Source organism: Phaethon aethereus, assembly GCF_964289735.1.
Source record: "Phaethon aethereus genome assembly, chromosome: 8".
Taxonomy (NCBI): Eukaryota; Metazoa; Chordata; class Aves; order Phaethontiformes; family Phaethontidae; genus Phaethon; species Phaethon aethereus.
Window position 1 is genome coordinate 20,788,008 of NC_138584.1, and position 72,089 is coordinate 20,860,096.

Here is a 72,089-nt window from a genome sequence, read left to right on the forward strand (position 1 = left end):
TAAAAATCACTCCTTTTTAAGCCTCAGTGCAGATTGCACTGTTTGCACTTAAAGCTATAAACACAGACTGTGTTTTCCTGTTGCATCAACTAAATACTTAACTATGTTTGATCTTAATAAATGATAATTAAGCAATATACAGTAATTACCTTTTAGAAATCCCTATAGTGATTATTACCTCTGGAGTTGACTAGAGGAGGCTAAGAATGTGCAATAATTGATTTCTATGGATTATATGCATTCTACTTCCTATTTCTTAGAGAAGTAAAATATTTTAAATGGGTGAAACTTCTCCTTAGATAAGTAAGGTTCATCTGGCTTTAGGTAGACACTACAGCAATCAGGAACTTCTATCATTGCAGTGGAAGGACCACCCCTGAAAAAACTATAATATTTACATTAAAAGCTGTTTGCAAAGAGGTGCAATTTGTATATGGCTTTGTCCAATGTGTGTCTGCCTGCTTTGCGTGGTTGGATTCCAGTAGAATCACAGCCTGTGATTCTGAACGCTTCTTGATTGAACAGGAACCCACAGCTCCCAGCCTTAGAGTGCTCCCATAGCACTCTTGGTACCGTAACGTTGGAGAAGCAATTGTTTTATATTTTTTTACTTCATGTCCAACACCTGGAAAGCTTTTTTTCTTTTTAAACAGTTTTTGCAGTTTAGGTGACTTTCTTTTTCTTACAGTTAAAATAAATAGCAAGCTTCAGCACAGTGACTGCAAAGCAGTATATAGCTCCAAAGCACAGGTTCATCAACATACTTCTTGCATGACTACAGTGCCCATTCTTTTGGATTTCTGACTATAATACAAATAATAATGCAACTTAAACGACTGCACACATGGTAAATCAGGAGGGGAAGCAAGCTTGCACTTCAGAGATGCTCACTTTGTGATACAAGCCACTCTAGGCACATTAATTCAGAAGTACATTAATCCACAGTGCCACCTAGCCACCTGTGTATATTTAGTTTAAATGTGAAAAGCTTTCTAAACTGCAAAAAACTGTTAACCCTCTCCCCTTCCCCTCCCCTCCAGTTGCTGGATGTAGATGGAGTAGAATAATAATAAAAAAATAGCCTGATATGTTTATAGCAACTGTTACTGACCTAAAGGAAACCTGCAAATCTTTGCTACAGCTCTGTGTTACACTGTTAATACTCCAAACAACATAAACTGGGATATTAGCTGCACTGAATTAAAATGAAGCATCCTATAAACACCTGCTTTGTTGTACAAAACTTGTTTCCCTGAAACATGGAACCTCTTTCCCTCTCTTCTCCTCTTTTTCCTTCTGTTCAGCTCTTGCCTTAGAACTAAATTAGATTTTACATTATGTTTATGTTGCAAGAATGTTTTAAAGCTTCAGCAAGTATCTAATTTATTTTACATCTTTTTATTGTAAAAATAATAAAGTCAGGATAGCAGATATTAAAAGACATACTCAAAAATACATCTAAGACATTCTCTAACTGTAATGTTCCCACAGCAATTTTGAGGCATACCCTGCGTACACCAAACCTCTTTGACAGAATGCTCAAAGCACCATGTAGTTCCCAGCTCAAGCTGTGACATAAAGGAGTTGCTTTTAAAACTTCTTTCTCCTTTGACAGAAACTGCACGGTATTCTGACTACCTTCTACAATTTGCACAGGAAAGAAAAGGAAGTATGAGAATTGAAATGTCCCCAATAGCTATCCAAAGCAAAGCCTGAGCTTGGTGTCCGTCCCACCCAGCAAGAAGCAGAAAGCGCTGAACTTTTTCCTTCCTGGCATATTTGCGCCGCTTCCAGGCAGGACAGAGTTTTGTTGAACATTAACTTACATATCACAATCTAGTGTCCGACACAGTGGGTTGAGGGTACGCTTGGAAGCCCTCCCAACAACACAGGGCTTTGGCAGACGGGCATTCCCCTTTGCAGGCTGTGGGTGAGCTCCGTGGGGTTTGAGGGCTAAAGAAGGCAAGCTGACCCAAGAACTGAGAAAAGTGCCCCAAAAGCCTGGAAAGACCTTGCTGTCCCTTTTATGCAGCAGTCTACATCCAGCCTCTTTGTATGTTAGCACTGTTGAGATGTATGAACATGATTTCAGAGCAAAAGATTTATTTAAAAATTTGATTCCAGTTAACTGTTTCTTTAGAATCCTAACACCTAACATGTAACATTTGCAAAAAATGTGTACGTTCAAGGGTATCTTTAAGGAAGCTGAATAAGGGAAATCACTCAGGTCCTGATTCCTGTAAAATCTGCCATCAGCCTCTAACCAACGCAAAAACCCAAACGTGCTGTAGGCTTTTTGCCTGACCGGCTTCCCATGCCTTCTGATCCTGCTTGATGCCACGTTCCTACATGCCTCAGCTCTGCTGCCCTATTATCTTTACCCATAGATTTATCATTTCCCAGGTTTCTGCTATTGCTGTTGTCTGAGCATTACCATTTGAAGGAAATGCTACCTCTCTCTATACTCACCACCTACTTCTTGTCCTCCTCTTGCCTTAATTCTTTCCAACTCTCAGGCCTCCACATCTCAGGTCTCCCACACCCAAAACAACATTCAGACCTCTGGCTTGCCCCATAAAGCTAAAGGGCCAATAGGCCAGTCTACTCTAAAAATGCCTCAGAAGGCAATTCGAAACATTACCTTGTATGCATTTAGTTAGACCTCTGCACAAAGATGGTACAAAGAGAAAGCCTAAGGTGGTGGAAAAAAGAAAAAACAGAAAAGAAAACTTTAAGATATAAGTTTTCCCACTACTATACAGGGAAACCTTAATCCGTATTCAATTTCCTATGAGTGGAACCAGTGATCCTTCTTGCTTTCTGTCCCTTTTAAAGAAAACAGACTGATTTAAAAAAATTGGCACAAAAAGAGCACACTTAATATACCAAAAAAAAGAAAAAGTCCCAAAGAGCAAAAGACGAACAAAGAGATGGGTTGTTTCTGACACAGGATAAAATAAACAGTTCTTACTTTACAGTTTTCTTGTGAATAAAATGGCCAGTTTCCAGTCCTCTCCTTGATATCAGACCTAGGCTGGTGCCAGGGGACTGCAGACACTATTTCTTCTACGGTTTTTTTTTTTTTTTTTTTTATTCTCTTAATATCCCGTATTAAGGATTCTTTTTTTAACCTCTTCTTTTCTTAGCGCAAGGTACATATGCAAATACATGCTCCTGCTCCTCTCCTTCCTTACTTCCTGAACCCTCACTGGCATCTTTTCCCTGTTAAACACTTGATCCTGACAACAATATAATTCTGAACTAATAGGCCAAAATATACTGAATATATTGACAAGAAAGAAAAAAACAACCCAAACCTGGTAAAAATTAAAAGGACAAACCATAAGAGGACTTTAAAAAACAAAAATCATTATTTGAAAATTAAATTTTGGAGGCAGCCTTTCAGCCCTAGCAAATTCACAACAAATTCTGCTGTCTACCGCTGGCTTGATCAATATAGTGTATAGACTATTTTCAAAGAATTCTGCCTGGTTTTGGTGGAAGTAAAAAAGTTAAAATTCAGAGTTTCCTTTGGATCCTAGTCTCACCCTTCCCAGTGGAGTGCCTGTCCTTTCTACATAACTTCAATACTGATTATTTCATATCAAAGTAAATTGAGTGGGCAGAATGACGACTGACACCTGATCCAGAACAATGGGGTAAGGACCCAGTGCCTGGTAGCCTTGTGCTTTGACAGGCTTTTTCTTCTGGTGACTGTTAGCTGTTGTTTGATAACTACAGACTTCCCTTCCCACAGACCTTTCTGAACTCTGCTGTCTTTGAACAACACACAAAATGTGAAGGAAAGTATTTACCAGCCAGTAATTACAAGCCACCCCTCATGTAAAGGTAATGAGGAATGTGCAAAGAATAGCTAGCACTGTCAAAAGAAAAAAAAAATCCTGTAAAACGTAAAGCTATACAAAATGCCTTATAGACTTATCCTGCAGTAACTGTATCAATTAACCATGCTAAAAGCCCTAACTCAGATGGGCACTGCACACAGCATGTCTGCCAGTGTTTTATTATCAAGTCCATTATGATGAGTTCTTGTCCTAGACAAAAGGAGAACAGAAAAAGAATTCAGGCTGACAAATTAGACTTGAAATCAGTTTCATTTACATAACGACTGGAAGTTCATTAATAACAGAGTTTTAATTATTCATGCTCTTGTTTCACTAGATACAGCAGTTTTCCCCCTGCTGTGCTGGATGTCTGGATTAGCTAAAATGAACCATAGCAAACTGATAGACTGCCCAGATTTCTTAAGTTCTTTGCTGCTTTCAAACTACCAAGGAGAGTACTTGGGGGTGGAGGAGTAGGAGAGGGCAACGGGAAGGGAAGAAACCCTTTCCTTCAGCTAATGTTATAACATGCTAATGAAGGAGATATACGAATTCTGTTTTGGGTGTAAACTTCAATTTGATGAGAACTCTGCCTCAAAATCCAAGCCATAAGAAAAAGTTTGAGAACCAGATTCTAAATTTTGTATCAATTTTCCAACTTCTAGTTCGTTACTTAGATCACTTTAGATCAGTAACATCAATACTGGATATTTGTGTTGGGATACCTGGTGTGAGCAGAGAGCATTTTTAGAGAAAAAACAGATTTCAGCCTCTCACAAAGAGTTGTTTAGCATCTATGCTAAAATCATGGTGATTTCATAAATTCCATTTTCTCCCATTTCTTCTGTGAGCTGTTACTTTGTATAGGTTTTCTTAGGGGTTAGCTTTGGTTTTAATTATAAAGTAGAATAATGAAGGTCAGAAGCTAATACATTTTCTATAGAAAAAATGAGAGTACTAGGGTCTTTGTAAAAAATTCATCAAATACAACAATGAATGGACAACTTTATCTTATAAGGATAAGTTTTTCCCATCACAGCATCTAACAAGTAACTCCCATTGACTTCAACATACCCTGCAGTGAAAGAATAGGACCCGTGGATTTTACATGACTATTTGCTATTCAGTGAAACCTGGGGGCCCTACTCTCCCACTGCAGGATGCATGTAATACCCATTAAAATCAATGGGAATTACTCTTATGTCCTGCAGCACAACCAGGCCTCACAGCTACATGTCGTGAACCATGAACACTGTCAGGTGGACAAAGTGAGGGATATATTTGAAGAACGATGCTTACTAAAAGCTGCAAGTTATACTTTGAAATTCTTCCTTTTTCTCATAGCATGTAACTACAGCACGAGACCATGGGTGTTTTCTTCCAAAACCTGAAGTTTTCTGAAAACAAAAGAATGAATGGAATAAAAACATTTTGTGTAGAAATGAAAGCAAACAAGCGATCTCTTAAGCTTTTACTGTGCAGTGTTTGCTTTTTGCTGGAAACACCAGTAGCTTTTTTGCGCATTTTCTCTCCATCCTTGAAAAATTAATAATATAGCTAGAAAAAAAAAAATGATAAAAAAAGTCTTAAGATGACAGAAAGGTAGAGATTCAATAGACATCTGGATCATGTTTCCTGTGGTACTTTTTTAGAAGCTTTTTGTATTATGTTGCTGCAGGGTGCAAAGAGGAGAGGTTTCCCCTGTGTTTATATCCGAATTCAGGTACAAATATTCAGCAATCTAGTTTTTATCATTATGGTGCATCTTCCAGTTCTGTTTATTGGTAGATAGCATATGCATCTTGTATATCATATCCATAATAAATGTCACTGAATGCGCACTTTTTTTTCTTTAAATGGAAGCCAATTCTAAACTAAGAGAATGGAAGAATACAAGGCTGGAAGTCAGTAGATTTAGACTACATTCCAGCTGTATCACTGTCCCTCATCAAATAGACTACCTGTTAGCCCTGGGCCAAACCATAAATCCCTCAGCCATGATGATGGCTAAGGAATATATTAATATATAATTATTCGTAGGAATTTTTCTGCAGGGCTGGGCAAAATTTCTGGGAGTCACTGTTCACCACTGTGAATAAGCAGTGCATGGACCGACCTTGTATTTTCTGGCCCTCTCCCTGGAAATAAGGCAACAGCATTTCCCTGACTGATCAGTTCACTCATGAATACATTCCTCAGTCAGGTTATAGCAATGAACACAGTAAAAACCTGAAATGAAAAGAGCTGCTAGATTCCTGTTTGAGAAGATTTGGTTGATGTGGACAATTTCCTATCAGTCTGAGAGTGACAACAGAAACATAATAAAGGCATGAGGGGTGTATGGATGCATTAACCGTGTAACGCGTTTTCGATTGGACTTTGAGTTTCTTACAGCCAGCTCCAAATTTATGTTGTTCATAAAGAAACTAGTGCTAAGCTGACAGACTTGATACGGTCTAGTGCAAAAAGAGGCCTGCTTACCACAGAGGCTTTGTATGGACAGAGATCTCCCCAGAAATTTGTCAAAAAGTGACCAAGGTTATTCCAACCTAGTCTATGAATACATTTCATTCTTATTCTCACCAAGTTCCCAGACATATGACGTCTCTCACATTCCTATGGGAGATCCCATTTTTCTAACCGTTCTAATCTTTTAGGAAGCATACCAGGCAGTTCCCATTGCACAGATGGCATGCGCTGCCTGACTAACTAGCAGACTTGGTGCTGTCTCAATACATTTTACTGACAAGAACTGATTGAGTAGCCCTGATTGATACTCTTAGTACTAGCTGGACAATCTGCCTTGCTGTGTTTAATCCACAGACCATGTGGCTGCTGGGAGACACTTTTTTTAACAGCTTTTTAACAATTTACAAGGGCAGCTTTTTTGAGAAATTATCTTTCCTGGTTTTAACATGCTGCTGTCTCTAAACGTTCTTTGTCTATCACTGGATTTTCTAAAAAAAACCTTCCCTTGTATCTTGATGTGGTTTATTTTGAGTGGTTTTGAAGTTTTAGAATATAACTCAGCAGTACAAAATCCTGGAAAAATAGCTTAGTGAAAAAGCATCACAAATGCAGCTACGAAAAAATATGGACAAACATCACCTTGTCATTGACAGATCATGCTGCTGAAAAACCTAACGAGAGATAGAAGATTTAAACAACACATTAGAGTAAATTAAACAGACTGAAGGACTCCCGGAATGCTGTTCTGGCCCACATTTTCAAATATTCTAAATTCAAACCTAACCAAACTTGTCTGTCTGAGGTCTTAATCTTACAAATAGAGCCCTTAATTTTTACAAAAGAAATGAAAGATGAACATTACTTATCTTCAGTGACTTCTTTTTGAAAAGTGACCTACAGCAGACGTTTTTGAACTTGTCAGGCCTAACAGTTTTCTTTAAATCAAGTCAGAAACTCAATCCCATTTGGCCCACTGCACAGTATGTGATGCAGCGAACATGCATTTTCCACACAGCTAATAGGAGGATTATGTACTGCCTCTTCTTTAAGGTGGATGCTTAGGTGGAGGGGAAGAGACAAAAGAAAGTTGTTCAGATCTAATCTTTGTTATCTCCATTTCCACATTTACAGTCCTCATGGTTTTACCTGCTCTCACCAGATAATTTCCAGTTATTCACTAGTTTCCCTTTAGCCTCAATAAGGAGGTCTTCAAGTAAGGTTAGTGCAGAAGATTAAGACTGCATTAAGATTAAGTCTGAAATGTTCTGCTACCAATTAGCCCTCTAGTATTTCTGTAAGCCTTGAATTTTTGATGCGATCAATGACACCAAGTGGAGCCATCTTCTGTGGAGTGGTTATTAAAGATATAAAAATCAATACAAAGATGATACTTGGAAATCTATATCACAAGATAATGAATCATCATGAGAGCCAGCTAAGAAAGAACGTCAGCAAACCAAACAGAAGGTTTGTGCATAACAAATTATTTGATGCCAGTAGAGTTTAAGCTAAATTTTGCATGAGACAGAAGTCTTCAGGCAACACTTAGGATACAATTGCATGGCAAGGTTTTAATGAGATGAAGACACAAGACCAACCATGCACAGGGGTTTTTGCGCATTAAAGAGAAAGAAGGAGTGAGAGATGATTGAGACACATGGGATTAAGACAATAATGCTATAATTTGACTTTAATGACAAAACAGCATCAAAAACTTTCTCTGTCAGTAATCCTCATTCAATTTCTTTTAAATGAAATATTATTTGCCTGCACCTTATGTGCTGATTGTTATTGGAGTTGTGTATTGGAGCTTCACAGGATACTCCAAATTTAATTTGAACTAGGGATTGATTTACTTGGCTTCAAAGCCAGGTTTTCCTTTCCAAAATTGAACTAGTGCATGACTTTGCAAGTTCATTTGGGTTTACTGCTTGACACAATTGTATGAGACTTTACAGCATTTATGATACATTTTGCCCTGCTGATCTCTTGTTCAGTCACATGTACAGACACACATACAGACAGAACCATTAAAACAAACACTCTTGCTGTGCCCCCCCGCCCTTTTCCCTGAAGCTACTGATTCAAAAAACTCACACAATTCAAATCCATATTATATGAAAAACATCATCACTTTGAACTTCTAATATATCAATTAGAAGGCTCTTAGAACATTTTACTATCATTAGTTACGGTATAACTTTTCTGAAAGATGAGAACAGCACGTTCTCATTTTGCAGATCACTTTTACAGAGGGATGTAAAAAAACCAAACAAAGATTAAGATATGACAAGGTCATAGGCAATTTGAATTTTCTTCAGTTGTGGGACATTTACCTGGTAATTGCTTATCTTGTCTATTTAAACTGTGAGATCTTTGGGATGCAGCTAGATTACTATGATTAATCTCAACCAGGATCTCTGAACACTAATAGAATTAAAATGAATTATATTAATAAAAATCAGATAATAGCATCCAGTAGGAAGTCTAGAAAATCCAGAATGACAACAGATCCTATGATGCATTTTATTCTTCTATAACTACAAAGCTACTCTTACCCTGACATTCATATAACTTTACTCCAACTTTGGTTTTAATCTTTTTTTTTTTGTACAAATTAAATATATTCCTTTGTGGGCATGATATTCTCTTTCAAGGGCTATTTGCTCTTATTCAGTAGGATTAGGGCACTTTGAACACAACTATTGCGGTACAACAACAAATACTTCTGTTTCCACGTTTTTCCTAGGCACACATAGCTTTCACATTTGCAGATGGTAAGTAGCAACACTCACAGGTAATCATGCTCACAATCACAATTTATTTTGCTTTTAACAGGACACTAAATGCAAGCCCATTATTCTTTGTTAATCAGTAACTGTTGGTTGACAGACACTAGATTTTTTTTTTAAATTTTTTAATGTGCAATCTCTCACCTGTGCCAAACCCCCTCTCCAAATCGAGAGACTAAAAGGCAACAGCAGTTCATATCCTCAACATGGTACATGCATGCATGCATACATACAAAGGTTGCATCATTTGAGGATTGGCCCTTTGTCCTGTAAGCAAGAATAACACTGAAATATTACAGAAACTCTACTGCTATCTGCTAGAGGTTGGCGGGCAAGTTAGTGAATCAACCATCTAGTTGCATAACAAAGCTACTTCAAAACTAAATAGAGAAATAAAGAGCAGCCGTGACATACTTTGTGCAGTTTTCACCAGTCATTGCAGTTTTGACTTAATTTGTTTCCCTCCCTCTTTGCATCTTGAGTCTTTGAAGGCAAATGAACCATTCGGTGTCATAAAACAAGGAGAACTAGAACAGCCTTCAGTAAAAACAAACACTAACGGAAAAAGCAGATCTTTTGCAGGCAACATTTCACATGGCTCAAAACGTCTTTGCTGCAGTTTAAATTCTGCAGCCTTGCGATTGTTCTGACACCCCTTTATTGTTCTTTTTAAGTGCAAATGCCTAGGTAGCATCACTGTAAATGAAACAGTAGTGTTCACAGATTGCATTCAACGGCTGTTAGAGCTTCCTCGCATTCATCTGTACAATTTGCATCTATTATAGGCTTAGGAATATAGCTTTTGCCGCTTCTCAGTGGCCTCAGAAGGACACAAGATCTCCCTCTAAAAAACTGCAGTGAGGTTGATCTTTAAAGCCCTTCCCAGAGGCACCCTCGCTATGCTGCTTACTGAAGGATGGGAGGCGGGGAAGAAACTGGTACTGTGAACACTGTGAAGGCCACCATTATGATGTGCAATACAAGTTCTCTGAATGATCTCATATTGTGATATCCACCACAAAATTTAGGGTGTTTAATTTGAAATGTTAATAAAGATGCAGAGCCCTAGTCTGAGACTTCAGCGCAGGCATTCATGGCCTCCCTGAGCATGGCTCTGAGGGATTTTGCACAGTGATTTGTGCAGTACTCTGCCTCTGGGGTACAAGAAAGATGTGGGTGAATACATTTTGTACCTGTGAAATTCACGTTTCTTTCACAGCACCTCGGGGGAAAAAGTGTGTATGGAGAACAGACTGTACCATCTCTCTTAATTCCCTATTATCAGTTACGTGCTGAGACTATTTTAACAAGGGGTTTCTTCAAAAATTAACTGCTATGGCCTAAGCTAAACATGTATCTGGTAGCAGGGAAGTGCTTTCGTGCAGAGCAAGATAAGATGCAGGAGATGCTCTGTGTTTGCTTTCTGGTTGCTCAAACCAAGAGAGGAGACAACAGGTCTTAACAAATCAAGTATACAAAGTGCAGAAGCTGCCTATTACTTATTTCTGAGAAAATAATATTTTGATGATTTGACTGCTCTTGGATAGATAAAGAAAGTTTTGTAGATGGGATCCAGAATCCTTGTCCCTTTTGTGGAAATGTTTGCAATAATTGACAGGTATAGTCCAAAATGGCACATTGCAAGAACTAACTTATTAAAACCGTGAGTTGTTCAGGGAAGAAACTTATGGTATGTATGTTTAGTACTTAGAGTAGGCCTGATTTAGGTAGGGAGACCTTTAGGTAGGGTACTAATTATAACCAGGCTAGAGGTGATTGCGTATTAAGTTTGTTTTTATTATCCTGTACAATTATTATCACACAAGTACAACATTTTAATACAGTCACACTACATCACGTGATGCCATTGATGTTCAGATAGTACACACAATCATTGTCCTTTCTGTCATGAGACTCCACTATTGCAATAGTCACATAAGGTGAAAGCAAAAAGACTACTGCTATTATTATTTTACTTTGTTGTTTCTCTCAGGAATCAGAAGATAAGCCAAAGCCAGAAGACGGGAATTCATTGTACTAGGCTACCCTGCTGATCAACTAAAACAGTAAGCTTTATCTCCATGACAATGCAATGGAATTATATTATTTTTATCTTGTTTTACTAGCAAGGCATAATTGTATACAGCCTCTCCATGGAGTGCACAAAGTACTGAGACGGGGAATTTGAAAAAAGGAGCTAGGTGTATGGAAAGACTTTTTCTTCACTGTGATCAATAGAATGAAAATCTGAAGGCTCACTGACACAACATCTTTCATATTCTCAATTCTTTTTCTAAATAGAGAACATATTTCACTTACAGAATAGAACTATTATAAATGTAGTTGAAGCCTGCATTATCTGTCCCTTTGGATCCCAGTCATCTGCTTAAAATCTTTCTCTTTGTCATTCTTTTTTCTTTTAAAAGAAATGAATTAGGTAAAATCTCTTCAATGACCATAAGAACTTATAAGCAAATATTCCATTTGCATATCTAGCTTTCATGCAATACAAAGTAAACTTCTCTTTCAGCACATATTAGACACATTTTCCTAAAGACAGATACTTGTTTCAAATAATGTTTTGTTCCTTAGTTAAAAAAGATGAGATTTTGTCACATAACCTACAACAAAATCTTGGAAAGGACTAACCTCACTGATTACTTACCTTTCTATTTTAAAGTAATGCTTGTCTATTACTACCTTAAAAACCTTGCAGCGTGACTTCAAAGTCCCACTATAGATATGCCATTAAATGTGTTGCTATTTTTCTCCTATAAATTTGAACCAGAGACACAGAAATGCAAATCACAATGCCTCAACCTTCTAAACTAGGCAGCAGCTATAAAGAATATAGATTTTCAACCACTCTAAACATTCCAGACATTAATTTTCAGCTACACCATTAACCTACCTAGCACAAAATTAATTTATATAACATACTTTGATTCTCCAAATAAACTTATATAAAGACAGGTTTTTGTCTATTAAGAGAACACAAAAGTCTTTAAGATGAAGCTACAGCATGATGTTATTAGTATTCAAGGGAAGGCGAGTACTACTGTAGCTTACATGAAGCTATTAAACTTGAGAAAGTCTGCAATGCCTACACTTGCCACCAAACTCACTTGCTGCCCAGTTGTCCCTGCCCAATGACTTAGAGATTGTTCATTATTACTAGAAAAGAGAAGTTGGGTACAGATCTCACAGAAGATATAAAAACAAGCACAGTATATGTTTACATATGTGGATGAATTTTGTGTTCATACTCCTCTGCATTTCACACTAAAACTCTATTTGGAACAAGGTAATTAAATTAGACCAATTGCAGAACTCCAGGAGAGATTAGCTCAATCAGAAAAATCGCAATAGCTTCACTGATTCAATAGCTTCATTCCCAATTGCTTCAGTTGCACCCTCCCAGACAGAGGAGTGAATACAGAAAAAACAGATGCAAGCAGGAAGATAACCACATGGCAAAACCTGGACAGAAGAGCACTGTAGCCAGCTAAGTACAATCCTCCAAGTGGGAGGAGGAGCACAGAAAATGGTTCATTAGGAACCCCTGCAAGGCATTTCAGCCTCACATGGCACCTTTTTCAGCCCCTTGACACCAAATGCTAAATGCTACTGGCCTCTCTCTCAAAAGCAGCATTTTTTTTGTCACCGTGGCTGCACAAGTAATGGCAAGGTATCATCCCTCCTCACTTGTCTCATGCTTCCCACCACCTGGTGTTGGCAAAAATCCCTTTGGCTGGCAAGGCAGTGGTACTTTATTTATCTTTATAGCTCTTTTGTAAAGGGTACAATGTGGATCACTGTCTCCTTAGTTATAATTAAGTGCTTAAGTGGCAGCACATCATAATGCAATGTTGGGATCTGAGCCTGGGTCCTGAGCTAGCTTGCAGGCTCAGAGGGGTGACAGAGAGCATTGCATTGAGTAAGGGTGGTGAAAATTGCCAAAGATAGAGTTAATTCAGCTAGGGGATAAATGCACATGTGAAATGCAGAGGGGCCTACCTTCATCTCAACTTGATCAGAAATGCTTTAAGGAAAGGATAAAAAGAAATGGCGATAAAGAAACCAAATCAAGTCTGCCACATTAGGACGTCCAATTCCTCATGGGTCTCTTACCCAAGATTAGGTCTCATTGTGGCCAGCTTCAGATGAAGTGATGTCCATGTAGTGCTGTCACCTACAGGAAGCACAAAATGTTAGTGGATTTAAAGTACAAACATCACAAGCATTAAAAAAGCAAACTATGATAAATTCAATCACATCCCTGGCCAGAAATGAATCTATATTATCTAGCAAAAGGAAGGATGTGGGGCACTTTTCTTCCTTTGATTAGTGAACCTCAAGGAGTGCCAGAATGGTGTTACAGACAAGGGAGGGAGGGAGGAAAAAGTGGCTGAATGAATCCAGGAAATCAGTTTGGTGGCTGAGGGCAGGTGAAAAACTGCTGAATCTCAGGTAGCAGTGGAAGGGGGTTAATAAAAAAAAAACCAACAAACCCAAACCAGTCCATTCTTAATCTTCAACAATTATTTATTTGAAGAGAGCATCATTGCCATCTGCCTGTATTGATCATGAAAATTAAGGTCATTCAATGGCTGCCATCACCATTAAAGCAGAATTTCTTTCTTATCCAGAGGGAAGTAGTTGGCTTTGGAGACTCAATAAAGACAGGTCTGAATTTTTCCCCTACAGTCTATTCTTCCCCAAGTGTGGATCCAGTGAGAAAGACAAAGAGGTTATTTTGATTTGCACACCATTGCTTCCTTTCATGCTTTTTTTCTTGAAGCTCCATGTGCTTCTTTAAAAGGAGCAGGCTCTCAGCTTGCCAGTGGGAACCATTGTTTTCTATCTGTGGTTGAAATAAATCTCTTGAAATATGGTTTTTTTCTTTTAAATTTCAAAGTGGCGGCCAATAGTCATCTGCAAATGGGTTCAAAGTGATCTTAGCCAGTGAGATTTAAAAGTCCCTCATCACTTACTGTGAAACAAAACACAGTGAAACCGCTCTCATCATCATCTGTGAAATTCCGGTTTAAATTTAACTGAAATTTTTAGCTTTCCTCATTCAAGTCTGGAGAAGTTCTTTTGAAATCAAAACAGAGAACGTTAGATTCCCAGCTAATGCAAGCAAGGAAATTTCCACTGTATTCAGTGAAGTTACTTCAGGATTTGCCTTTGTGGCTGAGCTCATTGTTGCACAGGCTTAACTGAGAGCACAGTATCCCCATCCCTACATAATCTTCCCATCCACCTCCTTCTCTTACTTTCTCCTAGACTTGCTCCTGGTATTTGATAACAGCCCCAGACTTATTCTTTGCCAAATGAAGCAGACAAGTGTTTCACTACTAATTTTTAAAGGTTTTTTTTTTTAAACATGTTTATCTTATCTGTGGTTCTGTCTTGAATAGTAAGAATTAGTAAATAATAAAGTGATTTGCATGTGTCTGGAACAAAGAAATGTCTTCCATTCTTCCATACATTTCTGTTCTGATCAAAAATATTTCATTAGAAGAAATGATTACGTAAGGGTTATGAGAGACAGGAGCATGAAACTGGAGGTATTAGTAACTGAGTACTCAAGGAATTCTCCATCCTGAATTGGCTACAAGAATTTGATTCTAAGCAGACAGATGATCTTTAATATTATCAAAGGAGAAAAAAAAAAGAGAACAACAGCTTTGCAGCAGAAACGAAACATATGAATAAAAGCTTTTTTTAGAATTGATATCCAGTAGTAAATGAGAAACTAAATCAAGCTCACAGCTAAGACACAGGAGCTCTATTCTTGTATCAGTTTTGATCACTATGCAGCCTCAAGTAAGAAACATATTTAATATCTGTATCTAATGGATCAAATTGAGATATTGATACTATTTTCTTTAAAGAGCTTTGACATCCTTGATGTTAAGTATTATTATGGCATGCCTAGGTCTATGGCATGGTTTTTGAAAGCAAAAGCTGCTAGTTTCAAGCAGAGAAGTAGCATATGTTCAGTTTAAAATTCAAATGTGTTTATAACTGAACGCTAATGGCAATGTCATTTATTCCCTTAACAATTCTGCAACAGGCCGCATGAGACAATCTATTTTTTAATACATTTATTGGTATTGCACAGAGAAAGAGGAGTTAAAAAGTAACTGAGATTCATCAGGAGTTACAGTGTACCATAAGGTGGTGAATGCTGCCCTCTGTCTCAGGTTGGCAATGGTCACTTATTTAGAAATGGTCTATTTTCAAAGTGTGGGTGAGAAAGGAAAAGTTGGGGTTCAGTAGCTTTCCTTAATACTTTGGTCTGTAATAGTTTAATTAAAAGTCTAAATGCTTAAAACAATATAATGTTAGGAAGAAATTCCCTAAAGGATTAAAGATTGCAGTTATTTTAAAAGTATGTTTTTCAAATATCTGCAAGACAGAAGAGCTATTTTCTTTTATGTATCTTTATCTTGAATGGGCCGTATAAAAGAGTCATGTCAGCATTAAACTTACAGGCCCATAGAGGACAGTTGCTTCTATACAGATTTTTTTTTTTAGTGGTTCAAGAATATATATAACTTATTTCAATGTTTTATTTTACAGTTTTAGGCAAGATTTAATAACAAAGAAAAGGCATAGTAGTCTTATTCATACAGTTAAGGAAAGCTTAATCCATTTCACTGAAAGATAGTGTGATTGAGATGTATATGTCTGCAGCTTAAACGTTAACAGCTTTAGAATTTGGTAAAGATTATGCTTACATTATTCTGCTGTAGATGCACCATTGCTTTTTCAAAAACCATGTGTGAACAGCCCTTTAAGAACTAGAACACAACGAATTTATTGTGCTCATTCTCCTAGAAACTGGGGACCAGCTTTCCCCTTAAAAGCTGCACCTTCACTTGTGCTGCCTGCACCCTTTGCATTAGTTGGAAATGAGGGGAACTAATTCAAATTAGTTTGAACAGTGAGGGAGAAACAATTTCTAATACAGAAGGTAAATGTTAGGCACTGCTCCACTGCTACCCTCCCTATACCGAGTCTGCCCCACAGGAAGCCCAGAGCCTACCTGCCTTGCTGATCGCTTGCCTGGCATGTCGATCCCCAGTAAAGAAGCATTAGACTTGATGTCCCTTCTGAGTGCAAGACGCAGTTTTATTTTCCTGCCTCCACCCCACCTAAAATTCAGTGCTGCTGGGGGGGTGCTGGAGGAAGTGCAGCGCAGAAGAGGTGGTTACAGGCCACATGTTCAATCCACATATATAGCAAGTAGGATTTCCACCCCCACTCCCCCACCCCCCCAGTCTTTTATAACCTCACCTTATATTCAGACCAATACGGTACAACCGTTCTGATGTGGTAGCATTTTATACCCGTCTTGCACTCATGTGAAGGACTATGTAGGCTTTAGGACAATAGGAAATCCAGCCCCGTGACTAAGTCGTAAAGCTCATCTTTTTAGAATAGAAGCTGGAAGAGAGACTGGATGCCTGTCTCTCAAGATGATAAAATGCAGTGTTCTGAACACAAGGTAGTATTTCTTCTGGGATTGTTTCATTTTGGGTAAGACAGCAGTACTCTTTCATAGCTGAAGAGAAAATTTTGTCTTAAGTTCAGAGCAGCTTTGGAAACAACCATCTCAGAGTCAAATTGCAATTAGAAAGAAGAAATTGATAGGGCTTTTTGTTCACTGATTTTACACACTGACATAACAGTAATTAAAAAAACCAACTTTAGTATATTAAAAAAGGGAAACCCAAAGCATACGTTCAAAGTAAGAATTATTAGAAACTATGAATGCAATATATGGATTCAAAGGACCCAGTGGAATCAGGTAAGGAGAGCAAAATACCCTGGGAAAGCTCATAAAGTGCTCTCAGCTGCACTTAATGAAATTTAGACTCACAGAATGAGTCCTGATAATTCTTTCCTATAAAAATGAGAAAAATCAAGGCAAATGCAAATCTTCTAGCTTAAGTTTTTATTTCTGAGAAAGGTAAATGTTACACTAATTCCATATCCCTCTAAATAAGGAGATATAGAAAAGCTTTTAGCATGCAAGATACCTCCTTTCCTTATTTATTCAGCAGGGGATATTTAGAATCAAGTGGAAATTACTGCAAGTGAATCTGAGTTTTTCAGCAATAGAAGTGGCTGTTTGGGAAACTTATTTTCCATGTCTTTAGCCACTAACACGGCTTCTGTGAGAAGGAAAGCACCTGTTTTGAGAGAAGCCACGTAATTGAACTGATGGAAAGATAGAAAAACCTTTCTGCAGCAGCCCTGTGATTTTGAAACTTCTTGTCGCCCTGCTTTAAGCTCATAAAAAGCCTTTCAAAGATTTGCAAAACCAAAATAGTATTAAAGTGGTTGTTTTGAGACTCAGTATAGTCTGCTGGTTATGCTCTATTCTGACCAGAGTTTTCACACTGAATTTGGCAGAACGTAAATCTGAACCTGGGTCATAAATTTCGAAGGCCAGGGCCATAGCGCACAGAACATAGAAGTCTCTACAGTTTGATAAAAGTGTTTTGGATTTTATGAGATGGCATGTTTTGGCCTACTTTCCATGTGACAGAGAAGTCTCCAGTTTAAGTTTGTCCTCAGTGATGTAGCCAAAAATTCAACTGGGTGGTGTTGGCATGGCAGGATCACTGGTATTTTTGAGGTGCTGTGATCTTGGAAAGATCACTACGTGCACATGGAGTGACTGGGCCAAACTGGTTAAAGGTGTCCTAGGGAAATGCAATGGGCTTTGGGGGCTATATATGGAGAGGTCTCTCCTCTGTCATCTTCATCTGACTGGTAGATGTCTACCTCAAACCCCTCAATACATGCAGTTCTTTCCTCCACTTCTTTCCCCTTCATAGATGTTTTCCTACTGAAAAGCACATGCTTTTTCCCCTCCCCTGCCCCACCTTCTTGTTTCTCCTCTGCAACAGCATCTATTCATTTATTTACATCCCCCCAGTTTCTGCGAAAAGACATCAACAGGAAAGAGGGGAGAGAAAAAGGCTAGGGACTTGATAGTTTGAGGCAGCACAAGGTCAACAGACTTAAAGGTCCTAATCCCAATCTGGAGCTAAATGGCGGAAGTGCTGCTGGGCCTATTGTGCTTACATCAGAAGCCACCCCAACAGAGTTTTCTTCTCTGACAATACAGGCAAAATGCAGTCTTTGAAGGACTTTCAATTCTCTATAAAGACAACCCTGTACTTCCTCCTGTAAGGACAGAGTTGATGAGCATGACAATGGAAGACAGAGAAGATAGAGAAGACCGTCTGCAAACCATGTGTTTCTCATCCTGTCCCTTCCAGCCTTGGTGTTTTCCTGGACTTTTTTCTTTGTGTAGGTCCCAGCTGGAGGAGTAAGCAATGTGATTGTTGAATTATATTAATACAGCAATTTCCAGAAGCAGAAATATAAAGACAATGAAGGAAATACTTTTACATTTCCTCCACCTTTATATTCCAGCTAAAGATTCTCTGATCTAAGTCCCCTAATATGATTTTTAAATGGTATATTGCTAGTAAATCCTTATTTGCTGTAGATTTACTTCATAAACTAAGACAAAGGAATAACTAACTCTAGTGGAAGAGTGATGGAAAGTCCTGTTGTCATGAGAGTTGGTACCTTTTCTCACTCTTTCTGTTACATATTTCACTGCCAACTTGACAATTTCAGAGCCACAAGGGCACAAAAATCATGTAGCTGCAATTTTTCCAAAGGATCTGAGTGGCAAGGACCTCAGCTTCTTCCAACCAATTAATCAGAAAACATTCCAATATATTTTTCCATTTACTTGAATAAGAACCTATGTTGCGCAGCATACAATCTAAGCCTCTAGCTTCCCTGAAGAAAGTGGGAGGACTTCTGCTGGTCACAGCTGACACAGAAGGTATGAAGTGAAAAAGATATGCTAAATAAAAAACCTGTTTGGTTCTTGGTGATTTTGGAAACTGCAGTTATCTCGCATCACCTGTGAATCTTTTCATGAAGGCACTAGCATCTCCTTTACTCAGAGTGACAATACCTACACAACTTAGCTTACAACATCTCACATTTAATTTACATCAGAGCTGAACAAGCAACTGCTAGAAAACTATCTAGCAAATGTAAGACATTTCATTGAGAGAAAGCAGCACTTCAAATATATTTCAGTAAGGATGCTTACGAGCTGTATAGGGATAATTGTTTCACTTCCAACCTTAAAAATTAACTGTTCTTCTATTTGTTCTGTTCTAAGTAACCTATTTTTCTGAGTGATTTTGAAATAAGAATTTGAACACATTCCCAAATTAAAAAAATTGAAATAATAAATCAGACTGAAATATAAAGAATAATACCTCTGCTAATAAGTACCAGTAAAAGGTACAATTACTATGGATTTTCATATGCAAGTCTGCTCCCAGCCTCATGAAATCCAAAAACCTGACACAAAAGCAGAGCTCTGAAACAGTTGGGTAGCTTGCATCTGATATGAACTTTATCTTTCAGAAAGATATGCTGCACGCCTTATAGCGAAAGACAGAGCTTTAATTTTCAAACCATGGAGAAGAGAGGACACATAGGGAGAATTCCTCATTACTGTGTCACGGGAAACTGAAAACATTTGCTTAGACTCCCAATAGGGGTAGGAAGACATGTTGAAAGTACTGAAAGTTGGAAGTTAATAATAGACATTGTAGTCCTTTTATGAGTTTTTATTTTCAAAACTTGCATACTTAAAGTGAAAGAGTTCAAGCCTTTAAGTGATGTTCAAGGGTATACTTTGAAATGGGAATAATATGTGAGTAGATGACATTTACACCACCTAAATTAGAAGAAAGAAATTAAAATGAGTTTATATCTAAAGTAAAGAAAAAACTTAAGCCAATCATGCAAATCTAAAGTTATTTACACATCAATGTCCGGGCAAAAGAATGCAGTAACAGACAGCTTGCTAACAAAGACTGAACAACTGGGCTTGAAAGGAAATGCCGAGGTCTGTAGGAGAAAGAGGAAAGAACGGAGAGACATTCCCTCGTTTGCTGCGACATCGTATCTGCAGTGGCCCAGGAACACTGGCTGAGAATCAAGAACAAGCTCCTTTCAACAAGATGCTAAAGGTTGACTGTCAGCTAACTGGGTTGAGAAAAAAAAAAAAGGATGAGAATCATAATAATCAAGTATAGTTTTCACACTTGTAATATCCATCTTAACCATTACCTTTGGATCAGTATCTAATTAATACTTCTGGACCAGGCCTTGTATGCTGGTAATAATACTTTTCATATCATTTTCATTTGAATTCTTCTTAATGTTTTCTTTGTCTGGGTTCTCTGCCTTAATCCAAATTATCTTTGCTTTTACGTAATGCCCCTGGCAGAGTTTTTGAGACTCATAGCACAGGCTCGCATTACACTAATCCATGGCAAATGTGGAAAACTGCTGAAAGGACAGTAAGGACAGTAGCTCTTTTTTTTTTTGGGGGGGGGGGGGGAGGTGGGGAGCGGAGTGGTGAGGGCACATGTTGGATTGGGTTAATTTTCTGTCAAGTCATCCTGCCAGGGTCATATGATCTCCAAACCTGACATCAGGAAAACAGGGATGGGACTTTTGGTGTTGTCAAGCAGTTACACTGAATTAAGTATAATGTGAAACTGCACCGTGAGAAGGTAAAAGTCACTTCCGGGCATCTTAGAGCACCATGGAATGCCCTCCCAGCTTAAGAGAGGAATGAGGCTACAGGCCTGTCAGAAGAAAAGAATTTAAAGTGAGGTTGTGTCTGAGGGGAGGGCAAACTCAGTCAGTGTAGACACAGAGTTTGATCCACAGCCCTCTGAAGTCAAATGTTTTAGTTTACGTCAATGATTAGGCCCAGAGAGAGCTGTAAGATCCAAGGGCTGCCAGGCTTGGTTACAGTCATCAATAGTATAAATCCCTGAGAGAGTTTCCTTACTAAACTCTAGGCCTTTTTGCTGCAGGATGCTAACTAAGGGCATGATCCTAAGCAAACTTAGTCCCATCGGCTCCAAAGGCCGTAAATTCTTTTGGCCATCTTGCAGCACACCCTCAGATCCTCTGGTTTGCTGTAGCTGCTTAATACGAGCGCTAGAAAGGGCAAGGGAGTAAGAGACAGTTCCTGGAAAATGAAGCTCTTCCCATAGCCAGAACTGGGGCTTCCTCAGAGCGGGGAGCGTCAGGAAGGCCCCAGCCTGCTGTACGCTGGTCCCAGAGGCTCACCCACAGGCACAGCCAGGGGCAGCAGGGGCTTTTGGGCAGGCTCCTCTCCCCGGGCAAAGGGGAAGCTGGACCCCGAGGCCGCCCGAGGGAAGGCCTTCAGGCAGTCAGATGAGTCATTTTGCACCACGGAGCCCAGCAAGCGGCCCACAAACCTTAAAGTCTAAACCAGTTTGTTTCATTTTGTAACATCTTCTGAGAAAGCATCTTTAGTTACTAGGCCTTTCTGAATACAGACACACTAGATGGAAATCCGTTCTCTTAGAAAACAGAAGTTATAACCCTCCCTGCTGTAAGGACTGATCATAATGTTGCTGTATATTTGGGAAATCCTTAACTGCAGATTAACCTCAAAGCTCCTCCTCTTCCTCCCTCAAAGTCCAACTTATATTACTTAGCTGTTTGTTTGCGCTTTTTTTAGTTTGTTTTTTTTTTTAATAAATTTAATAAAAAAAACATTTGTGGGATGAACAGAAAATAAATCAACACTACCAGAAAACCAGCAACTTGATTGTTTCTCCCTGCTTCTGCAAAAAACCCATAAAAGCTCAATTGTCCTCTCAGGACTCCTTGGAAGTCTTAACAAAAGTCTCTAAAAAGAAACTAAATGAAAGACCAGGGAGTTAGCAGCAGGGCAGATCTATCATAGACAAATCAGACAAAACCCTCTTTCCTTCTGACCGTATCTGGGCTTAATTCTGATCTCCTTACTCATGCTGAGTAATAATTCACACCATAACTAGCCCCACTAGAGTTGCTAAAATCACTCGGTGTAAGCCATAAGCCTGTTTGACAAATATCAGCCTGATGCACTAAGGCTAAAAATCCTAAGAGCTACTTCAAATATTATTTTTGTAATTATGTGGCCTCAAAAAAGGGTTCTGTTCTTTGTTGTTGTTGAGGCAGTTTGTTATCTTCCAAACAAAGACAGGAAGTTTGTGATTTTCTTATTTTTGTTTGTTTTGTTTTTCATCTTAGTATAGAATCCAGCTAGAAAATGAATGTTTTGTCTACCTTAGAAAATGCAATGAATATACAAAGATATATGAACTGGTACCTTTTTGACAGAGGTATTAAAACAGTAAAACCTGAGGCCAAGTCTACAGCACAAACTTCTGTTTGAAAAGTACATTAGTCAGCAACGTAATAGACACGATCTCAGCCATTAATCCAGGCTGAGCACCTTATTTGGCCTACCCCGTGATTAGCCTGACGCAAAGCCCTCACTTATTTACTGCATCTTCGTGTTGCTTCATTCACCCTTATGTACGTGACAGTAACACTTAAGAGGGAGACTGCCGCAGAAGTCTATAGATTTTTTTGTACCTTTGTAAGATGATCTCTTCTATGTGTCTTTCTCAGTGAGTCGTAGGGGGGTTTATCCATGGTGCTAATCACATGAAAGGGAGCCACTGGAAAGTATCAAAAGACTATCAACAATCAAGCAAATTTTCCTGTATTTCAGTCTAGCAAGGCTGGACACCAGCACAAGTGGAAGCACTCCAAGAGCTAATCGGGATCCTTAGGAAAACTATTCTGCTCTTGCTTAAAATACCGAAGTCCTGTAAGTGAGTTCAGCATGGAGACATGCAGCCTGAGGAAGTCCCCGAGGTGCCAGCAGTGAAGCTGTTCAAGGAATGTCATTGCACAACACGCCCCTGTGGTCCTGCCAAACTCCTCCTCCAGCACGAAGCCTGGCAACAAGGCACTCAACCAGTTAAACAAAAACTACAAGCTTTGCACCATGCAAGCGATTTGCCAACAGCCAGTAGCCTGCAGGCTGGATACTGTTACCTAGTTATTAATGAATGGTGCTGATTAACCTTTTGAAAGTACTTTGTCCACCACACCTACTGGTGGGAACCTGCAGAAGTAATGCTCAGGAGAGGTTGCTGACATAGGAGTGACATTGGGGATAGTGAATATGCACCCTAAGAAGTGACAATGATTTTAAGAGTTGGATACAAACCAGGATAGTTCTTCCAGAGACCTTTGGGAAGGGGGGGAGGGGGAGGAGGGGGAGTTTTTTTAAGCTTTTAAAAAGTTATTAGCATACAGACTTCACTATAACCTACACTATATGTCAGGCTGCTGTGCTTGATTGAAAACAAATTAGAATTTTGTTCAGAAGGCTACCTATTGTGCCCCTGCAGTAAATTTGGCAGAGACTGTGACAGCCCCTCCCAACTATTCTTATCCGTGTTTGAAGCCCAAAACTCCTCAAAGTAACGCAATGCTGAAACCTAGAAGATGGCATCTAAAGCACTCAAAAATGATGTGCCAGGATCCTAAGAATCATGAAATAATTTTAAACTCTGGCAGAAAAACCTTTTGTATTTATATTTCTTTTAATTTTTTGTCTTTCTTGGTCATACATCCTAAGCGTTTTGAGTTTACTTTCCTTTAGAAAATATCAAATAAACAAGAAGTCAAGACTCAGTGAAAGTGTCATGAAATAACATGAGTCTAGGGGCAAGTACATAAAGAAATAGAAAATTCTGAAATACTACAAAGATTGCACTAAGATATTCAGAGTTAATGACTACAGCTGAAGTGCAGAGAATAAGCAGAGAATAAGCAAAACAAAAGGAACTGCCTGAATCTTAATCATGGCTAAAAATGAAAGAAGAAAAACAAACAAAATCAAAAGAAGAGTACAGAAAGGACAAATATGTAAGAGAAAACAATTGTATGAAAAGCACATTATAAAGAGGGGGAAAAAATGTTTTAAAAAGCCTCACTTTATCTATTACTACAAAAAGACTTCTTATGCATACCTTTACTGGCAGATCTGCAAAACACTATTTTAAAAATTGTTCTGTTTTCTCAATTTAACCAAACTGCTACTTTTTAAGCTAAAAGCACAGTTAAAATAAAAAAAAGAAAAGAAATTTCTTGCCTAAATCCTCCTTTAGGTTGATATTTCACACAACAGTTGAGCCAGTTTGACAGCTTGCCACTGTTGATTGGGGAAGCAGCCTCACTCCCCTGCTTTGTTCCCAGCCATGTGGTCTTACTTCTTCCCTTGTGCTGAAACTGGCACTTGTCTGACACCCGAGTAAAAAATATTCCACTCTCTAAATTAAAGATTTTTTTTTATTCTGCAGATATTTTTATTTGTTTTTAAGAAACATTGAGGAGAAGTAGGTGAGTGCTTAATAGTGTTACGAAACCTCACCGTTAAAACATTCCTGGAACTATGGAAAAGAAAGACATTTGTGTTTTGTGCCTGTTCTGCTCATTCTACTATTACCCATTTCATTTCATTAAATGCAAATATTAAATGCAGTACCATTCTCCTAAAAAATTAATACAAATGATGCAAAGGATTAGGTTACAGCCCCCTATGCAAACTGCTAACAACAGCAGGGTATAGAGAACTAAAGCTGAGTTTGCCTCTGACTTCCACGCTGCATACTGACACTGTATTGAGGATGGATCAAGGCAGGCTGTCAGGAATCAGCTAGACTGAAGATCAAGAACAGAAAAAATTACAAATAATTTGCCATATTCTGCCTTCATTTACACTTTTGCAACCTGGTTGACATTCACTGATTCAGCTCCCCCTCACAGTAGAATTTGGGTTTGTGTATACAGATTACTTAGATTTTCCTTGTTTTAGTGATGTTACTACCATTATTTAAATGAAGGGTACGGGTTTGTTCTCTTCTGTTTCTGGGACAGATTTCTTTTTGAAAGTTCTTATAACAGGATGGAAAAAATTTGTGCTTGTGCTACAATCCACAGGCCACAAAACCATGTCCATTACTTTGCACTAGCCCAAGATTTTTCTTTGGGCAATATTACTGCCAGACACACAAACAAAAGCTTAGTTTCCAATATTCAACCCTGATTCTTACTCATAAGAGTAGTCTCATTGCTATCTGTGGTACAGACAGGACATGGCAGGATTCAGGCTATTAAAACCAGAGATTATTCAAAAGTTAGCATATGTTTTTTATTTACAGAAACAGAACAAAAGGGCTTCTAATTGAAACAGATTATTTAAATAAAAACAGCATACTATTTATGCAGATATATACTTATGCAGATACACACGTGGACACACATGCACACCCAGCCAGAGCTTCCAGTGTTTTCTGGCTCCTGGTATTACACGTAGGAACCCAGCAGTCCCAAAAAGCCTGGCGCACATGCCAGGATTTTCTGGGTATCCAGGCTCCCCAGTACAAATCTGGGCATCACCAGGTACAAGAGGAGCCTCTGCTAAAATGGAGCAAGATCCTCAGCTGCCTCTCAGGGATTTTTTTTCTGTGTTTCATCAAATTCAGCATATTCCTGAAAAATATCTGAGGATATTTGATGAAGTGATATTTTCTTGATCATTTCCCTTATTGTTCCTTTCTAAGAGACAGCTAAAATTATTTAGATTACTTGTTAAAAGAAACAAACACAGGAAATGAAACCACGTGAAAATAATTTCTTAATTTTGAGGGTGCACTAAGGTGGAGCAACCCTTACCAAAGATAAATGAAAATGTAAACATACTGATTTCAATCAAGAGCACTTTTCATAAGAATATTTCACTCACTAGTTGCTGCTGATGGCTCCCTGTTCCTTTCAGAGGTGTTACCCATTCTGGAATATACAAAAGAGTTCAAGTGTTGCATAATTACACAAAACAGGGCCTATACAAGAATATCCTGTTTTGCTTCCTGTACACTCACTAGGGTGGCTCAGCTGAATACTTGACAACATCTAGCTCCATGAAGAAAACATCAGGACTCCTTGCTGATAGCAGTATTTTTACCTAGAGCTTCTCAGCAGTTGGGCTGTTTAGCCCCAAAGTGTAAGCAGACAATCACCCTATTGTTTACTTTCCAGTCAGAAGGAGCATTACTGCTTTTCTTCACTGTCCATGGCCTCTGTAATCCTAGCGGTCATGTTCACTCAGCAGTAAGTCTAAATATGTTTCCCAAAGGAGTTTCAAATCCATGACATAGATTAGCATCACTGTGGTTTGACGCTCTCTCTGACAGATTCCACAGTAATTAATGTTTTAAACCATGGTCAATACTGAAATTATTGCATGAGGACTCACTCTATCCCCCAAATCGTGAGAAATTAACAAATTTAAGGGGTATTATTATCATAAAGTGAATAGGCTGTGGAGGACAATGTATCTTTCAAAAACCCTGTCAGCACTGCTTCATCTCATTACATATCACTATATCTTAAAAATGGAGCGATTCAATTGTGTGATGGTGAATCACGAAACTTCACAAACATTCAGGGAACACACATGCCACTACCAATTAACCATTAGCACTGCATGGTATTCATCCTTTCTGTCACACACTGTGGGAAGCACGCCTTATTAGCATGGAGGCACGGAGCAATAGTATCTCAGTGTACTTAACATTCGCTTACCTTGGAAAAAAGAGCACACAATTGCATTCTTAAACAAAAACCCAATCCTCCAAATGCTGCAGCTCTATTCCTTCCCACATTTAATCCTAGGATTTAAAAATTACAAAATTGAATCCTAAAGCCTTTTCTTTCCCTTTTTCCCCGTGCACTGTTTCTTACAATGAAATGTAGTTTTTGCGTTTTTAATCAGCCTTAATCATAAACAAGGCAGGTGTCACAATTGCAGCTATTTCAGGGTTCCCCCTCACACACTTCTTTTTTGGTTTTGAATTTCAATAGTGCCCTCGACTGGGGGTCTTCCTGGATCCCAGATGTTGAATTACACGGTCTGTCCTATTCTTCTTATAGGGGCAATCCAGTTCCCTGTTAAGTTTCACAGGAACCTGAATAGCTCTTCTGAAATCACCCATTTCTTCCTGAATTATGTTACAACTGAATATCTCGATTATTAAGAAGTAGTTCTCCTTGACTTAACAGTTTCTTAGAAATATCTGCTCTCTTTCTTTCTCTTTTATCTCTTAGTAATTTGAAGCACCCTGCGCAAATCCTTAAAAAAAATATAAAATCTACATTTAGCATCAGTGTTCCTGTTTGAGGTCCTGTGCGGTCTATAAAACCTCGAGAAAGGGGCCCACTTCCCATACCTATCCTACTTACATGCTGTTTTATTTAAGAACCAAGAGTACATTTTACAACCACTTTGCCATGTTAAAAAAGGAGAAACATAAAATTGACTTTCAGGGGGAGGGTAGACTTATGTTTTGTTTCACTAGTTTCTTTCAGAGTAAACTTGTAAAATAAAAATATACAAATGCCAAACAATTTTGTAAAAGCTAGTGTAGCAGTAAACCAGAACCTCCCACTGACCTAGAAGCAGAACTGGCATTTTAAACCTATATTGCTTTAACATACATTTTATACGTATGCGTATTTGAAATTTCATTTTTTCCTAAGTGTAATCCAACACTATGGAATCACACACATCTCAGAAATTACTCCTGCCCACTCTTAGTTCAAATAGTAACAGAGGCTTGCTGGCAGATAAGGTTAACATTGTGTAAGATATTTGAACTAGCAGAGCAGTTCAGATATGTAACACAATGCATCATGAAGGCAAGTTATGGCCTTTGGCACCCCGGCTCATACTATTATTAATTATGCATTTCCTCATCTTATTAGTGTTTGAATGGATGTAAAAAACAAACAATGCTGCCCTAAAGGATATTATAGCCATACTACAGCTTGACAACTTTCTGGGATTAATAACATAGGACAGGTTCCTCTAAGTGACCTTTGGCTTGTACGTCCTCAAGACAATTTTGGTTTTGGATAGGTTACATGGACAACTGTTATCTGGCTTTGGAAGGGATAATTTCTTCAGAGATACTGAGGACCCTGTTGAGTTACGTGGCAGCAGTCATAACCTCCCTTGATCTTACCAAAAAAAAAAATACCTGTTGAGACTCAACCATATGAGCAAACCATTGAGTTATTAAATAATCTCAGACTACCTGCAGACTCAGGCATATCTCTGCGTTCATTACCCTATGATTGTAATTTCATAATTTGCTTTTAAATCATAAAGATTTAAAAAGCTCTAAACTTATAATAGCTGAATTACTGTCATCTTAAGTAAGCTGAAGTTTAAAGTTACGTACATTTTCCTGTAGGGTCATAAACTTGTAAAGTTATCTGAACTTGTGCAAAAGTCTCAGCTCCTAAGTTTAGATACAGTCATAAGTGACTTATAGAATTAAGCAATTCTATTTCCCAAGCAGTATGCTTTATTAGCATTATCAAAAGGATGAACTAAACTCCCATTGTTCATGCTGTACCAGTTTGCAGCAACATCTGCTGGATAACCTAGAGCTGTAATAACAGAGACCCTGACATACTGAAGTGATAGAATAATATGAGACATGGCTATGGAGAGGCAAGGGTTAGATAAGAGGATAAGAGAAGCCTTTCACATCAAAGACTTGGCTTCACAATGACACCTACCCTTCGCTACTGCCTGTGCCATTGATTTCATGACTTGTCCAGGTTCCCAGTTCATCTAGAAGGCCCTCCAGCTTATGAGAAGTTGTATCAGAAATAATAAAGTCAGGTGGCAGTTTTGTATGCCTTGGGGGAGAAAGTAGATCCATATGCTAGGGAAAATGATAGAAAAACTAGAATGATTTTACTTTCTTCCACAGTCATTTAATGTTTTAGATGGCATTAAGTTTATGTGCACCTTACAGTGTTAGTACTTCAATTCTGATGGCCAAAAGTTCCCCCCTCTTTAAGAGAAAGAGCATTTAAAACCCCCACATTCACATTAGTAAGTCAATAACAAGAATATTCGCTTTGATAGTCTTGTTGACACACAATAGTTGAGGCAGTTTTATTATTTTTTTTATTATGGCAGGAGTATCTTTAGGGCAAAGTCTCTGGGAGAAACACTATTAAATACTTAGCCTGGACAAAACCTTCTTGCAGAGGAATTTTCAATTGCTTTTCAGCTGCACTGGTTTATTGTTTGCTTTAAATCAGGCCAGAGTATAAGCTACTACCATGGTGTCTGTTAAAAAAAACATTATAGTGCAATTAAAAACAATGTTAAAGGTGGAATTCCCCCCTCCCCTCTCTCTGTATAACTGTTGTACGCTTCCTCTGTGCCTTTCATGATTATCTGCACCAGCTCTGGTCAGGAGATACAGCTGTCATGAAACACTCAACAGATGGCAGTGGCTGGGTGATGCTTCATCCATTTTTGGATGCTCTACTGACATTTGAGCTCATGCCTTCTATAAATGCTGTCATGCCCCTGACTCCTTTTAGCCAACACAAACCTACAACGTGCAGTGACAATATTCATCTTTCCAAAGGAATAGAGATAAATTGAACTGCCCTTACGAAAAGCAATATAAAATACTTAAATTTAGTGTCCTTTAAAACTTTTAACCATTATAGATAGATATGGCTAGAAAATAGATAGACTGATAAATTGGTAGATGGATCTCCTTTCTTACTGCTGTTTCATCCTTAAGCTATTTTATTCTTATAAGGCTCTTCAGAGATTGATTTAGCTTACAAAGAACAGCAATTTCTCTCCAGTTTTAGGAAACTGCTAGGAACTACAGTGCTTTGAAAAGAAATTGATTAGCACAACTTCTTTAAAAAGAAAGGAAAACAGCTAAAAGATACACAGTATCTTTGAGCTTTCCAGGTAGTACAGGCTGCTTAGCATTTTACCTTAAATTAAGTTTTTAAAGCTTACTCCTATTGTATTTTTCATATAGTTAGAGTCAAATTGGAAGCAGAAGCAGCTTGTGGAATAGAAGACATAAGACTGCCTTTGTGTTTGTTTGGGTTTTTGTTTGTTTTAAAACAGCTTTATAACAGTATCACCTAACATAACTTTGGTATGGAGAGGCTTTGACAATCCCCATGAGTGTCCCACGTAGGGCACTACAGTTTGTGCTTCCCAAGGCTCAATCTCAGTCACTGTGGTTCCTGATATAAAAGCGAATGAGAGATAAGAGGTGGAGAGAGAGAAGTGGTGGACTTAATCATAGGGATTAAGAATGACTTCTTGGGAATGGCAGGTACTGGTATTTTGTCCTGACCTTAGGAGTGGTGGCTACATTTTTCTCATACTGTTTCCAGCACAACTCATTCTAAATACAGGATGTTCAGAGACTACCACTGCAAACATAGCTGATGTGTTTAATTGCAGAAGCACTTGATGATGCCTTTCACTATGAGGCCTATTTTTCTAATGTTGTTAAAAATAAGGTGATTTACAAGTTAATTTATACCCTAGTAGCGATGAAATATGAGGGCTACATTGCTTTGTCAACAGTCCCTGCCGAACAGCCAGGAGATATTTAACCAAGTACTTATGTAAGCGAGACACACCTTCTAGTGTGATGAAAAGGAAACCAAAGTTAGGCATTCAAGCCTAAACCTAGATTTAGCAGAATGATGCCATGACAGTGTGAGGGTACAGTCAGAAATGGAACTTTTTACAACTCAGAAGAAGATTATGTCCTGTATGAAGTTACGGAAGTTGAGATCTTTTAAGTAGTCTTAACAGAAACTAACTTCCACAAACATAACTTATTATATCCTAACACTAGCCATGTTTGGCTGCTACAGAATACAGCTGACAGATGTAACTGCTTACAGATTTCAAATTAGTCAAAGGACCTCCAGATCATTGCGTTTTCACTCTGTCAGGTTTAAGGGCAATGACTGGAGATAGGCCAATTTCAATCACTCTTCATACTCTATTCCTTTCTGTTATCCTTCAACTCTTAACATGGTAAGGGAAAGGAGCACTCAGTCTATACCTGAGCCTATAATTAATCAATAGGATCAACAGGGTCACAGCCACTTATTTTCAACATTAAAAACCTAGTTTGCCTGCACAAAAGCTTCATTTATTGAGCATTTCATTCCTAAATCACACCTCTAGAGACAACAGGCCACCAAGAGAATCTAATGCCAACATCTTAACTTAGCAGTGCCTGTTCATTTATTCTCAGGCTGCACAATCAGACAACATCCTTGCTAGATCAGGACAGTCAGATGTGGCCCACTAATCTGCACTAATCAGTTAATAAGTTTTTGGACCTCAAGAGAGCAACAGGAACATACATGGTTCAGGCTGGGCACAATCCCATATATAACTGTATGTCTGAGCATGAGAAATGAAAGATATGCTAATGCTGTATACCAGAGGGTTAATCTTCTTTCTCTCTGCTTAGAAGTCCTCTGGATCCTATTTTCACTATGTACCCATGCCAAGAGTGCAGACAGCGATTCCCATGAATTTCTGCCTTTAAGACAGCACTCTTCTCTGATGCCTCAGCAGGTATAAAAAAATATGTAATGTATGCATTTATCATATGTCCACATCCCCTTAAATAGTCTCACTTATTTAAACAGTATTTACCTCATTTACCTCCAGAAAAGAATATTCTCTAGCCATAGCCATATAATTTGTTATTTTTCCTGTTCTGTGCCATTGCATTCATTATCTAATGTATGAAGGGAGTGACGTAAAAAAAGTATAGATCGTTGCAGCACTGGCTTTTGCATTTAGAGGCTCTTTTGTACTAATGCAGAATCCTGTATCTTACATCAAGAAAGAGGAGAACGATATGGAAGAAACTATAAAATGATTTTGAACTCCTCTTCTGTAACTTGTAAACTTAAGCTATGGAGAAGCCTGCAGTGTGTCTGTGTATCTGTAAGTCTGGATAGCATTAATGTTTCATGCAGCTTTTCCCCATCTCTTATGTTTATCCCACACAGTTCCATGGAGCTGTTATTAGTGCAACATTACATTAGTGGTTATAGTTGCATTCTGAGTTAAAAACCCAAGAACCACCTGGTATGCACTTCATACAAGTAACATCGTAACATTGGAAGTTTTCATACAAATTCTAGATACCTCACCTCATAAGACAATAAATTTCCTTGTAAAAAAGGGGTAAGAGTAATCCCTTTTTTCATATGTACATAACTTTGCCTTATTTCAGCACCATTAACTTAGGGAGTGAGCATTTCATGTTTTTCTTGGCTTTTGGTATAGATGAGGTTATAAAAGTTTGAGCTGAGAGCTGTAATGGCTACTTCTTTTGTTGTATCATTCTTGAGCATATGACAATGCAAAAGATAAAGGACTGACAGCATAAACACTGGAAAAAGCAGTAACAAATACCCTGCAAATACACAAAACAGCAAAGCTGAGCAAAAAATTAATGCCACAAAGATTCACAAGCCACAGCTGATCTGTTTCAGCACTGTGAGACTACACACAATAGGGAGCTTTCCAGTACTAATCTGTTCTGACATTTTATAGAAACTAATTCTTGCACACAAATAAAGGTCTAGTTTGGAACAATTTTATTCAGGCCATCAGCATTCTTCCTGATTTGATCTGATTTTCAAATAACATATGTTTTTCTGTTTGTCGTCTTCACATCCTGCATACAAGCAAGATAAAAGTAGCAAATGCAGCATTCACAAGAAAGCCAAGATATCAGGCAGATACAATTTCAACAGATTTTAAGGCAAGACAATCACATAACAGGGAGAAAGTTGAACAAGAGCAGAATAACCAATTTTTATATATTTGAAATACACATATGTCTATTCACACATATGCACACACACTGGGAATGTTAACAAAACATTGTTTTATCAGTTCTTCAGTTGGGTATATGCTGATCTTCAGTCACTGGCTGACACCTTAAAAAAATGCTATTTGAGTTTTATTTGGTATGGCTTGAGTAGAAGTCCTTCCGTGAGTGTTTCATTGCATTATTTTAAAAAGCAACTCTTTGCATGTTAGGAGACAGATGCTGGTGATTTAGGCAGGCCAACACACCACAGTACTTTTACTCAGCTGATATTTAATGATTTACTATTTAATGATTTACTATTTAATGCCGTTCATCTTTCATAACCCCAGGTTCAAACAGAAGCAGCTGCTATTAGGGATGCAATGGTATTGAACTCCCAACCAAAAGCATAGGAGAGCTTTTATAGCTCTAGCTACTGGACCCATCTGGCTCTTCACTTAAGTACTGCAAATGAAGGAGAAAAACACTTTGCTTCCCATCAGTGAGGTCCTGAGCAGAATGCATAATTATTCAGAATAAAGGCTTTCCAGTCAAAACTAGCTGCATTAACAACACATTCCCAAACTTTCGTGGATGGAAACAATTTAATCCATTTTATTATCTAAAGAACACTCTGATAAAATCAGAAGCATATAAAAGGAGGAATCATACTTACTTGAAATATTTTTTAATACCAACATGACAAAGTCTGATCATGAGGAAACTGGGTCAGTATTTCTGAAACAGTTTCTTCTGGAAATGAAAGATGAATTTTTTATTTACCTCCATTTTGAAACAAGAAGAGGGAAAGAGGAAAGTGAGAGTTTGTAGGATGCGGCAGAAGCTGAAGTATGGTCTCTTTCTAGTAGGAGACTTGCATTATTGAGGCAGGAGGCTTGCTGTTCCCCAATACCCCTGCTCCGAGTGCTTTAACTAAGGTGGTATTCCCCTCCTCCAGCAACTTAAAGGAAATGCAAACCTTTAGAGGTGCTTTCAATTTTTCTTTCCATCACTTTGAAGTAGAAAGCCTGCGAGTGCTAGAAATGTTATCAAACAAGTTGCTTTAAAAAGACCTTTTAAATAAAAAAAATCCTTTCCTAATGCAATAATCTTCTATTTTCATTTTTGTTCTTGTGGAGATCTGATAAAGTAGATTATGACAGAACTACATTTACCTCCAATTCCTACAAATTCTACATCTGTAAATTAGGATTTGCAAGAAAAGAAGCGGATTATGAACTTTCATTACAATTACAGGGCTATAAAACAACAACTTGTTGCCTAGTTATGATTATAGCTAATCCTTTTGATGCCCGGAGTGGACCAATGAAATTTTCATATTTTAACTGTAGAAGTAGGTGTCTTTGGTTATTGGTATCTTTTAAAGCAGAGGTATTCAAGCACAATGCAATTTAAACAAAACACGAATCTATGTCAGGACTTACATACAACATAATTTATTTTTGGTTTCTCTCTACAGCTAAGAATATGAACTCACTTTATAAATATTACAGGATTCAGTCTCAATATGGACTATAATTTTGGTGATATTATTTTTACTACTGCAAGCTCTTCAGAGCATATGACAGCAAACATTCCTAGAATTTATGTATAAATGCCAAAATCAGTTTTGTATGGGTTCTCCATCGCTTGTTCTACCTGATATTATTATTGTTCTAGCATTGGGAGAAGTGGAGCCAATTCACTTCCCTTTTTCCATTATTTGTCAGTTTTCAGTCCTTCCTTTCCCCCCAAGAACACTAAATCTAAATTGCAGCATTTGACTCAAAGATATAAAAATTTATAAGAGACTTGGAAAGATTTTGGCTCTATCTACATTTTATGCTGAATTAGCAGCATATCGTTTTGTAGTCTAGAGATTCTCAAAGCACTGCTTTACTTCCAAGTGTTGATTTCCTTTAAAACCTAAACAGGATAACCACATACAACTCCTTGCCAAGTTTCATAAATTTTGTATTTCCATAATCAGGTTGTGTTAAACTTGGCCACTTCTCTTGTATTTTGTAAGCCTCCCCCTAGCTTGTTTTTCCTTTAAACTTCATCCTTCAAACACACATACAAATAAACATTGGGGCCCAAAAGTTTATGCAATGTTTGCATGAATCCCTAGGATGCTTGCCTGATTGTTTTCTTTCAAAGAGATAATACCTAATAAATATTCCACTTGATGCCACTTAGGAAGTGACATTAAGCAGGAAAAGTCCTGGAACTAGGTTTATAAGGAGGTTTTATCCAGCATCCTCCATGTTTTTTCCTCTGGTAGCTTCCAAAACTCAGTACTCTCAGAAATGATGCTGCTTTGAATGCTTTTTTTTGGTGTGAATAACAGCTTCAACTGGATAGTTGTGGCACAAGAGGCACTTATACTTTCCAGTGTTTGTAAACAAAGACTGCAAGAAGAAAGCAGACCCTCTTCTTCCTGCTGTTCCTCAGCATCCTAAGGGTCTTAGCCAATTCTTCCATGCAAGATGGACTAAAGAACAGTTTAAGTTCTGTTTTAGTTATCCTTGCCCAAAACTACATCTTTCAAAACCTGCTCAGGTGATACCTAGCTCTTGGAGCACCCCAAGTGTGGAGGCATTTTCAGGTAAGGCAGAAGTCCACAGATACCAGAAGTTTTCCTTTTTCTTACACATTGCATTCAGTGCTGAGAGTCTGCACAGGAAACTGGGATCTTTCAGATTTCTAGCTGAGGCAATCCATGAAGGTCCTTCCAAAGGAACTGAAACCTTCCTAAGGATTTCTAAATTCGCCTTATGGAGAAGAACTCCAACTTCTGAAATCCCCAAATCCTTCTGATGCAATAAAACTCCTTCTCAGTATGCACCCAACACTTTTGTCCAGGGTTCTGTGGACTTTGGTTGGTTTGTTGGCTGCTTATCTTACAGGAATTTTGGTATCTTCCAGGTTTTGCTAGCCATGATTAAGTACATTTAAGTCATATTTTCAAAGGATTTTCAAAGTAGGTACTTCCCAGCTTTATAGCTAGACAGATCTAGTAGGCTTATCTGTAAGAAGCTAGTTGAAAGGGGAATAACAACACTTACCCTGATTATAAGTCACCAAAAACATGTCAGGGCTAAGGTCCAGTTACGACCTCCTCAGCAGAAAGGTACAAGTTTGTACCTCTTACAGCAACTCAAAGGAGAGAACTCAGTATCTCATATACAGGGAGTGAAAAAGCTGAAACTATTGGATAAAGAGCAAGGGAAAAAATGTTCCAGGGATAGAAATAGTTTTGCTTTAAGGGCCTAGCCATTTAATTCCAGAAGATTAATCCAGGTTGCAAATGCTATCTGGAAAATAGTACCTAGGACCTGGATTACCTGTTGCAAACTAAGACACAAGTACACCTCTATCATATGATGAGCATGTGTCAGCTGTGAGAGACCATCTAAGCACTAAGTCACCTGATTTGACACACATACCAACTACTATCCTGTGACCAGAATTACATATGCCATTTATCAGGATCTCCTCCTATGTACATTTAATTCTTGTAAGTGTGCATTCATTTTTGTGATAGCGTCAGATCCTACAGAAGGTGGGGGAAAGGAGAGAACATGCCACAGGCACATAGGCTATCAGCCTGGCAGAATAACTAATCCAGCCACAATTTTCCCCCTTTCTTTGCTGTGAACCTTCAGACAAAGAAGTAGGCCAGGAGGATCTGGCAGGCAGGGCAGTCTGCAGTGCATAGGCCTGACCTATCTGTGACAGAGCAACTTATCTCTTAGCATGCTGAAATTCCTCTTCAGACACCTTCTGATTTGCTAACGTATTTGCTGTGTTGATTAAATAGTTCTGTAGCTATAACAGAGACACTGACACTCCACAACGCTGCTACTCCAACATCCGTGCCTGGGAAGGCAAGAGTGAGTCATTCTTCGCTGCATACTCAAGCCTAGTTCACTTTTCACTAACATCAGAGCATTTCTTGAACCCTTCAATATTCTTGGACTGCGATATATTTTTTGCTAGATCTATCAGCTTTAACATTGTCCAAGTCTTTTCTGCCTCTGTTTGAAGTTCTTGGGTTTTATTCCTCTACTCTTAGAAACATTCGCAACGTTTACATGTGCTAAGGTTCCTTCCAAACGAAATTATCCTATGTGCTAAGTTTCTGCAAAGTTTTTAATCACAAGAGAATTTTATTTAGATTAGAGCTTTAGTCAAGAAAAGTCAAGACAGATAAAATGGTGTTTAACATCTTAACATTTGATTTTACCCTCCTCCCTCCCAATAAGTTTACTCTCCCAAGTATTAAGTACTGTAAGTTTCTGGTACCTCTCAAGGAAGAAATTACTCTACAGTAAGATTTCTTGGAAGTAAAAAGGGAAGTAGTGGTATTAAGTTTTTTTGGCAATGCCATCTCTTAAGGTTGGCTGTTTGGATCTTCACTCTAAAATAAAATGTGGCCTGTGGTAAAAATAATCTGACATCTCAGTTCCATAGCGGATCTCAGTTCTGTTGCTGTTCCCTCTGAATATCAGAATAAACCTGTGACATCAGTAAGAGATCTACGGACACTGGAAGAAGTGGCTATCATAACTAAAATTGACTGTGGGAAAAGAAAAAAGATTGTCCTTAATTACACTTATGCAAAGTGTTTACAGACTGAACAGAAGTCATACTTGTCTGTTTCTTATCAGATTGTTTCTAAGGAAGAAGCTAGAAATATTTGTTTGGCAACTACTTATTTTGTAATGAGGTCAGCATGTTCATTTCATTTGTTTTTCTCCAAGTAATATTTGGTCCCACACCTTCAACTAAAGGACAAAGACTGTTATTGCACAGTATTAGCAAGAAGCCTATGAAAACAGAGAACAAAGGTTGCTTAACAACTTAATACAATGGACAAAAGCATTTGACAACATTGAAAGTTAAAAGGTTTTTAGATAATGTTAAGTATTTGATTACAGAAAAATATTCTGTAAATCTACGTAAATTACTTGGCATAGCTGTATTTGGAATAATTGCTATTTAACCTGCCATTTCTCATATGCTACCTACAGTAGATAATAACTAGTATTGTTTCACTACATTTAAGACCATAGTACTGTGGGAAAACTGGTTTGTGAGTCTGCCTTTGTTTCACATACACTAATTCCAGTTACCAGGAGATCAGGGTGGTGTCCGGCCTCAGTGCTGGATGGACAATAACTTGCTTACCATGTGTATTCTGACTGAGGAATGTCATTTTTGCAGGGGAAATTGAATCCAACAATTTTCATCTCTAGCTGGCAAAGTGTTACCCTGGAGATACTGCAATGTGATAAATGCGTTATTGGTCAGTAGTGACTGGATAAAAGCAATATTGTCAGGCAGGCTTTCAGATGTAATATGAATGGGAGAATGGGGAAACCAAAATCAACTCAAAAGACTTTTTCCTTTCCTTGAACATCAGGTGTCAAACTCAATATGACGATAATAGGAACTACTTTCTATTTGTGATTGAATAACAGTGATAGCTTTTCCTTTATTTAGGGTCCTTTCATCTTTTTAGATCAAGTGCTTCATAGGCTTTAGATGAAGATTACTCCCTCACATCCACCTACCACTGACATGCAGTCAGCCTCTGGGATGCCAGTGAAGAGTGCCAGCAGTGCCACATAGCAGGTTCCAGAAGGGGAAGTAAAAAAGAATTAATCCAGCTGAAACTACAGGGGAACAGCAGAAGGGACAACATAATGACCCAAAATGGAACTTGGCCAAGATACCAGGCTTAACAATCATGCAAGGAGCTGAGCAACTGTTACAGTTTAGTTTTGTGTCTCATCAGCCACAGTAAACGCAGCCAAAACACCACTGCTGAGCCCTATGCTGATGAACTGATTTAGTACTCCTCTTGCTTCTGTAAGTGGCAAGAGGTGTCATCTATTAATTTGCCAACAGCCCCAACTGCAACACCCAAGTCTCTATTGTTCTCCTTTCCAAGCCACACAACCCAGTTTACTTAATAAAGTATGACAAAGTCACAAGGCAGTATGGCTAAAGAGACAGGCATTTGAGAGGATAATGATCTGTCAGCAGGGCTGTGGCAAAAGGAATTTACATGAAGATTAATCAATGTTTACAGCTCTTCTCATTTATGAGAACAAAGCACTGTTCCTCCCTGCCACCCAGTCTATGATTTTTCACGAAAGAAAAAAAGGAAAATTAAGAAGAGGAGCATTGCTTTTTAGCTGAGGGATGGGAATATTGTTCTGTATACTCTGCAAGAGCCATTTTTAGTAGGTATAAATCCATAGTTATTCTTTAGTGGGGGACCAATGTTTAGTAGACACAGATGCATCATTTACACACTGCTTGAAGGTACTTGCATATTATGGTAAAGTTACCTGAGTAAAAAAACTCAAAACCCCAGAAAAACACACACTATCAATTTGCCTCCATGCGCTACCACGGCTGTAATGATTCATGGTGATTTGAGAATTAAATAATCTTTTCTTTCAGAGTTTCTGTAATTCAAGAGAGGAAGCTAGAATGTCTTTTTAAGATTCAGCACACAAATAGAGGTAATATGACAGAACACACAGTAAGATCTGTACAAAGCAGGATTTGAGGAACTTCTTAATAACCTGAAAACTGGAACATGAGTTAAAAAAAAATCAACTTATTGATTTCTACATCATATTTAGAAGAGCTAGTGTCGTAAAATATGAATTATAGCTTCCTATGCCAGTGTAAGCCCTGAGCCCCGATGGGACCTATCCTAATGAGAACAAGTGGGTCACCACTACTAGTTTCATTCAGTCATTTCCCAGTAAGCATGAGAGGTTTATACTCTGTGTCTGCCTAATGGGAGTCGCTCTCACTTATACCTGTCTCAGTCTTTCCTGGCCACAGCACCCACCATACCTACACAACAGGTAGTTGTCAGCGCAGGCATTAAAGCTTTTTTCTGGCTGCTGTCACCCTTCCCTCCTACCATGAGGGTGGCTCTGCCTCAGGGGCCCTGCACCACATACCAACCTTAGGGTGGAGCAAATCCAGAATAACTCAATTACAGTTGATAAAGTTACTCTAGATCTGTGCAACTTTCATTAAGTCAGGAATCTCTCTTAGGACAAGCCAGCATGAAGTGGGACCGATTTGGCATGGGCTTAATAGGCAGATTTATGAGTTGGCAATTTCTGTTTTCTCCTCTGCCTCACGGGGTTTGCAGTGTCTGGTTAGGAAGGTGGTTTCCCCGTGCCTCTGGGGATTGCTGCTCGCCTGCAAGCCTCACCCGGCTGCTGCTCAAAGGAGCAGCCCCTTTACCCACCCTTCCCCGTGATAAGCTCCTCCGTGAACGTGGAGTCAGGGCAAAACAATGGCAAGTGACAGTGACTGAACTGTATAAACATGTTGACAACTGATTAAGCAAAAATAAAACAAGACTCAAATAGCTCTTCTGCATAATTCCCGATTTGCATAACCAAAAGGGTGGCAAGACTCCAGCCACTGTTCGTTTCCTGCAGCAGCCAGAATAATTCCGTTTGGAGCGCTCCCTTGCCAACGGGAATTTCAAAACTCTGCGGGGCACAAGAGAGCCTCGGCAGCCGCTCAGGCTCGCAGCCGGCCACCAAGGCGGCAGAGCCTCCCGCCATGGTCACAGAGGGGCAGCGGGGTTTTGTTGGAGCTGCTCCTCAGCAGACTCACAGGAGCACAAGCAGGCAAAAGGCCACAACAACAGGCAGCGGAGACTCCACACATTACAGTCCCGAACAGGAGACAAACTGCAGTGCACCGACTGCGGTCAGCACTTCATCTATGAAATTACCTCAGCTAAAGGAATAAGCCATCCCAAGGTGTAATAAAGCAGAAACGGATGTCTCTTGCTAGACAAAACTCAGTGAACTACTAACCTGGAGCAGAGAGGTTATTGAGATTATCTAATACTATACTGTGGTCTCTAAACTATCTCTAAATTTTGGGCAATAATTGCCAGCTCTATTCTGACAAAAACAGGCAAGCCTGGAGAGTGTTTAATCATTTTGCCTCCACTATGTACTAGTCTGGGCTGTGCTTCTCTGCAGTCTTGAGCATCTCCCACACTCTAGTGAAATCTTACCCACCAGAGCGCAGCTGTCCACAGGAAACTTTGCTTCAGGAAGGGTTTGGCTCTTACAAAACTGACAATGTTTTTGGGGTTTTGCTGTTGGGTTGTTGTTTGTGGTGGGTTTTTTTGTTGGGGTTTTTTGTTTGTTTTTACACATTACAATTTCTAAATAATATAATATGGAAATTAATGTCCCTTTAAATTAACAATAACAAACCAATGCCAGCAAGGCAAATGTTGTGGCATTACCACAGCTGGAAGAAACTCTTGCTGTGAAGTTGGGAGTGTTGCATGTTGCTAACAAAGCCATCAGGTTGCGTCTATGCAGAGGTTAGTCTGATGTTTATGTGAAAGCAGAATTTTAACTCTGTTTACATATAGGTCCAAATAAGCTCAGATGAAATATGATCACTTTTTCAGGGTGTGTAGATGCATGCACTGTTTGGCCAAGCCTTCTTTAAAGCTGCTTGAAACTGTTTGGTAAAATGAGTTTAATAGAAAAATATTGTTAGATTGGTGATCCCATTTCCTATAAGATAGCTGGAAAACATTCCTGCTAATACAGTAGAACATTTCAGCTCCACAAAATAAGTCTAGAACAGGCCAGTTCCTGCTATTTCTACCATAGCCGCTACAGCAGAAGAGTTTTGCAAAGTCATAACATGTAACTGTCTTGACTGTATCCTGTTCTCATTAATCCAGTTCTCCTGAACAACAAATTAAGGACTTTAAATATTTTTTTTTGTGTTCAGAGAGGACCTTGCTTTTGTGTAGATTTTCAAGACCGCTTTTATTTGAAGAGAAGGGAGCTAGGTTGAGCTTTCTTTTTCAGCCAGAGGCAATCTATGGTAGTATTCCTCTTCTTTTAATTTTCCAAAAGCTGAGATGAAACAGTCTTGAAAAGAGATTTCCCCCTCCCCATGCCTCCTGCACTGAAGCTAGATACTGTATAAAGTTAAAAATAGTATTGGACTATCTACTCCCAATCTGTACAGGCTGCTTTGCTTTCAGGTTTCTGCATTTTTAGGATTTCTACTAAAATTTAGGATCAGGTCAGTTGTATTCAGTGTTCAGCTTTGTTGATCCTTTTTTTCTATAGTGACTTACGTTCTCCTTTCCCTGTATACACACTTCTAATTCTTGCACCCCAGTCTTAACTGTTGTCACAAAGGGCTGTCTATCCCTTCTCCTTGTGCAGCAAGCTCCATAAAGCCAACCCTGGATTTGTAGAGCTGAACATTTCCCCTTCCTCCTTTCCCTAAAGCTCTTAGCAGAGCTTACACTGCATCTTCACTGACTAGCTGGTTATCTATACTGTCAGCATTATCCCCTCAAAGCACCTATGCTCCTGGTACTTTCCATATTTCACTTGGCTACTAATTTCTGAGGAAAGATGCCTTGGCGGAATATCACTTCTTTTGTTTGTTACCCCACCTCAGCTGTCCTGTGTGAAGAGCTTGGACCTCCTTGGAAACTGGAAACACAGACGTGCTTATGGTTCTTGTACATCTGCACTCTGACACCACACCCTCCTTAAGGGTCCCACCATGTGCAAGGAGAGGTACTAACAGTATAGGAAATAGCATTTGGCTGCCTGTGAGCCCACTGTGTGTCTCCTCCTAAGGCACTCCATTCATTAGGTTGGTCTCCCATCCCCTGCTGCTGCTATCGCAATTTGTCAAAATCACTTGTCCTCTGGGATTGCAAACTCCTCCCCTCCCAAAATCCAAGCAAAAACTCTCAAAAGGGAGTGGGAAGCAAAGAAGAGATGGAGGGAGAGAGGCTGAGGGAGTTCACTGGGACTTCCTGTACCCTCATCTTGAAAGCTTCCAGGTCCTCACAGGATGCCTTTGTCCTACTTCTATGGTTCAGTGTCAATTCTTAGTCCAGCTGAGAAAATGAATGTCAGAGCTGCTGAAGTAATTCAAATAAACCTATGAGATAATTATAGTGGTGACTCACAATTGGGGTAATGAAGATGCTTCCGTAAGGGCCATGAAATATATCCAAGATTTCCTGTTTAAAGTTAGCATGGATGACCAGCATTTCCGATGGAGAGAAAGACAAGCTGATGATCCAAAAGAACTGAGAAAAATTATTTAAATTCAAGTATCAAGATAGAACTCCACCAAGTGGTTTTATCAGTGGTCTGTCAGTTTCTGAAGGACTGCCACTAACAACGAAAGGAGAGCCTGAGACATGAGATAAGGCAAAACCCAGTTATATTGGCATTGGATGTATGTGTGTGCATTTGCACACCAATGTGTGTAAGTACACATACGAAACCCAATGCAATAAAGTCCTGCATTTAGCACAACTATCTAACGACAAGGGTTTTTTTCCAGATTTCTGAGGTAAATGAACATTATCAGTGCCTATGCTGACACTTTGGGTTTTTTTACATTTCATTAGCATAAAATCTTTGGAGCCTTGCTTTCTTATCTCTATTATCCAAATGTGGGAAAGAAGCTGACAGCAGATCTCTAACAGCCAAATAAGTATGACCAATATAAATGATTAGAAGATTTCCATGTTCTTTAAAAAGCGGAATTATTAGAGTAAGTTTAGATTTCTTTTCAGGAAAAAACCTCTAAAGCCACGAAAATGTCTGTTGAGCAAGGTGAGTATCTAATTTGGATTGGAAATAACAAATCAACTATTTCTTTATTTCTGAAAAAATTATCAGAGGTAAGACAGTGAAATAATTGGAAATTCTTGAGTTGCTAATAAATACCCCTTCAATCATATAGACATCAAGTTATTTTCTCTGTTTACACATCCACAAACACTTATTCCTTTTTTGGATCTTACTTTGGCTGAAGAAGATATATGATCTGTAATATAATTTGTTGTGGCTTGACATATCACATAGATGACTACTTTGATCATTAGCTAACCCTGGAACACATTATTGAAAGTTACTGCTGACTTTGATATTCTGCCTTTATATCTTCACCAAAGCTAGCACTGGCTTGAAGCTATTCATAGAATGCCCTTGGATAATGTGATAGACTGTACATGAATTCAGCCTATAATCATTTTGGAGGCAGTAATGACAAAAGAAGACTGTCCAGATCCTGGACTAGTAATGGCTTTTTTTTTTATTAAAGAAAACTGGTATCCAGTATTCATTTCTTGCTGCTAAAATAGCCATGGAATATATCACACAAAGCTGCAGTCTGGTTGTATCTGTAGTAGTATGTGTTTAAGGACCAGAGAGAAAAATCTGAATCCAAATATGCTCTAGCCCCATCAGTTAAGGTCTCAATAGAGTATTAAATGCAACTACAATTTTGTTGATAGTTTAAGCAATAGTATATCATTATTAATAAAATGACTTAGTATTTAGACTAACTAGAAACTGAAGATACAGGTTCTGATAAGTTATTCCTTACAGCTGTCAAGACTAGTACAAAGGCTTTGGGCCATCTTTGAGCTTCATCTTTTAGGAGAGGCAGCCCAGTGAGAAAGGAGGGAAGGAGACTTTGAGAGACACATCTTACAAAAAGCTGTTCATATTTTCCTAGCGCAGAGCTAAGTTAGCCCAGTTAAATTTACAGCAGCTCTTCAGGATCTTAAAAGGAAGCTTCCCACACCTCGGTGGCCAACACATCATCACAAACACCCATCGTGCCATTAGTCCCAGACTAAGATAAGGGACAGTACATCTTTTGTCCCACTCCAACACTGCTTTACTCTGGGAATATCAGATAGGGTTTTGTCCACAGAAGACCTCTTTTATAAAGACAGGAAGAAATAAAAAAGCCAGATCACCAAAGAGACTATCTCCTTGTAAGAAAGAGTCCACACATAAGGCAGAATTTGAACTGTTTGAGTGCAGATATCAGAATATGAATCCTATGCAAAATTAAATTTAGCCAAACAACATAATAAAAAACAAAACGGTGAATCCTTTCATTTGTAGGGCAAACAAGATAAATCCAAAAAAAATGCTGTTTGGTGAGACCATACCTTCTCAATCCATCCAGAACAAACACATTCACAGCAGACAGTGCAAGGGATAGAAAATACATGGCCTTTTTCTTCCAGATGTCTCAGTGAAGAAAATAATGAGGTACAGGAAGACAGATTTATGTTGTTTCATGAAAACAGTGTTCTCTTTCTGCCTCTCTTAAATTTGCTTTACTTCTAAGAACAAGAAAAAGTCACTGACTCACAACTAAGAGTTGACAAAAGGCTGCTTGCCAGATACACAGCATTAATCAATGAACTGCGTACAGGACTGGATTTCAAGGAACATAGTTTTATTCCAGCCATTTGCACTAGTTATTTCACCTCTCTGTGCCTCAGTTTACTTGACTATAAAGTGGGATTAAGTCTTAGAAAGCCAGTTCATGTCCAGGGAATGTAAAATACTATTATATTACTGTTACAAGTGGAGAAAAGTCAGCAAGTTTTGACCTTTTAATACAAGGCTTCAGGGAAAAAAAGAGAAAAGGACAATTGTCTGTTTATTTGAAAATGGCGACTTTGTACCTTTAACAGCCCAATAGAAATACAGAAGCAAAGCTGGCTTTTGATACATGTGTGGTATCGCAATCCCTTGTTGCTGATAGTACTTTTTAATGTTAAGAGCCTGTTGGCTAACTTATGTTTCCTCTGGGTGCCTTCCCATATTCTTCTCCTCTTTGGGAGGCGTGCTCTTGTTGCTGCTCAGATATGTATCCCACATCTTGTAATCATTAATGTACTCAGGGGAAAAGGAGGGGGCAAGAGGACGTTGTTTCAAAGTATGTTTCTGCCCAATTCATTTTGCCTTAATTTGCAGACCAAAGCAGAGCTCTATTGAAGCACGTCTTTCCTCAGTCATTTATCATGCTGCCCCTTCCCCCACCACTGAGCTGAGATACTAAGCAGTAATAATGCAGCTTTGGAGAGATTAGTAAGTAATTTCTCTGCTCATTCTCATCCTAATTTTGTTTAGATTTGGAAACTTTCTTAGTTCTTACAAGTGTCAGTGGATTGACGACATGAAGGTAACAGTAGAATTATTAAGTTGTTGCTTTGCATGACAGCTAAGTGTACAGAAAGAATGAATATGCCACTATTGCCTTTAAAGAGTAGGCAAGAATCTAACTCAAGGCTTCCCAGTATGGAAGAGGAATAATAAAAGAAAAAAAGAATTGCCAACCCTAGGATGATGGACAGAATTAGTGCCAGCCGGTCCAGCCCTGCTACAGATAATGGACAAAGTAGCTGTTTTCCAACACCCCCAGACCACTTTTTCAGTGACAAGTCTGGTTTTCAAGGGCTCTGGGACAGACAAAATAGCAGCAAGGCCTTGGCTAATTTTGCTGCCTCTGGCAGTCTTCTGCCCTAAGCAACCACCCACTTTGACTTCATGGCTCTAGCCCTAGGAGTAACTACATTGGGAAGGGCTGGGAATGTGGCTGGTTAAGATTTTCAAGGCTGGTGCTCAAATGTATGATGGGAAAGCTTCAGAGAAGTGCAGGGCTGCCAAAACTAGGGCACGAAACCGGACAGACCTTTGGTGTCTCATACTGCAGAGTTATGAGGGCAGCTCCTGTGCCAATTGTATTAAACTGTCACACATCTCCCCCCCTGCTCTGTTTACTCTTGGCAACATGTATATTCTTGTAAATAGCTGCATCCCCCTCACTAGGCAAAAAGACTGTTTAGCAATGAGCTTGCAAATATCAAAGTGATACTTTCAAGAAGACCAACTCCCCCCTCCCTCCAAAACCAATGCACTGCAAAGATCTAAAAGTTCTTGTTGAACTGGGCCTCTGCGCTCTTGTTTGCCAATAAATAGGCTTGTTTTCCTTTCCCTTGTATGATGTGTTTACCCTAGTAACATGAAATATAATCAATAAATAAACCAGAGGGGAAAAATTACAGTCCTTTAAATTAAACCAGAAAGATTTTACTGATTGCTTATACACTATGCACTACGTCATAGAAAAAAAAAGCAACTACCTTCAGAACATGTCTATCCTGAATATGTAGTTATTAAAACTGATATTATTTGCCTGTGCTTTTTACTACCTGACTGAATTTTAGAGTGACTGACAAATCAATTCTTACCTCTTACCCCAGCAGGTCTTTAGACTTTATAACTGCATGCTTCCCATAAAATGTGTTGAATCTTTCCCCATAATGAAGACCTAATGTTTCTGATAAAAATCATAGCAATTATAAAGACAACAGGTTTACATTTCTCCAAATATGATCTGAACTCCTGATAATTTGAAGAATCTCCCTCTCTATTTTTGTGTTCACAGCTTGTGCCAGATCCTCACTGTGTACAGAAACTTGCTAGTGTTGGACTGTGCGTATTCCAAACTCAAGAGTGAAAAAAAGCAATAGCTTTGTGGAATTGCACTACTACCCATTTTAGCTACTCCTGATACAAAACACTAGCTGGCACTGTCTGGTACTACTAACACAGCAGACAGCTGCCCAACCCCCTTTTCCTTTTTCTTCCTGCTGTTATGCTACACTTATCTGCATATCATCAAGTCTTTTTGGACTTGTAATGAGATTTGTGCCAGACTATGTTTCTTGGCTTTAAGATTTAGCTTCCTTTCCAGAATATACATGCTGCTTTACACATACTTTCATTACTGACATCATGAGAATACATCTCTACTATGTTTAAATTTGGGTGTTAACCTGATTTTTCTTCTTCCATATGTGGGTGATGTGAGACTCTAAGCAAGCAATTTAAGAAGCTGTTACCTGCTTGAACCATTTCCCCCCACCCTTTCACAGGGGAAGTGATAATCATCTGAAACAGCAGGCAGCCTCCAGCCAGGATAGTTTTCCAGAAATCTGAGTTTCCATGTATTTGAATTATATCACTAATGCAGTTGTATTGACTTTGCATTTTATTACATGATTAAAATACTACCAGGCACAAAAATAGTGTCATGTGTCCCCCCCCATTTGCTTGAGTCTCAATTGGACATGCTAATAAGCAAGTTTTTAGAAGTAACCATTAACAGTTGTAGGTGCTTGCTGAGATCTGTCTCATCAGGACTAAATAACAGGTATTTCCAAATGTCAAACAAGCAAGACATAGGGTGGTCCCTATTAATCAAAGCACATTTAAAACTATTACTGTTGCTCCCTATGAACTTCTCGCGCTATGAGAGTTTCTAAAAAATGGTGGGAAATAAGCAGTATCTTGTATAAATCCACATTCTACTGAGTGAATCCAGATGAGGACTCAGACATTCAAACACAAGATCCTGGTGTTCTCAATGAGCCATAGGGGAAGGTTTATTTAGTTTATTTCCATTCACACTCTCGCCACACAGACTATTTCTGAGGATCCCTCTACATTTGCTTAGACTGGATAAACTGGAATTGGATTTAGCTCCCAGAATGGGCCTTTTATATGTATCACATACTGCAACCGGAAGAGTCCACCCTGTATATTCCCCAGACCACATGATTTATGGGATCAAGACTGGATCAGCCAGTGGGAGACCAAATTCTCACTTTCTTGCAAGAGAACGCTATCATTCCATACAATCAGAATTTATTAAAAGGAAGATATATTTTTCTTACTGTCCTTTGGAGTGTTACTCCATGAATATTAAGGATGCAGGCAATCAGCTTTTTATAGGTAAATAAAGTTATTTCTAAGGCTGTGATTTGACAATATGAAATGCTCAGCAGCAAAAGTGGTTTAAATTTTCCGTCATCCTTTCATTAACCTTTCCCTTCCCCAGCTCTCTGTTGTAAGAAAGTTCTGTCAAAACATCTAGATCAGTTCCCAGGTTCAGTTCTCTCATGCTGATACTGGTATAGCTAAGAGGGGAAACCACAAGGGCATAAACAGCAAAGAATAGCTAAAACGGTTTACACTGATATTGACTCCAAAGATTTCATATTAAAGTACAACCTAAATTTAACTGCTTATCCCGACTTTAATCTGAACCAGCCACCCTTCTTGTGTCTGCAAAATTACTCAGGAAATGTCTAAGATTAAATTTACTCCCACAGAATTCTCAAAGTCTCTAGTTCTCTCTGGAACAGAAGACCTGTAAGAGTAGCCCCTTTGACAATGCCTTTACATTTTTTTTCTCCAGTAAACTGTGGCAGTGAAAGGCAGCAGGAGCATATGACAAGAAGAAAGACTCTTTAGAAGGAAAACAAATTCTTCCCATACACCTGAAATTAATAAGTCAATACTGGGTTAAGACTTGGAATAATTGTGCTCTGCCCTGCATTAATACTCAGGATTTTCCTTTTACATGCACCACCTTGCCTGATGAATACCCAATTCCTCAAACTTGGCCAAAAAACTTGAGTAATTTGTCAACTTGTTTCCATGAATTTGTGGGGAGGAAAAGAATTTCATAGCAATGTATACTACAAAATATTAATACCAAATATTAGTATTATGATGAAAGTAGCTTGTTGTCTGAAGATTGATATTGTGTACCATTATACATTTTATGGTGGGGTAACAAAGGACTGTGGAGTAACGGATATGAATAAGGGATTAGAAGTGAGCAGGATCCCAAATACAAAATGGGTTATGGTAGGACTGAATGTTTGTGGTTCACAGGCTATTGGCTGTAGTATAATTCAAGAATAAACTAAGCCAATACTAGCTGTGCTATGGCACAGCCTTTCTTTACCAAGAAAAAAAAATAGTTCGAACCCATTTTAGATTTAAACAAACTGAAATTTGCACCCATTTGAGATCTTGTCAGAGCCAGAAAACGTGTCAGAGAGCAGCATATAATCTTGGAGGTGTTACAGTCAGTCCACACTGATCACAAGAGATGAGATAGCTCATCATACACTTTAATGGAAAACATGGGAGTCACAGTTCAAAGAACTATGTTTGAAAGGGTAATATTAGATAACTTTTCCTAGCTATAATTAGTGTACTGAATCTCAATGAAATCAGCTTCCTCACCAGGTAGGCAACTCTCCTCTTTCTCCTTGCCATACAGCCCCCATCCCACTCAGTAAAAAAAACAACCCACCAACAATAAAAGATCCAAACCCACAAAAATAACCACCATGGAAATATTCCTCTATACCTAAATTCCCAAATCCTGCAGATTTAGAAGTCCTTCATCATTTCATCCTTCTTTGTATTACAAACTCAAAGGCAGAACTAATAAAAAGAAATCAAACAAGATGATGCTATCTGTTCCCCACTGGACTTCGAAGTACTTAAGCTCAACAACAGACCCACATCACATTACTGGGCAAGGCTTCTCAAATAAGACTCCTTCAGGGAGGACAGAATAAGTCTTCTGTTGCAAATTTACCTCCAGCTTATTTAATGCAGATTGCTAAACCCGAATATGCCACTTTTTGGAATGTGGGATTAGTTCTGAAATGCCACTCTAATATAGATAATTCTTTCTTGCCTCCTTGAGGGTTTATCTGCCAGCCTAGACACTTAGTTAGCATTAAGTTGGTCTTCTGGCATTTGTGAGTGGAAGTTGGTGAAAATAGATGAGACTTGGTTGCAGAAGAACCCTAGGGGAGTAAAGTATTATTGGATGGCATGTGAAAACTCAATTAAATGTATGCCCAATCATTTTCAGCATATGAAAAGAAAATCCAGAGCCAAATGTATGAAATCCAGTTCTCCAGAACTATCAAACTTCTGTCTTAGCTATGTTTCCTTTCTGTGTACTATGAATCCTCAATTCCCCAACCCCCAAGAGAAACCAGACAGTACAAATCCAGAGATAATGACCAAAGTCAGCATACCAATAATGTGCTGATAAATTGGTTCAGGGCTACTGTCCTGGCTTAGATTTTATCACCATCAATTAAGCAACTAGGTAGAAGCATATAGATCTAAAAATCTAATAGCAATCATATTGATGTCTGCCAAACAAGGACAGTTTTCTTTATCCAGGTATTGAGAGATATTGCTCTTATTGTGTATTGAAATACTCATGTGTTGGTTTACCTTTGGATTGACTTTATGGTAAAACCTGAGATTTGTTTTTCATGTAAAAAAAATTATTTTTCTATTGTAATTTAACTACATGATACTGTCCTGGCATGCAAACTCCAGCTATTTAGAAATGAATGAAATATTGGATGTATTTTTCCTATATCCATACACAGATCCTTAAAGCCAGCAGTTATTTACAGAAGCAAAGTAACAGCACATTAATTAGCTCTGGAAGCTATCCATTTTCATACTAATAACTGTACTGAATATCATATTATGTTGTATAAGGAAATTTGTGACAGCAATATACTTTCTGCAGAGTTAGAAAGAGGCTATTAAGTCATTTTATTTGTAAAAAATCTTATAGCTATGAAGAAAGTAAAATATTCTGTTACTCTGGTGTCATGAATGTCTTTTAAAAAGCCAGGAAAAATTATCCTCAAATGAATTTTTGAAAAAAGGTTTTTTGAAATATACTTTGATTTGTACATTCAGTTCAACTGTGTAAATATTATTTTCCCATAATTAAAGGCACTATGGAATATTATTTCCAAAATGTGTAACTGTTTACATTTCAAGCACAAATCCAAATGTCTAAATCACATCTGAATTCAAATCTTGCCTTAACTGCTCTTCTAGAATAGAAATTAACCACTCTCTTTAATTCCAGCTTTTATGCATCTGAACCAACCAAGAGAATAGCTACTTGATATCAAGTTTGCCTAACAAAGCATGCTTAACTGCTTCCAAGAGAATATCAAGAAACAACCAAGCCCCTGTGTCTCAGCCGCTTTTGGCTCAGATTTTTGGGCAAGTTGCACACATGGAACTCGAAAGAAGTCAAACCATGTACATCTATGGTACCTCTGAAAGCTAACAAAGGCTTTGAGAAAGTTGACCTTAATCTTTTATGGGCTCCCTTTATGAAGTCAATAAATGGCAAAACTTGCATTTCTACTGCAAGCACTAAACCACCTATAAATCATGATTAGAAGCATCATTTTACTGCAATCATATAACAACGGACAAGAAAGCTTCATTAATATTTTGATGTTGTCATTGCCATTTCTGATCCTTGGTGAAACAGGTGGCAAAGAAGTCCTGCTCTAAAATAAGCTAAATTCTTCTAAAGCTTAAGGTATTGGATGTGTAACACAACACTTTTTACCAACGCAGAGCTATTCCTGTAGGTGATGCTCCCCAAGCCTTGTGCTTATCCCAGGTTAATGCCACCCTGTGGGTGCTCCTCGCAGCTGTGCCGGAGTGCAAGGACAGCAGGATGTGGCTTGGAGACACAGGGAAAGCCTGAAGAGCTGAGAACTGACACATTGTTTCAGTCATTCGGATGTATGAATAAAAAACAGTAAAAAAATAAAAATCGAAGCATTTCACTGAAACCCAGGACCATTTCCCCCCCCCACGAATGGTGTTAAGGAAAATTTCTGGTTTAGTTTAATAAAAATCTGTTTTTAGCTATTTAAACTGAACAGTCTCTGAAGGCCTTAATCTCATCTACAGTAATTTAAGACTGTTTAGACACTGAAAAACCTTTGTATATCATAAGGAGCCATGCTGATTCATTCTGTGAATGACATGGACAGTACCAGATAAAAACTTTATTATAAAATAAGTTCTAGAAGATGGTTTCATGTAATAGTCTTTTGAGGTGGAGCCATATAAGAAATTGGATAAAGAAGACTTTCAATTCCAGTCCCTGTTAGCACCTCCTTTTCAGCTTTAAGTGTGGATTGTGTTGGGTTTTTCCCCCCTGCATTTCTATTTTATTGTTTCCCTCCTTACTGCCAGAATTAGTTCTGTAGGCTGAATAATAGAACATGGCAATTGTTGATTTAGTTTGAAAGGAGAGTGACTTAACTTTTAAAAACATACAAAGAAAACATAGTTTTAAGATAGAGCACAGGGAGCAAAATGATAGTTAATAAAAACACAATACTATTTTAAGACCTTCAAAGGTTTCTGTAAAATAGGTAGTGTAATTTAAAAAAAAAGTTTTGAAAGACTTCTGTGGCACAACATTGCTGAAGTGATCAATTTTAAACAGCTTTACTTGTAAACTACAGATGAACTTTCTCCAAGAAACTGTTCTTTTTTAAAAGAAAACAAAATCCTAACTTATCTAACAAGACTTGAACAAACAGGTTACTATCAAAAGTTACAGAAAAGGTCCATTTTTGTAGGAAATTGATCCCAGTAACTTCAGTCTACTTAGCGTGTAACAGCATTTTAATGAACAGCTATACTATGAAGGTCTGTGTCACAAATAATATGAACAAAAAGAACTACTCAGAGAAGATTGAGGTATTTTTCCGTATAGATGATTTTTTCAAAACAGAATGGCAATGGAAAAGACCGATCTAATGGCTTAAGCTTTAACAAAACAGCATTTCCCTCCACCCTGTAACTTCTGGTAATGTGCCAAAGGACAATTTCTATCACACCATGTGCAGTCCAAGAAAAGATAGACATCAATCAAATGTCATATATTCTACAGGTCAGATAAATAGATGAAAATATTAAGTTAAATTCTTTTTTGTTGTTTCTGGCAGGTATTGTACAAGTGATGTCTAAACCACTTTGTTTCACCACAGAATAAAGGAAGCTCTGCATCTCTTCTTGGCAGGTAAAAGTACAACTAACATCGAGAGCAACTTCTTAGTAAGAACTGGGGTGCAAAGCCATTGTGTAGCCAATGACACCACCATTTTGGGGAAACCATCCTGCATGCCGCTAGCTCTGCAAGTCTGAACAAGCTTCTTCCAGTCACCCGTCTCATAACAAAGGTCACTGTAATAACGGGGATGGGAAAATTTTAAAATACATAATTCCAATATGAAGCCTAGTCCAGTCCTTTCTACATTATTATATACTCTGCACATGAATTATACACATTTTAGTGATGCTTTACTTAATGTATGTTTCTTCCATGCACTTCCTCCTACAGTTTCTTCCTCCCTCCAATGTCCACTCTTTATTGGAAATAAAAATCAATTTAGCCTGCCTATGCCCTTCTCTTGGAGAAAAACAAACATTCACACGTGCACCCCTCCTTCCTTGACCTTCTTCCCCCCTGCTTCATACCCAAACACAAAAAAAACCCAGGCATACGGTTTTTCAGACAAACTGGCACTTTAAAACAAGCTCATCTATGGAGGAAAACTGCTTTCAGGGCTAGAACAATAGTCCCAGTATAGTGATGAATATATTCTGCCAGACAGAAGATACATTTGGATGCTTTGTAGAAAAATTTGTTCAATCCCAAAAGGATACAAAATTCACATAACAGAACAATTTGCTAGTCTCAAGAACTGCTGCGCTTGACACGGGAGGTGGCACATTTTGCTTTCCCTCCATATGTGACCTTTATATAAAGGTGTGACATGAGTGCTACAGAAAGGTTTAGTTGAATGCATTAATGCCTCTTTTTGAAGTCTGCCATATCATCTTTTTATTTACTTTTAAAAATAAAAAAAACAAACCCAGTGGCAAGCAGTCTATCAGTAACTAAATTACAACCTGGAAGTAGATAGTAGTAGATAGAAATAAATACTATTGTTGCTTTGAAACCTCTGGCATCTTAACTGAGATGCCTTTTGCTTTTGTGACTCCTCAGTTTAGCATGTCATTCTACAAAGAACGAATGCTAGCTGCAAACTTTTAAATAATTATTCCACATTATGGCTTCTTACATTCCCAGAAGTAGATAGTGTGCTTATTCTCGGTCCCAAAATACACAACTAGTAGGGATAAATTAAAGGGATAAATTAAATTTACTCTTGGTTTCTCTTTGTGATCTTTCTGTATGTACAACATTTATATTTTAAAGTGACTCTATGTTAATTCTTCTGCAGTGGGGAAGGTGTGAGAGGCCCATATGTTAGTTGCTGTCGTAGGTGAGAACCAAATCTCTACCACTACAGCTCTCCCCGTGCAGCAGCGTTGACAGTACCAGCTGTTATTCCAATAACTACTGCTGCAATAAAGGCATTTCTTCAAATTAGAGGATGCTTACACTGCAGAATGATCCTCTTGTCTTGTACACTAGCATCAGGAAACTTCCACAGTAACTACAGGTCTGGCCTGGCAATGGTATTGCTGCATGTTGAAAGGATTCCTTCAAAACTCTAGGTTTGGAGCCCACTGTCCAAGTCCAGCACATCATTATTTGTGCAAAGTAGTATCAAAATATATTAAAAGAAATGTATGTTATTAAATACTGTTTTTATTAGTATTATTTTGAACAGAAGTTGAATCTTAAGCAACACTTATGAGAGAATCATATCGTAAATATAATAAAAATTCCTGTGCCTTCCCTCCTCAGTCATCTTGGAGCAAATCACAATATAGACAGTTACAGACACCTTAAAGGGTACTCACAGGTGAGACACATACTTTGGGCAACAAGAGGTTCCCCAACTGCTGGTAAGAGAGCTCAAAGATAGGTAGTTACCTGTATTCTGCAAACTTTACCTTTGCCTGTTGAAAACCAGCAGTGAGACTTGTTACACTCTCCCTCTGGTTTTCTCCAGTACCGAAGTCCTTCATCTCATCCCAAACTGAAGTATTTCTGACTGGAAGAGACCACTGGGTTGAGCAGCTGAGACAGTTTCAACACAAGGGTGTTTGCTGTGGGAGTAAATAACAGCACACACTACTTCTGCTTTTATAAGATTAGAGTCCAAACTAACTGCAGTATTTCTGTGGGTTGGGCCAAATCTGGGCCCAAATTTGCCACAGTAATTATTAGCCCATCGTTGTTACCTTCTGCTGTAAACTTCGTGCCTGCAATATATTGGGAATTTCTGGATACTCTCATAAATATGCACTGTGTGCTTTTACAAGATACAGTACTGGGTTTACAGACTGAGTGGCTTTTTATTGACATGTTTCTGTTATTCATTCATTTTTCCTTGATGATGCAAGGCATAATTCTATCATTTGGTATTTTATGGACAATATATACAGTGCATTTTTTTTCTTTACCCAGAACTATTAACCCAAAAATACTAGTGGCAGGAAAATCTCAGTCCTAAACATTATTGAATTTCACGTTCTTGAAGGCTGACTCATTGCCAAAGAAATGTGTATTTCAAGCTTAAATGCCAAAAAAGGACAACATTGAGGTCAAAGACCCTTTCTGACAATAATGTCCTGACACCACGTCAGCTCAAGCATAACTGAATGTTAAACAGAATTATTTGAGTATATATGTAAATACAATGATATTACAATATCTGAAGAGAAGAAAAATAAAACAAGAATCAGTTTAAAAATACAATTTGAAACAACTGCAAAATCTGCTGCCACAGACTTGGAAAGGAAAATGCAACACTTCCTCACACTAAGCAAGAACACACAAAGCTATACAGACTAAAAGAGATCACAGACACCAAGGGTGGATTTTCCCTTGGTGTGGGGACATGGAGGGGGAGAAGCTGTCTTTAACCACAGCTCAAAGGACTGCAACTAGTCATTTTATTAGCTTGCTAGCACCAGCAGAGACACAAAGCTTTCAGGAGGTAAAGTTTAATCCCACCAAATATATATTAAAATAACCAGCAAATTATGTGATATTTGTACTGACGAGGTAATTACATTAGTATCCAACGAGATTATGTAATAAGAGGGCAAATTTACTACCACTTACTGCACCCAAGCAGAGATTCTTTGGGGCCTTTAAATGTATGTTCATCTAACAGATGTCAAGCTATAGGAAATCAGAAAGCGTAGCCTGTCCTTCCATTTCACTCTGAGCTTTACAGTTGAGGTTTCCTAAGGGGATTCTGTGTGAAAGTCATGTTCTGGCCATGTACCATACCTATGGATAAGCAGGGACTTGCTGAGATGGAGAGACAAAAAGCAAGAAATCATTAAAGGAATGTTTTATCACTGGTCCTTATATATGAAGCATTTCTCACATTTAGTCCCCCATAGCTCACAAACTTCTCATCCTCAACAAGAGGAAATAACTACTTTGACATTCCAGCTGTGAGACTCTCCAGAGGCGGAAGCCAGCATTTTTTTCTAGCACTCCCAAGGCAATACAGATTTGAACATCCCTCCTTGAGTCACTCTTGAAGTGCCTGTAGATTGTTTTGTAAAACAAAGGCCTGCCCTGAATAAAAACACCCCAGAAGTGTTGAATATGAGCTCTCCTACATGCTTTATAAATATCAATATACTCAGCCACATAAACTCCCTGACAGACTTTTTATCCCCACTGAGATCAGCATAGAACAGGTGCACAGGCAGAATCCAGGTGTGCTGTAATCTTTTGGCCAAGTACTCTTGCCAAAGTCACATACCATGGCTACACGTGAGTCAGAAAAAGAACTTGGTGCAGTTCCCCTTTTTGGTCAAAGCAGAAAAAAAATTTCTAAAACAGACTCCAAGGACACCATCTTGGCTTATTTCCCTGGGAACAGTGCTTGTTGCCTTTTTTTTTTTTTAATATTATGGTTCAGACTTGGTTGGCCTCAATTCTCTATATGCCTAGCGTTTGAAATTGTTTGGATGCTCTGAAAGGCATACAGCATGCTAGCCAGAAATACTAAGCACACAGACATAGAAGATAACTGCACCACATACTGGGCCATAACACATGTCAAACATTTGGATTATATCTGCATAGTTTCCCTTCTTTCTCCAGTGTAAAATTCACCCTTTAAGCAGGTCCAAACAGTTAAACAGTTATTGTGGATTATTTGTTATAACTTTAATCTGTTTCTCCACAGAAACACAAGCTGTACTCATTCATCTTCAGAACGCCTGGGACCACAGGAGAGTCAGTCAGGTTGGGGTTTTTTGCACCACTACAGGGCTGCATATTGCAACTTACTTCAACAGCCAAAAAATTCTTTCATTGTTTTTCATATTGGTTGAACTCATAGGCAACTTCTCCATGTAAACTTTATGAAGCTGGTGATGTGCTGCCCTTTTTTTTTTATAGGTCACTGAATAGTAAAATGAGACCACAAAAAAGCTTCAATATTTCCAAAGCTACTCAAAAGCAAGCTCAATCATACAAACGTTCTGGTGAACGCTTTATTCTTACTATTTCTATAGAATGTTAATACGCGCCATAAGGAGAATACTATGTTCAGCTGGAATTAGTGATGCAAGAATTCCGCTTATTTCAGAGAGGTTTGCACAATCAAATGACATATTGCAGTACCACATGAAAAGATACTGCATAATAGCAGTCTCTAATGATGCTGTTGGACTTTCTTCCTCTCTTTAGTAACAAAAGACTTGAACACTGCTAAGGGCAACTGTAACTCATCATCATTTTGATCTTGAGCAAACATGCATCTGAAATTCCAGGTAATTCCCTTTATCTACCAGTCCAGAAATCAAAACAAGGTATATGGTTTAAAACAATCTTTGGGGGAAAATATTGCAAATCGTGCTGCCGAAAAAGTGCGCTAGTTTTCAGCTTTGTGTAATTTGCTACATGTAAAAGGTATGAAAAATGGATTCTATTAATAAAAGAAATTATAGAGCCTACTCTACTACTGCAGGAAAAACAAAATCCTAAAAACTTGGTGGCTTAAATTCAGCAGCCATTTTTCATCTAGAGTTTTATTTATCTGTCTTCACTTTTTTTTTTTTAAGTTATCAATAGCACATTTCCATTTTACACACTGAGGGCCAATCTTTACAAATCCTTTCTTAGGCCTATCTGCCTGCTCTTTCTCTTGTTGGCTTTTTTTTAATTATTAATGGCTTCCTTTTCTTTTTTCCTCCCCCCCGCCCTTTTTTCAGCATAAAGTGAGCCCTAACACAAAACCACTCAACACCTTCAGCAGTGTAACCCACCATGTCAGGAGGGAACACAGAGCTCAGGCAGACCCTCTGGAAAGGGGGAAAGCGGAGAGGCAGGAGGAAAATGAGGAACACAACTGACTTTAGGGAAGGGAATGATGGAGGAGGTAAACCAAAGCTAATGAAAGCGAGTCCCTAAATTTAAATTTCAGTCAGGAAATGGATCTGGGAAAAAGAAGTGCTGCCCTTTATGCAAATCCTTAGTTCTCTCACAGGGCAAGAATTAACCAGAAAAAGCCTACCACCGAGCTGCCTTCTGTACCCCCTCCAATACTTTTCAGGAGAGGCTTTTACACAGGGGAAACACCAGTGTTTCTCCTTAAACCAAGCAGATCTCCAAGCAGTTCACTCCACCCCCCTCTGCTCCCAGCGCAGGCTGCTTTCCCTGTGAGAGTACGGCAGCCATTTTGTGGCCTCAGGAGTAACTCCAGATCACAGTCCTTCAAGTGCTCTCCCAAGCCTAGGAATGGGATATTACACCCAAAATCGGAGAAAAAAAGAAAACTGCACAGACTCACACATTGTTATGGAAACAGTCAAGCACAGGGGAGACCATCATCAGCCATACCTTTCCAAGACACATCCCGTAGCTCAGACACTGGGGAGTGTGCGTGGGCAGGGGGGGAAATAAGCTCTGCTCCCGCCCCAGCAGCTGGACCACAGCTGCTCCTCGTTACTCCTAATTGCTCCTAATTACTGCCCCCTCTCAACTCCTCCTATGGGAGGGGAGGTTTGGGAAGGAAGAGTGATTTTTCAGTAGGTTCTTTAGTGTGAAATGTTTTCTGTGGCTGCTCTTGGCAGACGCTGTTTATAAAATACGCCTTGCCTAAAGTCATAATCTTACCTTAAAGCCTCTTGCTCTCCCTGACAAATTTATACTAAACTGGATTGTGGTTAATACACCTCAGGTTCGCCTTTGTTGCTTTGCCTTCTTGTCTCTAGGGTCGGTTTATCCTTCATATTTGCCTTTTCTAATGCAGCCACATAGTGGAAGACATCAACATTTCTTCTACAGTAATCTCCCAAATCTCTTTCCTTCGTCAGTATGCTGCACGTGTTTGTTATTTAATAGTTGCGGGTTTTTTTCTGTTTTGGTTCTCTGCTCTTGGACTTCACATTTTACATCACGTACACTAAACTTTGGTTTCATTTACCGGCCCAGACATTTAAGAGATACTTGCTATCTCCGAAGCAGGTTGTGCAGTTCCTCGCTACATAGGGCTGACAGCTAATAAAATGTCAAACATTAAAATTAAGTTGTTTTTCACTGCTTTGGCAAACCTACCTGGATGCTTTTTTTTTTTTTTTGTATTTAAGCAACTTACCAACAGCACGGTCTATGTTTTAGTGAGTGAGAAATACAGAAGCGTCTGCTACCTGAAGAGGTGAGGGGAGGCACACGCAAAGGCAGCACCACCAGCCTACGCTTAAAGCTTCACGTGGTGTAAGCTGGCTGCTGCATGCCGTTCAGTTACACCCGATTCACAGAAGCTGCTCACCAGAAGTACGTGTACGCTAGAAAAACGTAAGCCTACGTTTTGGTAAACATGTAAACAAGCATTAACAATAAAGCTAGGCATGCTAACCAACACATCGAGATTGACAGCTTGAATAAGTTTCAGACTCACACTGATACTCTGCTTTCACTCAAAACTCTGCTTCCAAACTGCTCTTTAAAGTGGAATCTTAGTCAGATTTTTTACTGCTAGATTTAAGATAGTGTCTGTCTGACTGTGGTCTCTACTGGCACTGCTAAGTTTGCCAATTAGTGCTGGTAATGGTGATAAACTTTTACACTGGCGAGGCCTGCTCAGTGATCCACCGAGGAATTATGAAAGTGCTTAACCTGATACACAGTAAATTAGAAAGCCCTCCTAACTTCAGCGGGCCTCCCTTCAATGCATAAAGGTAAGCACGTGTGGGAGTCATGCAAAATCGACATTTTACGTGAGAATGGTTCAAAGACAGGCAACGAGCTATGTGATATCTTATAGTGACTACAGCAAGAGTTCACATTCACTGTTGCTGGACAGTATTTTGAATCCTGGAATAACATCTAGCCTGGCTTTAAATCCCTGCAGTACAGAAAGATACCCAAATTTAACACAGCACTTCTGGACTTAAGTAGCCTTTAAGGAGTGCAGTGGGTGTCAGCTCCTGCACTATTTCTGAGGTGAGAGCAAAGAGACTCTTCTCTTGCTTTAGCTCTTGGTTTTCGTACTGTGTTGGTGACCGTGCTGGGGAGGGAGCTGGCTCTTTTCTATCCGCAGGTAACTTTGTGGAGCAGGGGAGAGGGTGCTGGTTTTCCCCAGTCACTGGGGTTCTGCGGGGCAGGCTGGATGCTCATGTAGCAAAGGAGTCCTCTCACCTCTTCTCCCAGTTCCTCCTCCCACTGTTGTATATTTTTCTTGCTCCATTGCACATCTTTTAAATACTTCAACAGTTTATGGTATCGCAGTACTTTTTTATTATCAGTACCGTAAAGGGTTTAAATGATGATGGTCATCATGTATCCAGACCTGCCAGAATGTAAATCGGAATATCCATTTGCCTTACCTTTTTACTCTCTTTTAAGATTTGTGAAACTACGGGCAGCTGTCAGAGTAATGATAACATTTGTTACAACACAAAATGAAAAGATTCCTAATAATTGTAGTAGGGCCATCCCGTCTTTCCACATGTAAACCTTACTGTTCCTCACCTACTGAATGTGAATGGCAGTCTCAGCTAATGACAAAAAACTATCACTTAAGACAAAGTCAAATTTTAGGACTGAGGGTCTGTTCCTCTTCTAAATCCACAGTTTCTTGTTCACCTCTGTATTCATACAATGAAGTCCAGTTGCCTGAATGAGCTGTGCTGCTAAAATGATAAGAAGATAAAGAGATGGTCTCTAAATCAGAATGTTGCCATTCTGAAACTAATTTATGGATTTTGGCAGACAAAACACACAGTGAAAAGGCATAAGTGAGGATTGAAGTCTGATGGAGTGTTTTCATTTGTTTCTTTGTGATTCAAAGACCTTTCCATTCTTGTTCCCTTTCTTCTTTGAAGTGTCAACCGAGTCCAGAACGGGCTCTGGGACTTCAAGGGACTTACAACCTGATGTGACAATTTCCACATTCAATTAAAAAGATATATTGACATGTGCAATCTCTGCTACGTGTGAAAATGTAGATTTAACTGTAAATAAGAAAATATGTTTAGTGTTGTAAGGGATTCTCTCTTTCTATCAGCTGCTTGGGAGATTGAAGAGGACTGTGAAAAGCAAGGAAAGCAAGCAAGACAAACAAACGTTTCACAGTCCTCAAAGTCGCAAGCAACTATGATGCCATGTTGAAAGTATTCCAGTCAGAAAGCCTTCCCCCACCTTATTCTCCCAGCTGCATTTTCTCTTGTGAAGGAATAGTTTACTCTACAAGTTATCAGAAAAGCAAACAAACAAGGAAGTTTACACAAAAATCAAGGGGAATGGAATGATAGGACAATGACAGAAAACAACAAAAGCAAGGAAATACACAGATAAATGTCAAATGCACCCTCTGGACCCTTCCATTTGTTTTACAACAGCTAATTTAAACAACTCCTCCTCCCTTACTTTCAGGATGCCTCACGCTGTGTCAAGGTTTGAAGGCATTCGATACTATTTACTCTAAGTACCTGGTGTTGATTTCACCAGCGCTAATGGATGCATATTACGGGTGGGAGAAGACCCTCTTCACAAAACTATTGTGGGCAGAGCAGGCTATGTCTCTGGCAGGGAAGCAGGTATGTTGACCTGCTGCAAAAATCCATGATCCTGTTTCTAAGACTCAATTTTACCACAAAATTCCTGCACAGTGCTGGGTAATATACTTCATCTTTTTCTGCTTAAGCTCCCCATCTCCATAACAGCAAGATAATATATTTGCTTGTTCTTTGTGGGTGAGATTTTTAATATCACTGAGAATTATCTTGAAACAGAGGGTATAATCTCCCTGGATTTCAGCAGGAGGTTATTATTTGTATGCTTTCATTTGTATGCTTGGGTTTTCCCCAACTGTCTGTCTAGATCATAAGCGCTTTGGGTCAAAGACTGTATTTCAGTGTATGTGTTAACCACAATTCACACAGCGGAGCTCTGATTTTGGATGGACACTCCAAATGCCAGTGAATAACAGTAATTGAGTGGGGAGTGTGGGCTACTACCTTTCAGCCAAGAACACGGGGTACTTTGTTGGGTTGAATCTGAATCAAATTCAGATAAATTCAGCCCTGGATTCTTTTCTTTTATTTGTTTCAGACAGGAACCCCCATGCAAACATTGACTAGGCAGATTCCTCTACTCTCTTCTGAATAGGACTGTGGAAAATGGGAACAGCTTTGTGCGTGAAGAAAATTGATGGGTTTGGGATGTTATTTTCAAGTTGTTGTAAAGTTTGTCATAACAACACCTCTTTTATAAATTCTTTGATAGCTCAGGAATATTACTTTCTTTAGAGAAAGGTCACACAACTATATACTGTCTCTTAAAATCAGTGAATGCATAATGGCTTCTGCTGTTCTAACAGGAATCATTAAACAAATTCATAAATCAATGAAGCACACCGGTGCATTACTTTAATTATCATTTCTGTTCAGATGGTTGGTTTATGTAATGTAATTGTTTACTATGTCTGAGTATTACACTAGAGAAGCTTGGCTGGATCTTCATTTCAAAATCCATTCTAATTTCTTAAGCATTTTTATGAAATTAACAAACAATAGTCTATGGAGTAGACTGAAGAAATTCAGTTAAAGGAAAAATACACCACCCTTCCCTCCCTTTTTGGCATTTGTTACGAGATGATTCTAAACATTCCTGTCATCCTGTGTGTTTTCTTAGAGGCAAATGCTATCCTTAATTTGTCAGTTAAACCTCCATAACAGTTTTTAGGCATTACAAAGCATTACATGTTGTTAGGTAGACAGAATTTATGGGTTGCGCAGTTGGCTTCAACAGTACCATGCTTAAGATATTAGACATAACCAAAGAGAAAATGATAGACATTAATAGCATGAGGAGCACTGACATTTTTCTTTGAAATACAAGGAATAATGGGTTAAGATGAAATATTACAAAATTCATTTTCTTGAAATAATATTTTTCCTAGCAGAGTGGTACAGAATAGCCAAGTGTTTAACAATCATGATTTATGCTTCTTGCAAAATCAAGGGCTTGTCTCAGAAATAATGAGATTAAAACCCCTTCAACAACTATAATTTAAATTCTTATTTATTTCTTGTGTTTTTAGCTTTTGGGGTTTGTGTTTTCTCCGAGAAATGAAACTCCCATAGTCTGATAACTTTAGGCACTGGGGTTTACAGAATAAAATAAAACTAAGAATATCATAAAGTCCCTGTGATGGGATTTACAAGAGCCCAATGGCCTGGATGAAGTTAACTCAGGCAGCAAATTAGGGCCCTGCTCAGGGTATTGAACAGCAGGAAGTGAGGCTATTCCTTGGCCAAACAGACTTCGAGAAATCTGAGTGGAAGACCAGGATTTCAGGGGAGCATAAAGGGGAACTCTAGGCTGGAAGAGGGAGGCTGAGAAAGGCTGGAAGAGGGAGGCTGAGAAAGGCTGTACACATACAGTATAGAAAAATGACTGTATTACATGAACAGATCACCTGGCTGAGAATGAGCTTTGCATTTATCCCTGAAGACAGTATCAGCACAAGTCTTTTGTATCCCTGTAGTCTCTCAAATTGGCTACAGTATGTACATTTGTGATTTACAAGCCTTCAAAACTGAATGAATTGGATTTTTCTCACCACGTGAGAAACCCATATATTCCTCTCATGTCCAGGCATGAGAATGCATATTTCTGTCCCATGCTTTTCTGAATATAGAGTAAAATGGCTTTCCTTTATTTGTATTACATACAAGATGTTTAAATGAGATACGCTATCTAAGTTTCTCATTAATGTTAGCTTGAGCTACATGTATATATCAGATGCAGGTCCCTTGAAGTGCGTATCTCCCAACGCGCTGTACAATCCAACATGGGATCTGAAGCTAATAAGTAGGTAATAGGACCATCATATGAGCTTTGCTTATTTACAACTGTTATTAAAGTAATTCAAAAGCAGGACTGAGGACAAGGAGAATATATTAAATCATATTGCTTTATAAATGAAAAAAAGCTGCTGTACAAGATGACCAGAACAATAAAATGTCATGTTTAATTCACCTCAGGGTTAGCTTTACCAAAATCAGTGGAGTTTCGCCACAAATTAATGTTGCTTATTGTGTTGAAATTCTGTGGCTGTTACAGCTTCACAAATGAATAGTATAGTATTTAAAGAGTCAGATTTTAAAATCATAGGCAATATTTTAGAAATGGGCCACATAAAATTATTAGCAAAGTTTTTAGAGAAAGTGTTAAGTTCTTACAACTACTGTACTCGGGTATCCTTGGTATAACCTGCAAGTTAAATTATTTATGCTTTCTATATCTTTTCTATAGTGTGACACTTCAAATAAAGATTTAATTTTGTTAAAAAAACCCTCAATAACAATTCAGCAATGTCACTAATGCATTTTTTCTGGGGGCCTTAAAAACTTCCACTGTTCCACATACGTAATATTTTCCCCTACTAGTAGCATGTGGCTTCATAGACTGAATTATGCTATTGTATAAGCTTGAAATCTCAAGGTAGTCTCTAAAGGCTAGAATTTGTCTTAAAGAACAACCGTTAGCACAAGCTGGTGCATAAGCTGTCCCTCTTGAACCTCAGCAGGTCTTACAATTTAGCAGTCTGTTGGACTTCTCTACTTTCTTCTCATTGCTAAGTATAACTTTTGGGTTGGTCTGTATAAGAAACTAGCTGAGATGCCCAAACACATGACAATAGGAAAAGAAGAAAACTGACATTCTGCCATACTGACAGGCTTCTGATCTGAATGTGAATGACAGGTATTATACAGTTTCTTTGTCCACTTGAAATTTGTAAAGCAGTGTAAAGGCGTTCTTACAATTTTTACTCATTTGTGGAAATCTGTAATCAAAACCACAATCAGCTGCTGAAGTGCTCCATATAATCTTATTTCAGAAACATATTAGGATTAATTGTATTTTTGTAGCATTATGAAAGAAATCTTTTCAGCAGATACCAAATCGTATATATCAAGGTATTTGGGACCAAAATAAAATAACATACCACTTGAGCCCAAATAATTCAGAAAGGGAAAGGCAGTTGTTTGTAGATTTAATTATGCCTGGTTTCACTGCACATTATTCTAAACTACTGTTCCACAACAACTTTCTCTGAGAAGTATCTAGATACATTTGGGCCTCCAGAAAAATACCTGGCATCAATCCAGTTCTCTTTTGTCTTGATTTAAGATTGTATCGTATGTCTCTCGGTAACACCACGGATATCTTTTCCCTTTCTTGCAGGGACAACTTCAGTGAGTGGTTTTGGGAGGGATATATTCATAAGACAGGGATTTCAAATTTCTTAGCGAAACACACAGCAAAAGCCATCTTGTGAAAGATAATGTTACGAAACAAATGAGAACAAAAGTTGTACAAATAGGAGAGAACATTGTCAGTATTGCATTTTCAAGTGACTTATTTTGCTTATAGATAATTTACCAATATCAAATGTCAACAGAATCCATCCATAGATCCAGCTCAGAAAGATACAAAATGCTAAGGAGTTGAAAATTCATTGCAACTGGCATGAACACATATATTCATATAATTTGACTGTCTTAAAATTACACAGTTCACTGTTTATCCTTGATCTTTACACCAGTCTTATTAGCAGAGATGTGTTTGGCTAAAGAAAAATGTGACCTTGTATCATAAATTATCTATCTGGCTTTATGTGCAGCAGATGCAATGAGGTTTTGGTTCTTCTTTGTTGTTGTTATTGTTGTTGGCATGTTTGTTGGTTGCTTTGTTTGTTTTTTTTTAATATCATCATTTAATAAAACACTGTGAGTGTGCTCAGCCCTGTACTTTACCCTGATGAAGGCTGCCCCACAGGACTTCTGTTCTTAGATAGTGCAGTTCAGGCACACAGAATTTAGCCCGCTGATTTGCCATGTCAGAACCGATTTTCCCTCTGCCTTTGCCCTGTCAGACTGTAGTTCTTTGTTATCTGGTAGAGGCAGCTTCTCTCCTGAATGAACCCATCAGCGACATCGCCATCCTCTGTAATGTTGCCGCAGCTCTCTGTAGAGCCTAACACCAAACCAAAGCGGGGAGAGAAGTACACATTTTTCATTTTATTACCCATAATTATGGTTCCATCTAAATAAATAGCCATGATCCTGTAGAAGAAAATGACAGTATGGCAGATCCTTAGGGAGTGCACTACTGAAGGAGGACTGTGCCCCCGGAACAGTGAGGTCTGTACAACACTCAAATTTGTATCACAGCTGAGGACCCACGTTTGGGGGAGTTTTCTTCACACTGTTTTCAAAACAGGTCCATGCCCTAAGGGCAAAGCCTGCTCTCCAGATGGAAAATAGTGAGGTAACAGGGCTTCAACTACAGACCAAACAGCCAAATGTCTTCACCAAAGCTACCCTGATTTATTTATTTTTGCAAGGTTTTGATTCATTTTGTTTGAGCGAAATGGCTGCTATTTCTGCCTTCGCTCAGTTTGAACATGTTTTAATAGAGGATTAGTCTCCTCAGGCAGGTGCAAGGAAAGTGCTTACAGGATACGACAGTGAAAAGAACCGGCTGGTAGGGAAAAAACCTCAACATGTTGTGGTATAATGAGCCCATTTAAACAGAAGTGAATGTTTGACATTTACATTTCCCTGTCTCTTGTACAAGGCCAGAACAATGTTCTGAAAATTTAAAAGCGTTGGAAAATATTTTGCTTTAAAAAAAAAAAAAAAATCCCTTTAATTTATTAAGCCTCCAGCCCTGACAGCTTGTCATGGGAAAAACTGGGTGCGCTCCATCCCTAGGGACAACGCTGCTCTCAGTTGTTCTACAGATCAGCTTTGGTGTCACTTTGGAGAAAAGACACCTGCTCCTTTCTCACCAGTGGTGACACAACCAGCAGTATTTAAAAATTAGCAAAAAAATAAAAGGAAGGGAAAAAAAAGAAAGTAAAATTGATTAAAATTAGAGACTGGGGATAGGAGAATTACAAGAGAGGGAAAAAATTAATAAAGCCTATGTTATTTACTCTAACTTTCTAAAGCCATGACTAATGCATAATTTAAATGTTTAATTAATTAATCCAGTAAATGGATACCTGGCAATTTCAAGGAGCTAGCAAATAAGCTAAAATAGATTACATTATCAGAATAGGCAGAGAGCATGCCCAATAATATCAGAGCTAATTTGTCTGTTAAATAACACATCATTGTTCCACTTCAAAATCCTCCTTAAAACCTCTTTGCTCTGTTGCACCTGTGAATGGTAAGGCTTACGGTTTGCAAAGAATACTGCTTATTATGTTGATGAATTTTGTTTCGTTGTCTTCTGTTTTGTACGGTTTGTACTATCTTGCACTTACATATAGCACAGGAATTTTTCCTATCATCTGTTTCAAAGGAGTTTAGCACAGTGGGCTTCTAGTAAGAACAAGGCCTTGTAGACAGCACACTAATATTGCTAATAAATTAATAACAAGACTGGCATTGAGTAGTTCATACTTTGGTTTAGTACTTGAAAGTCAGAGTCATAATTAAAGATACATTTTCTAGTTAGTTTTCTAAGAAGAGTAAAGCACCAGAGAAGCTTTTCATGACTGTGATAAATACGATCTGTAATATTTTTCCTTGTCTTAACATTTTTTAAGAAATGGATGAATACATAAAAAAGAAAGAACAACGAAAATGAAAGAGTTAATATCTCTATGAACAAAACTATTTAGATGGAACAAAAGCTGGTCTCAGTGTCTGCCAAAGCTCATATCCAACACGGATCCCTTTAGGCTCAGCTAATCTTGGTTTTGATGATGTAGGGAGACACAGGGCAAAAAAGGAAGGAATACAGCAATAGCAATACAGTTTTGTGGCAGCAGAAGTGATGCAGGCACTTGTACAGGAACATATTGTGTCATGGTGAGAACTGTAGTGAATGAGGGGGAAAGTGAGGAAGTCTGCATAAAGATGCTTTTTGACCTGCTTATGAACGAAAATGCAATAAATGAATAATACAATGGCAAAGGAAAGTTTTACAGCAAAAAACAGTGGAAGGCAGGAAAACAGTGAAGACTTCACAAAGAAACCTGATCCCATCCACCTGTCTCCCAGAAAGATTAAGATAAATTCAGAAATTATTTTGACCCTTCTATAAAGTCTTAAACCTTCTTAATATAGCCCAGAATCAATCTTGGCTTAAATTCAAAAGGCCAATGTGTATTTTTCAATTGCTGACATCTGAATACCTCATTAGTACATTGAAATTGTCACTCAAATGGCTGTTTTATTTGCCTAAGTGCTGATTTAATAGACCAAATGCAAGATTTGGCAGGATTGTTAAGGCACCCATGTTTGAAAATTGACTGCTGACTTTGAATTATACGTGACTATATTTGTGCCGCTGTTCAGTGAAAACAAGTGTTCTATCTATCCATCACGCAATTCTCACATCAAAACCTGAAGTACTATACACAGTCAGCCTATCAGATGATACACTGCATGCAGGTTTTGCGTTTGGTTTTTGTTTGGGGTTTTTTTTTTATAAACTCATTTTACAGCAAAGCACCACACATTGTTTAAATTTCAACTGTTCCTTTATAATTAAGACTTCAGCTCTTGAGTAGAATAGCTGATGTGAGTTTGAAAGAAAAAGGCCAGAGAACAGCCCTGTAGTTAGCAGAAGTAGCAAGACCAGAAGCTGCTTGAAAGGTCCAGAAGGGATGAACAAAGGAAGGAAGAGCTGAGGGTACCCGAATGGCACCCTTGCAGATGTCAAATGGATGATGGCTAATGAAAAGCTGTTAAGATAGCTGCCTTCCTTTGAATCCACATTCTACATATAGGAAACTATTTAAAGGGCATATTTTTAGGTGAAAAATCTCTCTCTCAAATATTGAACATGGAACTGACCAGTATGAGATTTTTGGCTAGGTTGGGCCACTAAATATTGAAAGATATGCTGCAAATTAAAAAAAAAAACCCAGCAAAACACCACAGCAACAACAAACAACAAAAACCTCAAGACCTCCTCTATTGTGAGAAACTCATCTGATATTATCAGATGAAGTTGTTTGAAAATGCAGATGAATTTGAAAGTGTAACATCCCTTTAAAGTGAAAGTTTACTTATTCGGTTAATAAACGGTCTATCCTTATATGACTGTTATAATAGTACGGGACAGCTTTGTGGAGCAGAAAGATCCTCCTTCTCTGTAACTTTTCTATTATTTTTAACTGCAAGCACACATAAAAGGTGCTATGTTTGCAAAATATTACTATTCTAACCTATCAATGCTAAAATTCCTTTTTAGCTAATCTGCCTTCACAGCTTGAAACGCACTGGCAGTCCATGAATTACTGGTGTTTCATCCAGACAAGCTTTGGCATAATTCCAGCAACGATTCTGACCCTTAAAAGGCCTGGGACTTCAGTCAAGGCCAGTCAATCACGGTGAACCGTGACAGATCTGTGGTGTGGGCAAATACCATGGAGAGGCTATGATGCTGCCCTCACATTCATTTTAATTTACTCTTCTGAAAAGTCTGGAATCAGGTTTACAGGGCAGTATTACTAGTTTTTTTAAGGGAAAAGGGAAAAAGGTATGGTTTATTATTACATAAGGATGCACAATGCGAAAGTGCCTTCAAAACGCGCATGTGTATTTGTCCACAGGAACCACGATCGCAGTGGGATAGACAAACAGATATCTGAGGGTCCAAACATGTGTGTACAAAATCAGAAGGAATTGTTGAAAATAGACATGTTCTTCAAGAAGACATTTTTATTTTTTGAATTGATAGTGCCTACTACGTGCAGACTGGTTTGCATTTTTACAGTTAGCAACTGTCAATAAATCCATGGCATGTAAAAGGGCACTGCTACTATGGCAGTTATTGGAATTCTATACTTTGTCAAATATATGTACCTCTTAATTCAATAATCTTTAAAAGCAATACTCATTGTGGTTGACAGTATGACACCTGACCTTTTGTTAATGTCAAATACCATTTTACTTTAGCATGGAAAATTATTATATTTCTATGAATGTAATCATTATTCTTGGAAAGAATGTATTAAAGAAATAGAATAGGAAACTGATCCGCTAATCAATTATTTCACATGACAATCATTTTATGTATTGTTGTTGACATTTCTGTGAGTACCCTAAACAGGCCCATGGCATAAAAGAAAACAGAAACTGGAAGTCAAAATTCTGCCTGTAATACTGGTCTGTTAGCTGAGAGTAGATAAAAACCAAAATTCTGTTGTGCTGATTGGCAAGAAGAATGTAGCATTAAGTTGTTTTTCCAGCCAAGCTAGATAAAATCTCTGGCAATGGTTATACAATATGTGGTTTGGAACTTTTTTTAAAGGTAGCTAAGTTAAGTACAATTTACAAAATACCTATTTAGTTGTGATAGATATCTCCAGTTCTGCCTTAAAAGCAAGCTAGCAGCAGGGGAGATAAAGAATTCAGTTCCACATCATTAGGAGATACAGAATTTTTTTGCTGCGCTAAGCAAATATATTTGCCACTGAATGAAACATATCAGTTTATCTTGAATATGTTGCTTGACCAGTGTATTCACGTACACTATCAATATATGCTTTTCTTTTCTTGTTGAAAGGATAAATCTCATTGATTCATGTGGGCATTTGTGTTAGAGGGAGGGTGTAGGTTAAGAAAGGACTCTGAAAATATGTCTATTTTTTACTTACGTATATATATGTAAATATAGGAAGCAAGGCATTCCTACTGAGCAGCTGGATTGTACTGACCAATCTTGCAGTGAGAAGTGTATTATCCTTTCTGTTGGGATAGACCAAGACAGAATTTTGCACTGTGGAATAAAAGCGTTGTACCTTCTTTTTGTTTATGATGTGCCTCCAATGGTGCTGCAAGTGCCAGAAAATTATTCTTTAAATAGCAACCTTCTTCACCTTCCATACTTGGCATTGACATTGTTTTCTTTATGAGGTAAAGTGTAGAATGATACAACACAGTCTTAGCGTGGCTTAGCAAGAGAGTAGTGCCAGATTTAGACTTTGTTTATGACATAGTTCTTCTATGAATATGCAAGCAAAAATCAAAAGACTCTCCAGCTTGCAAAAAAAGAATTCATTATGAAACCCCACAACAAACCTAATGAGAACTTTAACAATTCCTGATTCAAACATTATATTAGAGGGCAAAAGAGAAGCAGAGATGAATCAGTTGCGTTACTAACGTGTGAAATAATGGAGGCACCAGCTGCATTCATGAGTGTGGAGAACATAAGATTATTCTGGAATATTT